The sequence below is a fragment of the Schistocerca nitens genome, chromosome 8, assembly GCF_023898315.1.
Source record: "Schistocerca nitens isolate TAMUIC-IGC-003100 chromosome 8, iqSchNite1.1, whole genome shotgun sequence".
Taxonomy (NCBI): Eukaryota; Metazoa; Arthropoda; class Insecta; order Orthoptera; family Acrididae; genus Schistocerca; species Schistocerca nitens.
In genome coordinates, this window is record NC_064621.1 from 597,375,097 (window position 1) to 597,447,185 (window position 72,089).

At 44.6% G+C, this 72,089-nt stretch overlaps 1 protein-coding gene across 1 annotated transcript; it reads left to right on the forward strand.

The window, feature by feature from the left end:
* The first annotated feature begins 19,304 nt into the window (after nt 1-19,304).
* LOC126199689 (nascent polypeptide-associated complex subunit alpha, muscle-specific form-like) lies at nt 19,305-38,038 on the forward strand. Its single transcript, XM_049936616.1, has 3 exons — nt 19,305-25,118; nt 31,121-31,282; nt 37,931-38,038. Exons 1-3 carry the CDS (start codon nt 19,305-19,307, stop codon nt 38,036-38,038), a joined length of 6,084 nt encoding a protein of 2,027 aa, XP_049792573.1.
* The last annotated feature ends 34,051 nt before the right edge of the window (nt 38,039-72,089 follow it).

A 72,089-nucleotide genomic window follows, 5' to 3' on the forward strand; every position in this document is an offset into this window, starting at 1 on the left:
GTAAGAATTCCCAATCTTTTAAAAAGTTACCTATAAGATGTACAACTATGAAACCCACACGTTATTCTAACCACTTTCTTTTGAGCAGTCAATACTTTTTGTCTAAGTGTTGAGTTACCCCAAAATATTGTTCTGTATGATACCAGAGAGTGAAAGTATGCAAAGTATGTTAGCTTACTAATTTCTAAATCCTCAAAATTGGAAATTATTCTGATTGCAAAAGTTATTGAACCTAGTCGCTTTAGAAGATCCAAAATATGAATTTTCCAATTAAGTTTCCCATCTATATGTACACCTAAAAACTTAGTGTGCTCTACTGACTTCTGTTGATGTGTTATAGTTATTGAAGGAACTGTACTTTTTGCAGCAGAAAATTGGATGCACGGTGTCTTTTCAAAGTTTAAAGCAAGCCCATTTGCAGAAAACGAATTAATGACTTTTCCAAAGACCTTATTTGTATCTTTTCAATTGGAGTTTCTTTTATTGGATTAATAATGATTCTTGTATCATCAGCAAACAGTGTCAGTTCAGCTTCTTGTTTCAGATAAGAAGGGAAGTCGTTCACATATATCAAGAACAGAAGGGACCCATGATTGAACCCTGTGGAACACATAATGTAATTTCACTCCAGCTAGATGATGTAACAAAGTTACTTAAAATCACCTGACCCATATAAAGAAACTCTTTGTTTCCTGTTCTGTAGGTATGACTCAAACCACTCATATGCTAATGATCACAGATGGTGAGAGTTGGTGTTAGCAACTCAAGACTACCGCAAAGTGACAAAGAGCCGAAATTCACGTGAAGGGTCATTGTTTTCCTGGCATAACCAGATTCAAGACAATTAGACACAAGTTGAACCACATCCCAAAGAAGGACTTTTATGATGGATTCATATGGTTGTATGAACGTTCTGTGCTTTGTAGTCAAGTGGGAGGAGAGGCGACTATTCAGAACACCTGAAGCATTAAAACTACCATCCTATCTTTTCTCTATTTTTTGTTAATCCAGACTCGAAACTTTTACTGATGTATTATTCACTTATTGTCCTAGTCTCAACAGCCAAAGTAGAAAATTGTTTTAAAACCTAACCTTAAAATTATTTTTTTCGTCTCTAATTGAGTATATTGAGTTGGTGGAAGAGTATGACAACAATGGACCATCATATGACGCAGTGGCTATAGGGCGCAAACGATTCCAGAGGCCTCAAAAAAAAATCAGTAACGAAGAATGTAATAGCAGTCCGTCTCTCTCCGAAGAACCGCGAATCGCAAGAGAAGAGGTGGTCTCATGCTTGAACGGGCGTGGGTCACAATCGTGGCGAGAGTACAAAAAGTTAAAATCGGTTAAGAATCAGTTTTAACCATCCTGGACGACATTTTGAACGCAATAAATGTCGTTGCTTCCTGGGTTTTGCGATTTCATTCAATCACTCAGAACGCCAGCCGAACATGGCAGTAGCGGAAATGTTGCATTTGTGTCAGGCCAATGCAGAAGGCACCTTCAGTCGCCTGAGCACCATGGACGAGTGCTGGGTGTACCACTGTGATCCCGAGACAAAAGAGCAAAGCGAGCAGTGGGAACGTGTGGATTCCTCACTCGCTAAAACGTGGAGACCCAACCATCATCGGTCAAGGTGATGAAAGTTACTGAGTGATTTGTGGGACTGCTATGGTGTGGTACTAAGTATGAGCTTGTAAGGGGCAAACTATCGCAGGAGTGTGCTACCGGAATCTTCTAGTGAGGCTACAGAAGGATGTCAATACGAAGTGCCGCGGGAAGCTGTCTAATTGGGTGCTTTGCTCCAAGACAATGCCCCATGCACAGGGCGTAGTCACATACATGCTGCTTCTTTGGCCGTCGTGAAATTTCACCTCTCTCCCTTCCACGTTCTCCTCTCGTGGTACCCAGTGGTATCATTTCTTTCCTCGAATGAAGAAACTTTTGCGTGACAGCCATTTCCAGAACGACGATGAGGTGGTTTTCGAGGTGGCACGTTTGACGAACAGCCAAAATTATCAAACCTCTGAAACCAATGTCTACAGTAGGACATCCATTGTCGGTAAAAATGTATTGCAATGATGGGTGAATATGTAGAGCAGGCCTAAAAATAATCATGGAGGCAGCTTAAATTTTCGAGACTGTAACTGCAGAAGGTAACTGAGAAGAAACTATGAGTATCAGAAGAAATACTTCACTTAATTGATGAATGATAAAAGTACAAAAATGCTCAGGAAAATTCAGGAATACGGAAACACAAGTCACTTAGGAATGAAATAAATAGGAAGTGCAGGGAAGTCAAGACGAAATGGCTGCGTGAAGAATGTGAAGAAATCTAAAAAGAAATGATGGCCAAAAGAACTGACTCAGCGCCTACAAAAGTCAAAACAACCTTCAGCGAAATTAAAAGCAATGGTGGTAACAGTAAGAATGGAATTGGAATTCCACTGCTAAATGCAGAGGAGAGAGCAGATAGGTCAAAGGAGTACACTGAAAGCGTCTATGAGGGAAAAGGCTTGTTTGATGGGGTGATACAAGAAGAAACTAGAGTTGATGTAGATGAGATTAGATGAGGTAGGTGATCCTGTTTCAGAATCAGAATTTAAAAGAGCTTTGGAAAACTTGGATCAAATAAGGCAGAAGGGATAGATAATATTGCCTCAGAATTTTCAACATTATTGGTGGAAGTGCCAACAAAACGACCAAGATGGTGTTTAGAATGTGTGAGACTCATTATATCATCTGGCTTTCTGAAAAACATCATCGACATAATTTCGAAGACAGCGAGAGCTGACAAGTGCGAGAATCATCACACAATCAGTTTAATAGGTCATGCATCCATGTTATTGACAAGAAAAATACACAGAAGACTAGAAAAGAAAATTGAGGATCTGTTAGATGACTCTCAGTTTGGCTTTCAGGAAAGGGAAAGGCAAAGGAGAGGCAATACTGATGTTGCAGTTGATAATGGAAGCAAGACTGAAGAAAAATCAAGACACGTTCATAGGATTTGACAATCTTGAAAAAATATTCGACAGTGTAAAATGGTGCATTATGTTCGAAATTCTCAGAGTAATAGGATTAAGCTATAGGGAAAGAAACAATTAATTTGTAGAAACAATTCTATAAAAAGTAATTATTTGTTACTACTTTACAGTAATACCTTCATCTGGGTAATACTGTAGTTATTTATTTCTCGGACAGACACTGTTTGATTTTAATATTGGTTTGCGTAAGATATCGACAATGTCCGTAGTCAGCGATATGACATCGGAATAGCGATCGTCAGTTTCTACCATGTATCTGTGCATAAGGATGCCTGAATTTTGGAACGGGACTATATCACGTCTGCAAGTTCTGCAAAAATGATGTTCTTCTGTAAAATGTTTTATTCGTAGTATCCTTGGAACAGTGAGTCCAACCTTCACAACTCTAATGTATTCCAAGATAAACGTCATATAAGCGACAACGTGTGTTGTACATCACAAAGGAGTTTCTTATCATCAAAAACTGTACAACCATATCATACATAAAGGCAGACTCGTTTGTGAGGTCGCTTACATTACAGGTCTAGTACGTGAATGAATGTTAGAGTATCGAAACTGTAGCTCATAGTACTTGTGTATTTCGTTTTGTTTTATCAATAAATTTGGTTACTGTAGTTTGAAATTCACTACTGAAATAATAATTTAAAAAGAAGTTCTTGATCACTTAAGGAAACTGAAGAATCTTAATGAAATTAAAGATCTTTAGTAAAATTTGAGACCGAATTGAGAAAACTTGGATGCTTTGCAGTGCTGAACGAATTAAGATTCTTCCGCTCTGCGATAGTGAACCTTAAATTAGAAGACCGAGTTGTGTGTTGTTGGCAAAGAGGCAGTACTTTACATTAGAGTTCTAATTTGTTTTGAAATAAAGTGAAGTTTCACACACACACACACACACGCACACACACACACACACACATATATATATATATATATATTGTCTTGTAGTTTGAGTTCTAATTTGTTTTGCAATAAAGTGAAGTTTCATATATATTATATATTGTCTTGTAGTTTGTGATGTTCCCTTAGCCTGGCTTTGCCGTATACCAACGTGCATCTCAGTTCTCAAATCCAAACAAAAATACTCCACTCCTTAAGCATGAATAACGTGTAATCATAGGACACCTCCGATGTACCCAAGGTCTTCACCTGGAACCACAGCTACCCACATTACAGGCATGGTCTGCAAGTTACCATTGCTCCTGCTACGAAAGGACACTCGCATGGCAGGTCTAGACGACAACAACAGCGCAATCACACCGTGGCAAATATAACAAGCTGGACTGTGCCCCGAACAAGCTAGTTGGTTTTGAAGTGGAGCTCCAGACGGCGACAGAGAAACACGTTCTACTAACTTCGTCATATGAGACGCCAGCCTCGAACTCAACGGCACACGCATCTCAGACAACAGCGCCACAACCGCAAGTATTATTTTGCCTCTCCGAATCGCGTGCCGTACAAAGTTTGATTAGACATCACTCTACCGAGTGTGTATTTAGGAGGCTACCTGGTCATTTTCCGCATGCGGTTCTGAAGGGCAGCGACCACCAGGGTCTACACCACACATTTCCAGCAGCAGCCCAATCTGGAGGATAATGCACCGCAGGTGTTACGACTAGGTCTTTTCCAGGAAACTTCGCCTCTTCCGACTTGGTCTCCCGTGGACTTCATGTGCCAAGAATGGTATTCTTGTGTGGAATTTAGGCTATCAACTCAGTAACCATCGTCGCTATTCTACCAAACGAACTTTGACTTTGTCACACTTCCTCCACAGGGGCCAGTGCTAATTAAACATTCCCTGTTCTCAACTAGTTTAGTGGCTCCCACCATCGTGATTCATTCAGTCGAACGAAAATATTTGAAGTGCTTTAATGCACAGGGACGAAATAATTTTTATTATTTATCAGTCATTAATGTGTGGTTACGATTAATCGGCACTAAGTAAGTCAGTGCTGAATAAGTGACCCCAAACTGTGTGAAGTTTATCTGAATGCCTTTGTTTGGGCTCTAAATCAATACTGAAATTTGTTTGTGTTTTTGCATTTTTGTGCGGAATGAAAATAATTGCTAACTGACTATGTCCTGGGGCAATCGGTTACTGAATGTGTGCTGCCACATAGGGCAAATCAGTTTTGAAGATGAGTTTTCTTTCTTAGCGCAATTTTCCATGTGTGTTCTACGCTCCAGGTAAGCAGTGGCTGAACTAACTTTTAATTTCCATTACAGTCTTGTCTGAGGCTGGTCCGATGGACAAAAACTTACCTCAAAGAGGCGATTTCACTCTAGGTATTTTCTCATAAACGTGTTCTACATTGCTTACTTGTCCTGCGCCTTCAGTGGTGCGGTACGTATCAACTGTTGACAGTTTCAGTGCTGGTGATGAAGGTACAAGTTTCCAAGTTTCGTTCCCCCAGTTGGCAATGAGTATAAATGGTTTCCACGTGTCGCCAGTTTTGTCAGTGGGGACGACGTTCGTCGATCTATGTTTTACTCTCCCAGTGTCGTCAGCGTCTCCAAACACATTTGCCTTTAACCACCCAAATTCCAATACACTAATCAAGTTTCCTAGTTGTTGCATGGCAACGTAGAAACAGGAAGAGCTGTTGCATGACTTAAGTGACTTCGGCAAAAGCACCAAATTCTCGCCGGCCGCTGTGGCGGAGCGGCGGCACTTCAGTCTGGAACCGTGCTGCTGCTACGGTCGCAGGTTCGAATCCTGCCTCGGACATGGATGTGTGTGACGTCCTTATGTTACTTAGGTTTAATTAGTTCTAAGTCTAGGGAACTGATGACCTCAGATGTTAAGTCCCATAGTGCTGAGAGCCATTTGAACCATTTGAACCAGATTCTCCTGCACTGTGTGGCCCACATTGATGCTGCCTCACCCCAGACTTTCCAATAACTTTGGCACCAAAAGGAGCTGCGGCTGCAACCCTTGGCCCACGCAACGACAACCCTGCCTCAGACGTTTCAAGGCTCTGATGAGAAATTGGAGCCATGGCCTGCCGTCATCAACCAACGTTGGAGCGACACTTCGAGGCCTGCACAGTTGAAGGCGGTACACAACAATGTACTTCACTCTTGGTCCACTGTGGAGCTCAGGCATATCAAGGTCTCCAACGTCTTAATCACGGACTAGATACCCTTGCTTTGACTTAAGTTCAATTAAAATCCCAGCTCAGTGTTAATTACGTTTCATGCGGAAATTTTTGTTCACTTCCGTACACTACACTTGCCAAGGCGTCTTCTTCGACACAGTTGACTCCCTGCCGCTCCCCACTGCTCATGCACACAGTCACGATCCTATGTCTTCTTCCACGAAGCAACAGGACTTCCTGCCAATTCTCAGTGCTGTGAATTCCAAGTCTTCAATGACGTATCAGGACTGCCTGCCAATCCTCAGTCCCCCTAAGGACCACAGAAATTCCAAGCCGTCCTCCGCTACGCATTATGGTTCCTTGCAGGTGCTGCCTTCTTCTCAAATTCTTAGTGCTCAACCGCACGCTCCATTATCTGTGCCATCATCCCTGCCGCTGCTGACCTCCTAGCCCGTCCTTATCCACTTTAAATGCGCTGGAAGCCTGCAGCCCTTGAGCTACCACAGGAACAAAGTTCGCTTTCCGAGCATAAGATGTTCGCTGCCACTCGTTTTAAGGTGCTTTTGCGAGACTGGATACCCTCTTGGTGCAACATATTTTCAAACTTACCGAAAAGGTTTCCTCGTGGTACTTTCTTTAAATTATAGAACTTTCTGTGGCGCCACATCCAGCACTCGGTTCTTTTCCAGGGAGGTCCTTTCCTGTTTTGTTTCTTGTACCTAATGCACGCACATACGCGCATCATGTCTTCATCTGACGCATGGTGGCATTTCTCCAATATCCGCTGACGGCCCTGGTAAGCCGTCAGTTTCTAAGTAGTATAGCCACTACTCAATCAGATAACGACGCTCCAGTTTTGGTACTAGTTCCTGCACTCCGAAACTCTGCCGTCGGGCAGCAGCTCAGGACCATGTATTTTCTCTTGCTCAGTCACTTTCCGCCCTCCAGAGTCTTCAAGAACATTGTATCTCGGAAGTAGCTTTGGGGGTGGTTCGCCCTCCAATGAACATCCCTCTGCAGGCACGTCTGGCTTCTGCTGCTGAACTCTCCCTAAGAAAAATGCGCGAGCTGCCGACCGTAGTTGCGGTTCATCGAGATTCTCTACGAAATCATCAAAATCTTGGACACAGTATGCTAGCCAGCGAGCACCGCTATGTGGAGGCGCCAGTAGTCAGTACCGTCGCCAGGCTGTGACGAGAGTAGACCTCTTCTTGTTTTATTGGCCATCGCAGAGCCTCGTGTAATTAAATTCTTCTTAAAAAGTCACAGCTCATACAGTTGCCTCCTTTTCAATGAATGATAATCTTATGCAACTCCACTCCCTTTAGAAAGAAGACTCCACAAGTTGCAACCCGTCGGCTTATGGTCCACTGCCCGAACCACACTTGTTTGCTCCATACGACACGATTCCTAAGCTGGATGGCTACATTCTCGTCTCCCTCAGGTTGGCCACAGATATTGTTCGGGACTGCCTTCGTGACCCATGGCTGCAACCTCATGGAAATACACCGAAGAGCCAAAGAAACTGGTACAGCTGCCTAATATCGTGTAGGTCCCCCACGAGCACGCAGAAGTGCCGCAACACGACATGGCTTGGACTCGACTTATGTCTAAAATACTGCTGGAGTGAATTGACACTGAAACCGATAATAGTGGCTAACGGGCAAAAATTCTAACAATCGAGGAAGTAAGGTGCCACTAGGATCGGGCGAGGAAGCGGGGCCAAGTGCTGGTAGAAGTAACACAACACCTTACTTCTAATGCATTTATTAAAACTAGCTAAAATACATTATACAATTTGCCAAGATAATGAATATAGGGAGAATCAAACCTTAAGAAACTAGTTCAACAATTTAACATTGTACCACGCAACATAGTACTGCGTATGCCTTAAGGGCTGCAATCGCAAAGAAAGCCTGAAGGGCCAATATATAAAGAATACATATAACGTGTTGAGCCTGAAGTGCCACCAAAATAGTTAACTAGACTTAAAGAACACAGTTTAGGCAAGGCAGTGTGAAACAATAAGGAGGCCTGAAGGGCCGTGCAACTTGCAAGCAAGGGGCCTGAAGGGCCAAAACAACAAGATAAGATGTTAAAAATATCAACTGGAAAATAACAAGTGCTTATTAACAACTCGACCTTGAGGGCCAGGTAATAAATGAAATTAGTCAAAGAAATTCTGCAATAAGTAAGTAATGGCCAGGAATTTATCAGTAAGCCGGCCTTAAGGGCCCCAGTACACTAACAAGGGAGGTTAAATATTAAAACTGGATTTCAAAACCTTAAGGGCTGTAGAGCTTCCAGAAGGGGGGCGAGAAGGGCCAATTCATCAAGGTACTAAATAAACAGTTCAGCCTGAAGGGCTGGCCGATGGTTAAGGTTAGGCAAGCTCTCAAAATAGAAGGCAAATCAACAAATGTATCAGTAATAGAGCCTTAAGGGCCACAGTAGACTAGAATCCACATTAAGCATCAAGATCTATCATACAGCAAAGCAGTTCCCTAAAACTTAGCAACCTTAAATAAATCAATTGATCCTATTCAGATTAAAACCTAGGGACAACAATACATGCATATACATCTAAAAGGTAAACTTGCATAAAATCTAAATTTAAAATGCAAACAATCGCACAAGAACATGATGAGCAAATTTACAAAAGTTTAACAACAGTTGCTGAGTATGAAATACAAGCAGCTGCAAAGCTACCAATCAGTCATCGTGCCCCAATATCATGATTTACAATCTTCAGGTAGTACGAAACGGGAAAAATACAAGGCGTGCCCCAAAGAGGAATTAAATGGTGCCCTTCAATTACAAATCATTAAACCGCAGCGTAAAGCTGCCACATTTCACAAACTGGTGTAGAAGCCACCAGCTCAATCGACACTGTTCATATAGGCAAACATACAAATAAAATTATCTAACCCTGTAAAATTTTCAGTCTAAAGGGGGCTGACAACATACGGTATTAAAACAATCCTTAAGATAAACATATGCACCAACAACTTTTAAGGTGTGCACAGCCACGTACTTCACAAATTTCTTTTCTTTCTCTCACATACATAGAACATGAAGGCTTGGAACTGACTACCAAATTGGTCACAAGAATCAATAGATAGCCACCAATATATCAGTACCTAATTAGACAGTCTCCTAGTGTGACATGACGTAGCAACAGTTCACATCCACAGCCTTAGATTCAGCATGTTCTTCTATCCTCGTTGTACAGCATCGACCATGCCCGGAGTGCCTACTGCAAATTTTAACCATGCAATTCACGCTCACGTCGACGCGTAACCGAGGAAACAGCCCAGCAACACAAGAACAACCTATACACCCGAAGTCAAACTCCGCAGACGCAGTGCAGAACTAACATTCAACCTTTTCTTTCATAGGTTCAGAACCGGCGAGCTAAACCGGTGGACGGAAAACACACAATGTCGGCGGCAGCAACATAAAGGAAGTCGCAAACACCACCCTAATACAAGGCAATAGCAAGTCAAAAGCACAACGGCATTAGCGAAATATACTCAACTTCAGACCCGGAGGAAAACCTGCCGCCCGCAGTGCTCAAAACATTCCCGGAGCAACCGTCCTCGGCGACTCCCACTATTCTCCGGAACAGCAACATCACAGCTCCTTATTTCAATTCTCTTCCGACAAGAACAAGTATAATCGGAGCTAACGGCTTCTCCAAGTTAGACACGCTATGCCGTAGAACCTCACGGTGGAATGAGCCGGCCGACACCACACAAACCACCGCAAGTAAGACAAACAAGCACTTCCGTAGTCGATGGCGTACTGCCACGCTTCACGACTCAGTCACTCCACTCCACCGACCTAGAGGGCGGGGCATGAGACGAGGAGAACAGGCGGCGTCGCCATGCGGAAAAGCGCCGGCGGGAAGCCAAGGCGTAACTAGGGCGCGTGTTTAAACGAGACGGACAGAAGCATGTCTCAGACACCATGAGTACAGCAGGACTGTCGATAAATCAGTAAGAAAATGAAGGGATGGTGATCTCTTCTGAACAGCACGTTGCAAGACATCACAGATATACTCAATATTAGTCAATATTTCTTTTCTGCGTTTGTGACCGAATAGTCAATATGCAAAACTACCGACGTTTCGGTCAGTGTCACAAGTAACCTTCTTCAGGGCGTAAAAAGAAAAAAAAACTGAAGAAGGTCACTTGCAACAGTGACCGAAACGTCGGTAGTTTTGCATATTGACTATGCAGTCACAAACCCTGAAAAAATTGTATTCACTGCGTCAGTAGCTGCGGAAGCCTAAGTTTATTTGCTCAATAATGTTCATGTCTGGAGAGTTCAAACTCAGAAGAGTGTTTCTGGAGCCACAATGTAGCAATTCTGGACGAGTGGGGGTCACATTGTCCTGCTGGAATTGCCCAAGTTCATCGGAATGCACATTGGACATGAATGGATGCAGATGATCAGACTTGATGCTTACGTGCATCTCTCTTGTCAGAGTCGCATCTAGACATATCAGGGGTCGCATATCACTCCAACTGCACACGCCCCACACCATTACAGAGCCTCCACCTGTTGTGGGTTGGCAGGAGAGCCAACACCGGGTTATTAGAGGAAGCCGAAAGGCACGCGTTTTAGCTCACGCAGGCTGGCGTGAGGTCTGGAACAGGACAAGGAAATTAGACTTTAGAAAAACGTACGTAGCTGGTGGAATACTTAACTTTAATCCATTAATGATGAGCGTCGCTCTTGACTGTACATGATTCATTATATCAATAGTAGCTGGTAATGGCGCCTTGCTAGGTTGTAGCAAATGACGTAGCTGAAGGTTATGCTAACCATCGTCTCGGCAAATGAGAGCGTATTTTGTCAGTGAACCATCGCTAGCAAAGTCGGTTGTACAACTGGGGCGAGTGCTAGGAAGTCTCTCTAGACCTGCCGTGTGGCGGCGCTCGGTCTGCAATCACTGATAGTGGCGACACGCGGATCCGACCTAGACTAACGGACCGCGGCCGATTTAAAGGCTACCACCTAGCAAGTGTAGTGTCTGGCGGTGACACCACACCACCAGCCTGAACAGTACCCTGCTCATATGATGTTCCATGGATTCATGAGGTTGTTTCCATAGCCGTACTTGTCCCTCCGCTCGATACAATTGAGAGTCGTCCTACAAGGCAATATGTTTCCAGTCATCAACAGTCTAATGTCTGTGTTGGCAGGCCGAGACAAGGCGTAAAGCTTTGTGTCATGGAATCATCAAGCGTACAGGAGTGGGCCTTCGGCTCTGAAAGCCCATATCGACGATGTTTCATGGAAAGGTTCACACGATAAAACTTGTTGATGGTCCAGCATTGAAATCTGCAGTAATTTGCGGAAGGGTTGCACTTCTATCACGATGAATGATTATCTTCAGTCATTGTTGGTCTCAACAAAGTAGCTTTGGAGCCGTTGGCGGTGGCAATATACAGCCGCTGGTATCTTAGTGTGGTTCACTCGCACCTGTCGCTAGCCTAGCTGTGGGAAGCGCAACCCGTGTTAGTTCGAGCAACAGAATATTCAAGTCCCTGAGAATCTAAATAAACTGTATTAAATATTACTCCATTTTGTTAAAAGTCAATATACAGCCCTTTGTTATTAAAAGGAAGGTTGTGTTGAAATCTCAGCTGTCTAGCTGAGATACTTTAAGATTCAGAGATAATTACCTAAAACACCAAAACTGACACTTATAAGATTAAAGTCAACTAGGTTTCATAGCATTTTGTCTTTTAGTATCAATTGGAATTATTACTGAAGTTCACGAAATGGCAGAAAAATTTATTTAGATTTTTTAGAGTCACAAACGTTCACTATTTATCATTTTCATAACATGGAATCCAGAAAAGATTAATATTTATTTAATAACTTTTTGTTTTGTTGTGTGAATAAATGAGAGTGAGTGAGAGTGTATATGTGGGACATACGTAAAAATTCAATATCATCTGAAGTTAACAAAGCTATGAACCCCTACTTCAAAGTAGGTTACTGCAATAAAATGCTATTGCGTATTGACTCGCAACGTTGCAAGTGTTCTCCAAAAATTGTTCACCTTCCTTACGATATCGGTCCAAAAAATAAACAGCTCAAGCCATTCTCTCAATTGTGTGTTTCTCAGTAAGCAGACTGGTACCGCATGTGTGCACAATTTGCGAAACTGCAACTTTCCAAAGACAATTTTATACAAAATTGTAGTATCCACATTAAAAAATTACAGTGATAAAGCCGAAATTGTATACCGCCTGTGTTCACGAGACTTTTCGTGTATGGCTTCGACCAAATCTGATGGTCGGACTGACCGCGGTTCAACATGGGCATTTTCCCGTCTGTATCTGAAAGCTCTTACCCACTTGCGCGCTTTACTGTACTCATTACACTGGGCCCATACAGCTCACACACACACACACACACACACACACACACACACATATACATATATATATATATATATATATATATATATATATATATATATATATTTCCGCTGCTGCATACAGCATTCCTTGCTGTCCAAAACAGTCATTGGGGTGACCAGTTGTTTTAAAAATTTTGAACTGAAACTAAACAGTGCACTGCGACGTACCAATGAAAATTGCGTCGTTTTACGAGCAAGGCTTGCCAGGAGTCCAGGACTCAGTATGGGTGCGCGTTTCAATGTTCGTGTTACGTTCGACTAGCTACAGTGATTCGGACGTTACTTTACCAATAACTCTCACACTTATATGAGAGGTGTGAACAAATTTCACTCTATGGCACTTCATCTTGTGACAGCCATTCACCCAAGAGTCTGTAAACACGAGGTGATACTTTTGTACAGTGTTTTGACGAAATGAATCTATTTTGTGTGAAATTTACCCAATCCTTTTGATAGTTGGTTTACAGAATGGAAATGCTTTCAAATTTTGGCTTATGTAATGAGGTTGAAGTGTCCTACATGGTGGAGCACACTCGATAACTGATTGCCTCAGGTCGTAGACCATTCCACACAAAAATGCAAAAATACAAACAATCTTGATCAATACTGACTTAGTGCCGGCTCTGGTTAACCACAAATTAATGATTGATAAACAATAAAGATGGTATGGACATGTGCAGAGAAGAGGGGAGTACTACGTGGGGAGAAGAGTTGAAGACCTAGAAATCTATGGATCTAGGAGAAGAGGAAGACCGAAACTGAGATGGTAAGACAAGGTAGCAGGGGATCTACGGGAGAAAGGTTGGCTCAGAGAAGAAGCACGGGATAGGCATTTATGGAAGAGAAGGATCCAGCAAAGCAACGCAGACCCCCACATGCCGCGGGAAAAGGCTGAGATGATGATGATGAAACAATAAAGTTTATTTTGTCTTTCTTCATTAAAGCTCTTGAATGATTATAAGTACCACTGAAGGAAATCACGATGATTGGTGTCCATGAACTAGTTTACAATTGGGACAGTCGCAGGTTCGAATCCTGCCTCGGGCATGGATGTGTGTGATGTCCTTAGGTTAGTTAGGTTTAACTAGTTCTAAGTTCTAGGGGACTAATGACCTCAGCAGTTGAGTCCCATAGTGCTCAGAGCCATTTGAACCACAATTGGGACAATAAGTCTTACTTTTAGTTAGCACTGGCTCATATTCAGGAAGTGTGTCAAATTCAGAGTCCGTTCGATGGTATAGTGATGATTACTGCTGAGCACAGTTGACAATCTATGTTCCACAAAAGAATAGTCTTGGAGCACCAAGTCCATGAAAGACCAAGTCTGAGGAGATGAAATTCCCTGAGCGACAGCTGGCTGGTCGCAGAATTTTCGGTGCGGTATCCTCTGGATTGGGCTGCTGCTGGAAACATGTGTTTTATATCCTGGTGCTCGCTCTGCGTTGGAACAGCTTGCAGTGGCTCAGTGAACTGCCGGAGAACAGCTGGGCGCCATCCTGAATGCACGACCAGCTGAGAGACATCTGTTCGATTCTTGGATGGTATGTGATGCGCAGAGGCGAAGTAGTGCTTCTAATTGTGGCCCTGTTGTTGGTAGTTGCAGATGTGCATGCCACTGATCTCTAGACTGAATCCTCTAGTGGAGGAGCTACACTCGCATGATTCCATGGTGCTCGATCGAATTCCACTTGAGAACAGACCAGTCTGTTTTGGACACCAGATCGTTATGGCTAGCGTGCTATGTCACACTGTTACACTCTGCGTCTGTCAAGGGAGTGTCTACTGTGAAGCATGGGCAACTTTCAGACCGTGACTGTAATATGGGTAACTGTAATCACAAGCTAAGTATTTTCATACATAATCTCTGACTGGATGAGGCGCCTCGGAGATCCTGATCCTGGAACAATGGATCTGAGGGCTTCTAGAACCTTCCAGACACCGGTATGGATGGCCCTGGTGTGGCTGCAAAACCCAGAGCATGCTAGCACGGGAACTCTCCAAATGGCTCTGAGCAGTATGGGACATCGGAAGTCATCAGTCCCCTAGAACTTAGAACTACTTAAACCTAACTAACCTAAGGACATCACACACATCCATGACCGAGGCAGTATTCGAACCTGCGACTGTAGCGGTCGCGTGGTTCCAGCTGAAGCGCCTAGAACCGATCGGTCACACTGGCCGGCAGGAACTCTTCAAAGTGGATCTGGAAAGGGAAAGAACATAGTGTATTCGTCTTGGAGAGGCCTATCGCCATTCATGATGGATCTATGCTTCTGAGTGGCCTATCTCTTTGCATGTACACACTGAAGCGCCAAACAAACTAATATAGGTATGCGTATTCAAATACGGAAATATGTAAACAGGCGGAATACGCCTGTGTAAGACAACAAGTGTCTGGCACAGCTGTTAGATCGGTTACTGCTGTTACAATGGCAGGTTATCAACATGTAAGTTATAGTCGGCGCGCGAGCGATGGGACAAAGCATCTCCGAGGTAGCGATGAAGTGGGGATTTTCCGGTACTACCATTTCACCATATTAGGAATCTGGTAAAATATCAAATCTCCAACATCGCTGCGGCCAGAAAAGATTCCGCAACAATCTTACTGCAGTAAAATGCTATTGCGTATTGACTCGCGACATTACACACCCCGTAAGAACCTAAAATTTCTCTTGAGTATGTTTTACGGTTCTTACTAAACACTTGCTAGTTAGAAAAGATTTCGAAAGCTACACCGACACTGTCAGATCTAAATAGTTCTTGCTAAAATCTATTTTGGACTGAAGTCTTTCGCAAATAATCAAAATATCTAAGATTACATTATGACATTATATACAGTTACATCAAATAGTCAATGGCTAGGGCTTGACAGCATACAGTAAATTGTTATACAAAAAATTTTCAATTCTTTTCTCTCAAAATTCCATGCTACAACATTTTCTTTCAATTTAAATTACAAAACACTCACGATGAGACTTTTACAAAAGTTCTGAAACAACAAACTCTTTTCTAATCAAACTCTTACATGTTGCACATAATATTTAACCAAAAACAATAATTTTGTTTCGTCACTTGAATGGATTCCAAAAACTTTACTGAAATATAATTTTGGCACTAAAGCGATGTCCTTTCGTAACCATTATACTGCAATGCGGGGGTCGTCTGTAACTACAACACTTTTCTAAAACAAATTTGGGATTTCTACTACTTTCACAGACGAAGCAAATGGGTACGGATCACAAACATTTACACGTGGATCACATAATGGCTTGTCACTGGAATACAGCGTCCGGCTCTGTTTCAACCTCGGGTTCTCTCTCAGTACCGTATCTACTTCTGTCACATTTTTCCTACCTGCAATATACAGTACATTTAAATGTACATTGTTAATATCTACATCCTAACTTAACACACACATTTATCCTAATAGTTAATATTTCTTAGAGTTTGACTCTCAAATTCAAAAGTTAAAAGCAAAACATTTTGCAAAGAACCTCTTCAAGAATTTTTTTTGTCAATTTTTTTCCAAACTTTACTCAAAATTCTTTCTCAGGTAACTTTACATTCATTATCAATCCAACATTTTTTTACATTTATTATTAATTAACACAGTGAAAAATGAATTAACTGTTCCTCAATACTTTAACAGTACCCAAAATTTGCACTACTATCGAATTCTTTTTCCAAAATCTATTTTAATTGTTAAGCAAGTTACTGTTACAGATATTGCTGATTCACAATTTTACTCTCTCTTTCTTAAACTTTTCTTGAGAAAAAAATTACTGTTTAACTTTACACAAATAAGCTATTATCACCAAGAAAAAATACATCATTAAATACACTGAAAAATTATTTCTGCCACCTGCTGCTCTGCAAAACATCACTACACACCATATAAGAAAATACAAAACCATTAAATACACTGAAAATTATTCAGGCCACTTTCTGTAGTTCTGCAACTCCTCCTATATACATCATATACAAAGAATAACAATTTTATTAAATTAATAAATATTACTCTTGCCAGTTTCAATAGTTCTGAAAGAACATCTCTCCCACATATTATACACAGAGAATACCAAACTAATGAAAAGTCCTTATAAAATTACTGAAAATTATTATACTGAAAAATTTCTCACACGAAAATTACCATATTCTAATGCAGACTGAAAATAACTTACACCAGCTTTTGTGGATTTTCAGTACATATCAGACACACCTCATGCAAAGAGAAAACAATTTTTGTAGAAAAATTCTTAAACATTAGTCATGCCAACTCCTGTGGCTCTCGAACACACCTTGTACACCATATTCAAAAGAAATACACATTACTGAAATTACTTAACTCCACTTAAGTCCACCTTTGTGGCTTTCAAAACACATCAAATGCAAAACTTCTTTTTACTTATTTTTCAGGCAATTCTTTCCTGCTTCGAACATATTTCTTACTATAACATCTTTATCAGTTACAAAAACTTCTGAAAACTCTTCCTATTACTGTACTGCCTTTCAGTTCACTTTAATTCCTCTCTCTTTCTGGTTAGTGTTTTAGTGATCCTTTTCTTTACCTCTTTACCACACTTTGTACTACAATAGGGAAGAAGGAAAGACGAAAGCAAAGATTTGGAATGTTGAAGAGGAAGGTTGACAACACGAAAAGAAAAGGAAACGGTAATGCCAGCAACTCTGGATGACTGGTGTTCGTCAACCACCTGACAGCACAAAGAATGCATGCCCCCTGAGGCTTCTTAGTTACTGCTGTTTAATTGTGCCTTCAATATGTATTTCTTTAAATCGATAATGTTCCTTAAGCCCAGTAATTTGTGTGACTTGTGTGGTACCGATAGCTACGATGCCACAGCGCAGGTACAAGTTCTTAGGTTGGCACTACAAGAGCGGACGATCCACACCGACGACAGCGCCCTCTAGCCGGCGCTGTGCAGCTCTACGAGCGCCGCTCCAGATTCAGCCCATTTAGATCACGAGCCGACGACCAACCAACATTGTTTCATTTTCGTAGTGGGCGAGCCACTACAGATTTTGCCTGTGTAACTTCTGTTAGCTTTGATACATCCTGCTTAGCACCTACGTGCTCATCATAGCCAAATTTATGTAACCATATTTTATTACTTGTCTTACCTAGAGTAAACATCTTTTACTTTACTTGTAGTACCGACGTATTTCTACTTCACCTGCTCCTCCTAGCTTCCTACATTTGGGTTATCCTCCAAATTACAGGAGGAGACCTACGCGCCGCCTTCCAGGCTGGATACAAAACGTTGGCGACAAGTCTGTTTTTTTGCTCAGTTCTGCTTTCTTTTCGTGCTAGCCCATTGTGAGTGCGTGGACGAGTGCTTTCACCCTTCACTCTAAGACTTTCATTTGTATCAACCATTTCTTCGTAACAGCAACAGGCTTCAATGTCTGATCTTGTACGTTTTCAGGCTCAGCAAATGACGCTGCTGCTTGCTGCCATAAATGGTCTGGTCACACTACAAACTGCGGCTCCGACGTCACCGTCTGTTCCACCGCCGACGACGCCTCTGGCGCCGTTTCATGCCTTCAATCCGGACGTTGAACGCTGTCCAGAATACATCACCCAGCTCGAGGCTCACTTCATAGCATACAGTATACCAGGTACAGAGCGGCTTGCCTTTTTCATTACCAATGAGGGTGTTGTGTTATACCGTGTGCTCGTAAAATTGTTTCCCACCACCCATTCAGAAGCTAAAACTTATGATGAAGTGATTGACGCTTTGAATTTCCACTTCCGTGACAGTGTAAATGTGGTAGCTGCACACTACAAATTCTTTCATCTCCAGCGTGGCCTACTCAGTCCAATAAATCTTGGTTAGCAGATCATGAGGGACTAACTTCTGATTGTGACTTTAATTGCTCATGTGGACGCTGTAATGGTACTTTACGTAACCATTGCGGCACCTCACCTCAGCCTCTCAGTACCAGCAATATTCTACTGTTTTTCTGTAGAATAGTTAACATATTTCTGAGAAAACATTCAGATTTGATTTCATTAATGTAGAGGTACTTTGATACGTCGATATGTTTATATTGCAATTATATTATTCTTATGTGTATTCTTTATTTTGTCACTATGATCTTTGTCGTACTTGTAACTCTGATTTTTGGGCGCGTAAGCGGTTATTAGAGAGACACAAGTCTTGGACGTCATTTTGAAAAGACGCAAATTCTAGTCAGTTTATAAAATGTGAACTTTAACAGAGGGGAATATCTTTTCAAGTATGTTTTGTATTGTGATGTTTTGGAATGACTTGCGCGATATTGCAACAAAAGCAATAAAAAAGTGTAACTTAAATTCGGAGTGCTGATTACTTGTTTGCGTCACCATTGTCCTAACTTTCAAAGGTTTAATCTTCAAGTATGGTTTGTGAAACAAATCTATAAAACTTTTGAATATCGCAGAATAACACCTAGGCCTTTTTGCATCCGAGCTTGGAATCACCACCACCTAGATTTTCGACGATTGAGCCACGAGTTCACAAAGAGACCAGCGTGGAAAACACGAAAAGATGAGTGCTTAGTTTATTCATTATTTCATAAAATGACTTTATTAACTTTGCTCTAATGACACCTGCCACATAATATCTTTGTTGTTGCCCGAAAATGCAATATTTAGCAGCGTGAGCAACACTACAATCACAATTAACTTTTGACCTTTGTTGTGGTAGGGTTGCGGATATAATGATTAGAGATGCTATTGCGCAGAATGTGGCGGATCACCACATCTGCGAGCAGATCCTCAAATTTAAAAACCCGTCTTTGCAGGAAGTGCTAGACAGACAAGCTACCTTAGATATGGCTACTTCCGTGTTCAACACGACCCTGGGTGTGTGCACTGTTAACACGGCACAACATGTGCCCTCCCACCCTGCCCTGGCACAACATGTGCCCTCCCACCCGGCCCTGGCACAACATGTGCCCTCCAACCCTGCCCTGGCACAACATGTGCCCTCCCACCCGGCCCTGGCACAACATGTGCCCTCCCACCCTGCCCTGGCACAACATGTGCCCTCCCACCCGGCCCTGGCACAACATGTGCCCTCCCACCCTGCCCTGGCACAACATGTGCCCTCCCACCCGGCCCTGGCACAACATGTGCCCTCCCACCCTGCCCTGGCACAACATGTGCCCTCCCACCCGGCCCTGGCACAACATGTGCCCTCCCACCCGGCCCTGGCACAACATGTGCCCTCCCACCCTGCCCTGGCACAACATGTGCCCTCCCACCCTGCCCTGGCACAACATGTGCCCTCCCACCCTGCCCTGGCACAACATGTGCCCTCCCACCCGGCCCTGGCACAACATGTGCCCTCCCACCCGGCCCTGGCACAACATGTGCCCTCCCACCCTGCCCTGGCACAACATGTGCCCTCCCACCCGGCCCTGGCACAACATGTGCCCTCCCACCCGGCCCTGGCACAACATGTGCCCTCCCACCCGGCCCTGGCACAACATGTGCCCTCCCACCCTGCCCTGGCACAACATGTGCCCTCCCACCCGGCCCTGGCACAACATGTGCCCTCCCACCCGGCCCTGGCACAACATGTGCCCTCCCACCCTGCCCTGGCACAACATGTGCCCTCCCACCCGGCCCTGGCACAACATGTGCCCTCCCACCCGGCCCTGGCACAACATGTGCCCTCCCACCCGGCCGTGGCACAACATGTGCCCTCCCACCCGGCCCTGGCACAACATGTGCCCTCCCACCCTGCCCTGGCACAACATGTGCCCTCCCACCCGGCCCTGGCACAACATGTGCCCTCCCACCCGGCCCTGGCACAACATGTGCCCTCCCACCCGGCCCTGGCACAACATGTGCCCTCCCACCCGGCCCTGGCACAACATGTGCCCTCCCACCCTGCCCTGGCACAACATGTGCCCTCCCACCCGGCCCTGGCACAACATGTGCCCTCCCACCCGGCCCTGGCACAACATGTGCCCTCCCACCCGGCCCTGGCACAACATGTGCCCTCCCACCCTGCCCTGGCACAACATGTGCCCTCCCACCCTGCCCTGGCACAACATGTGCCCTCCCACCCGGCCCTGGCACAACATGTGCCCTCCCACCCTGCCCTGGCACAACATGTGCCCTCCCACCCGGCCCTGGCACAACATGTGCCCTCCCACCCTGCCCTGGCACAACATGTGCCCTCCCACCCGGCCCTGGCACAACATGTGCCCTCCCACCCTGCCCTGGCACAACATGTGCCCTCCCACCCGGTCCTGGCACAACATGTGCCCTCCCACCCGGCCCTGGCACAACATGTGCCCTCCCACCCGGCCCTGGCACAACATGTGCCCTCCCACCCTGCCCTGGCACAACATGTGCCCTCCCACCCGGCCCTGGCACAACATGTGCCCTCCCACCCGGCCCTGGCACAACATGTGCCCTCCCACCCTGCCCTGGCACAACATGTGCCCTCCCACCCGGCCCTGGCACAACATGTGCCCTCCCACCCGGCCCTGGCACAACATGTGCCCTCCCACCCGGCCCTGGCACAACATGTGCCCTCCCACCCGGCCCTGGCACAACATGTGCCCTCCCACCCTGCCCTGGCACAACATGTGCCCTCCCACCCGGCCCTGGCACAACATGTGCCCTCCCACCCGGCCCTGGCACAACATGTGCCCTCCCACCCTGCCCTGGCACAACATGTGCCCTCCCACCCGGCCCTGGCACAACATGTGCCCTCCCACCCGGCCGTGGCACAACATGTGCCCTCCCACCCGGCCCTGGCACAACATGTGCCCTCCCACCCGGCCCTGGCACAACATGTGCCCTCCCACCCGGCCCTGGCACAACATGTGCCCTCCCACCCTGCCCTGGCACAACATGTGCCCTCCCACCCGGCCCTGGCACAACATGTGCCCTCCCACCCGGCCCTGGCACAACATGTGCCCTCCCACCCGGCCCTGGCACAACATGTGCCCTCCCACCCGGCCCTGGCACAACATGTGCCCTCCCACCCTGCCCTGGCACAACATGTGCCCTCCCACCCGGCCCTGGCACAACATGTGCCCTCCCACCCGGCCCTGGCACAACATGTGCCCTCCCACCCTGCCCTGGCACAACATGTGCCCTCCCACCCGGCCCTGGCACAACATGTGCCCTCCCACCCGGCCCTGGCACAACATGTGCCCTCCCTTCCGGCCCTGGCACAACATGTGCCCTCCCACCCGGCCCTGGCACAACATGTGCCCTCCCACCCTGCCCTGGCACAACATGTGCTCTCCCACCCTGCCCTGGCACAACATGTGCCCTCCCACCCGGCCCTGGCACAACATGTGCCCTCCCACCCTGCCCTGGCACAACATGTGCCCTCCCACCCGGCCCTGGCTCAACATGTGCCCTCCCACCCTGCCCTGGCACAACATGTGCCCTCCCACCCGGCCCTGGCACAACATGTGCCCTCCCACCCTGCCCTGGCACAACATGTGCCCTCCCACCCGGCCCTGGCACAACATGTGCCCTCCCACCCGGCCCTGGCACAACATGTGCCCTCCCACCCGGCCGTGGCACAACATGTGCCCTCCCACCCTGCCCTGGCACAACATGTGCCCTCCCACCCGGCCCTGGCACAACATGTGCCCTCCCACCCTGCCCTGGCACAACATGTGCTCTCCCACCCGGCCCTGGCACAACATGTGCCCTCCCACCCGGCCCTGGCACAACATGTGCCCTCCCACCCGGCCGTGGCACAACATGTGCCCTCCCACCCGGCCCTGGCACAACATGTGCCCTCCCACCCTGCCCTGGCACAACATGTGCCCTCCCACCCGGCCCTGGCACAACATGTGCCCTCCCACCCTGCCCTGGCACAACATGTGCCCTCCCACCCGGCCCTGGCACAACATGTGCCCTCCCACCCGGCCCTGGCACAACATGTGCCCTCCCACCCTGCCCTGGCACAACATTTGCCCTCCCACCCGGCCCTGGCACAACATGTGCCCTCCCACCCGGCCCTGGCACAACATGTGCCCTCCCACCCTGCCCTGGCACAACATGTGCCCTCCCACCCGGCCCTGGCACAACATGTGCCCTCCCACCCGGCCCTGGCACAACATGTGCCCTCCCACCCGGCCCTGGCACAACATGTGCCCTCCCACCCGGCCCTGGCACAACATGTGCCCTCCCACCCTGCCCTGGCACAACATGTGCTCTCCCACCCGGCCCTGGCACAACATGTGCCCTCCCACCCGGCCCTGGCACAACATGTGCCCTCCCACCCGGCCCTGGCACAACATGTGCCCTCCCACCCTGCCCTGGCACAACATGTGCCCTCCCACCCTGCCCTGGCACAACATGTGCCCTCCCACCCGGCCCTGGCACAACATGTGCCCTCCCACCCTGCCCTGGCACAACATGTGCCCTCCCACCCGGCCCTGGCACAACATGTGCCCTCCCACCCTGCCCTGGCACAACATGTGCCCTCCCACCCGGCCCTGGCACAACATGTGCCCTCCCACCCGGCCCTGGCACAACATGTGCCCTCCCACCCGGCCCTGGCACAACATGTGCCCTCCCACCCGGCCCTGGCACAACATGTGCCCTCCCACCCTGCCCTGGCACAACATGTGCCCTCCCACCCGGCCCTGGCACAACATGTGCCCTCCCACCCGGCCCTGGCACAACATGTGCCCTCCCACCGTGCCCTGGCACAACATGTGCCCTCCCACCCGGCCCTGGCACAACATGTGCCCTCCCACCCGGCCCTGGCACAACATGTGCCCTCCCACCCTGCCCTGGCACAACATGTGCCCTCCCACCCGGCCCTGGCACAACATGTGCCCTCCCACCCGGCCCTGGCACAACATGTGCCCTCCCACCCGGCCCTGGCACAACATGTGCCCTCCCACCCTGCCCTGGCACAACATGTGCTCTCCCACCCGGCCCTGGCACAACATGTGCCCTCCCACCCGGCCCTGGCACAACATGTGCCCTCCCACCCGGCCCTCGCACAACATGTGCCCTCCCACCCGGCCCTGGCACAACATGTGCCCTCCCACCCGGCCCTGGCACAACATGTGCCCTCCCACCCGGCCCTGGCACAACATGTGCCCTCCCACCCGGCCCTGGCACAACATGTGCCCTCCCACCCTGCCCTGGCACAACATGTGCTCTCCCACCCGGCCCTTGCACAACATGTGCCCTCCCACCCGGCCCTGGCACAACATGTGCCCTCCCACCCGGCCCTGGCACAACATGTGCCCTCCCACCCGGCCGTGGCACAACATGTGCCCTCCCACCCGGCCCTGGCACAACATGTGCCCTCCCACCCTGCCCTGGCACAACATGTGCCCTCCCACCCGGCCCTGGCACAACATGTGCCCTCCCACCCTGCCCTGGCACAACATGTGCCCTCCCACCCGGCCCTGGCACAACATGTGCCCTCCCACCCGGCCCTGGCACAACATGTGCCCTCCCACCCTGCCCTGGCACAACATGTGCCCTCCCACCCTGCCCTGGCACAACATGTGCCCTCCCACCCTGCCCTGGCACAACATGTGCCCTCCCACCCTGCCCTGGCACAACATGTGCCCTCCCACCCTGCCCTGGCACAACATGTGCCCTCCCACCCGGCCCTGGCACAACATGTGCCCTCCCACCCTGCCCTGGCACAACATGTGCCCTCCCACCCGGCCCTGGCACAACATGTGCCCTCCCACCCGGCCCTGGCACAACATGTGCCCTCCCACCCGGCCCTGGCACAACATGTGCCCTCCCACCCTGCCCTGGCACAACATGTGCCCTCCCACCCTGCCCTGGCACAACATGTGCCCTCCCACCCGGCCCTGGCACAACATGTGCCCTCCCACCCTGCCCTGGCACAACATGTGCCCTCCCACCCGGCCCTGGCACAACATGTGCCCTCCCACCCGGCCCTGGCACAACATGTGCCCTCCCACCCTGCCCTGGCACAACATGTGCCCTCCCACCCGGCCCTGGCACAACATGTGCCCTCCCACCCGGCCCTGGCACAACATGTGCCCTCCCACCCGGCCCTGGCACAACATGTGCCCTCCCACCCGGCCCTGGCACAACATGTGCCCTCCCACCCGGCCCTGGCACAACATGTGCCCTCCCACCCTGCCCTGGCACAACATGTGCCCTCCCACCCGGCCCTGGCACAACATGTGCCCTCCCACCCTGCCCTGGCACAACATGTGCCCTCCCACCCGGCCCTGGCACAACATGTGCCCTCCCACCCGGCCCTGGCACAACATGTGCCCTCCCACCCTGCCCTGGCACAACATGTGCCCTCCCACCCGGCCCTGGCACAACATGTGCCCTCCCACCCGGCCCTGGCACAACATGTGCCCTCCCACCCGGCCCTGGCACAACATGTGCCCTCCCACCCGGCCCTGGCACAACATGTGCCCTCCCACCCGGCCCTGGCACAACATGTGCCCTCCCACCCTGCCCTGGCACAACATGTGCCCTCCCACCCGGCCCTGGCACAACATGTGCCCTCCCACACGGCCCTGGCACAACATGTGCCCTCCCACCCGGCCGTGGCACAGCATGCCACGCCGCGCCGCTCGCACACAAGTAAACAAGTTTCAAGCCAGGCACCCACTAAGAAACTGAAATCATGTCTGAATTGTTTTCGTGCCCAGCTACGGGACAGTTGCCCATCCCGTCAAGCACAGTGTTATTTTTGTAATAAGAAAAGACATGTGCAAGGTGTGTGTAGTAAGAGAAATTATAATTCACAACCTGTCTCCTGTTATCATGACTTGCGTGGGCGTCACCACAACGGAAACCACCATGGTCATTATTCACATCAGCCTACGGACCTTAATGCCGTTTATTCAAAGGCTTCTGCTTTACCTGCTTCTACAGCTCGTCGTGTGAACCAAGTTTTGCTAGACACTTCCTCTCGCATTCAGTATGATGCGATGAAACTTTTTGTGGACATTTTGTTCACATGCAGCTGGACACTGGTGCGTCGGTTTCTTTACTGAACAGATCAACGTATGACTTGCTTGGTTCGCCCCAGCTTCATCGTTCACATTCCACACTGACTGCATTTACTAGACAGGAAATCTCAGTGCTTGGTGTGTATAGTTTGCGAGCCACGTATAGTGCAACGACGAACACTGTCTTTTCATGTGCTCTCCTCTAGTGATGCTCCAAACATTTTTGGCATGGACGCATTTGAACTTTTTGGCCTCACAAGTCAGGTCAACGTACTTTGCAGCCACGCTAGTGACCATGCAGACAGTGTTGCCGCACTCTGCGATGATTTTGCTGAACTCTTTTCTGGTTGGTTGGTTGGTTTGAGGATTAAAGGGACCAAACTGCAGAGGTCATCGGTCCCTTGTTTCATAAACACACAGAGCACAGGGAAACCATTCATTAGTAATTCGAAGCACAAGATAAAAATTCCAGGGGAAGAAAATCCCCAAGGGCAATAATAAAGAAACATGGAAAACGGAGCACAGCAACAAAAACAACACAGAGAAGAAAGGCAGAAGGAAGTAAAACTGTACAGCAGAGGACTGAGGCTGGTTGATCACGAAAATAATAGGATGAGCCAGCCACCCTGCAACACGTTAAAGCCTCCAGCCTGAAAGTTTAGGGTGGAGTCGAATGACAACACAAAACTAAGTAAAATATACAGCACAAAAGAGGGTGACGCAATAAAATTAGAGGGACCTATAAAACCCACTCGCTCGAATAAAACTTAAAACACGGTCTGCCATAGAGACATTGTCACCTAAAAGAGATGATAAATCACCATGGAGATTAAAAGTTCGCCTGAGGGCGGTTAAAAGAGGACAGTCCAACAATATATGGGCCACCGTCATATTCGCACCACAGCGACAATGAGGGGGGTCCTCTCGACGCAGCAGATGACCATGCGTCAGCCAAGAGTGGCCAATGCGGAGCCTACACAGAACAACAGAATCCCTGCGAGAGGCCCGCATGGAGGAACCCCACACATTCGTGGTCTCCTTTACCTGCCGCAGCTTGTTGGGTGCAGACAGAGTGCGCCATTCGTCTCCCCACAACCCGAAGACCCGACGGTGCAAAACCGTTCGGAGATCAGTTGCCGGGAGGCCGATCTCCAACGGCAGTTTGCGGGTAGCTCTTTGGCTAACTTGTCGGCGAGTTCGTTTCCCGCGATCCCAACGTGTCCCGGGGTCCATATGAACACCACCGAACGACCACGCTGTTCAAGAGCGTGAATGGACCCCTGGATGGCACCAACAATGGGATGGCGTGGGTAGCACTGGTCAAGAGCCTGCAGACTAATGAGCGAGTCACTGCAAATGATAAAGGACTCTCCAGTGCTGGTACGAATATGCTCAAGGGCACGAAAAATGGCTGTCAGTTCTGCGGTGTAAACACTGTAGCCTTCCGGCGAGGAGCGCTGGTCGACATAGTCCGCATGAGCATAAGCGTACCCCAACACGGCCATCAACCATCGAGCCATCGGTATAGGAACTCTTTTCTGATGGCCTTGGTTGTGCCACGGACGTTGCAGCGCATGTTGTAGTTAAAGACAATGCCGTGCCCATTTCCCAGTGTGCTCGCCCGGTACCGCACGCACTGCGCGACGCCGTAGCTGCTGAACGTAAGCATTTGCAAGACAGTGGTGTCATTGAACCTGTTTCTGCTTCGCAATGAGCTTTGCCTATAGTGTGTGTGAGAAAACCAAACTGTCATCTCCATATTTGTGCTGACTTTAAGTCTACAGTAAACTCCCAGAAGCTGGTCGCTACGTTTCCCTTACCGCGTCCTGAAGACATTTTTGATAAGCTTGGTGCGGGAAAATTCTTCTCCACGATTGACTTGCGGGACGCATACTTTCAAATTTCGCTCGACGAACAGTCGCAGCGCCATTCTGTGATAAACACCCACCTTGGCTTGTTCAAGTTTCGCCGCCTTCCGTTCGGTTTTGCTTCAGATCCTGCTATTTTTCAGTCTTACTTGCAGCAGTTGTGTGCCACTGTGCCTGGTTGTTCAAATTATCTGGACGATATAGTTGTGTTGGGTCGAACGCCCGACGAACATTTGCAGAATTTGCGTGCCTTATTTACTGTATTTGCAGGCAAGTGCAAATTTTTTTCAAATTGAGATTCAGTATTTAGGACATATGATTAATGGACAGGGTATCCACCCCTCACTGCCACATCTCAGTGCGATCAGAGACTTGCCAGCACGCAGGAACTTGAAAGAACTTGTCTGTGTTCGGCAAAATTACATATTATGTTCGGTTTATACTAAATGCAGCGCAGATTGCAGCGCCTTTGCGTCTTGGGTGTAAGAACGTTCCTTTTGTTTGGTCTCCGGACTGTGATGCTGTTTTCCATAAGCCCGAATCTGCTTTGTTGAGTGATCGCTGTTTGATTCCTTTCGATCCATCCAAAAAAGTTATTTTGGCTGTCGATGCATCTTCTCATAGCATCAGAACGGTTCTCTCGCACCGCATTAATTCTGTCGATCGCTAAGTCCCTTTTGCGTCTCAATTGCTCACTTCTGCCCAGCAAAACTATTCTCAAATCGAGAAAGAAGCTTTAGCTATTGTGTATGAAGTGACAAAGTTTCATGACTTTTTGTGCGGTCGAAAGCTCTATTTGGTCACAAACCATAAGCCTTTCACATCGTTGTTTCACCCGTCAAAGCCAGTTCCGGCCCGTACGCACAAAAGTTGCAGTGTTGGCCTTTGTTTTTGTCTAACTACAATTACGAAATCTTGTTTCGGCCTACGGCCCAGCACGGCAGTGCCGATGCTTTGTCTCTTCTACCTATTGGCCCTAACGAAGAGTTTCATTCTTCCGAATCGTCTTGCATGTTCACTGATTCGCAAGATGAGGAATTAGCTGATGGTCTTCCAGTGGATTATCGTCGCATTGCTTCCACGACAGCCGCCGATGCTTCTTTGCAGATTGTTTTGCGGTATATTCGTACTCAATGGCCTCCATCTGCTAGCCAGATTAGTGATCCCCTTGTTCAACGTTACTTTGTGCAACGGCACAACTTGTCTGTACACCAGTGTTATTTTGTTATGAACTGATAATGATCAGTCTCGTGTGGTTGTACCTCGTTCATTACAGTCGGAAATCCTCCGATTACTTCACGCTGGTCATTGCGGTATTGTGCGGATGAAGCAATTAGTGTGTCGTCACTGCACTTGGGTCAGCATTGATAAACAAATTGAGAATTTGCTTGCTAATTTTCGCTCTTTTCCTCAGAGCATCAATCTTCTCCCCGCCAATGCTTCTTTGCATGGCCGACTCGTACTGCACCTTCACAGCGCATTCATATTGATTTTGCGGGTCCTTTCTGGGACACCCGCTGGTTGATAGATATTGATGCGTACAGGAACTTCCCTTTTGTTGTGCCTATGTCTTCTACTACATCTGCCAGTACTACTCGGGCTTTGACATCTATTTTCTGCATTGAGGGCCTTCCTGAAGTTATTGACAATGGCCCCCAATTTGTGTACTCGGAGTTTGAAGCGTTCTGTGCTGCTAATGGCATTCGCCAACTGACTTCAGCCCCGTTCCACCCCCAGTCGAACTGCGAGGCTGAATCATAGAATGAAGGATTTCACAGTAGGTGTTGTCATCACTTAATACTTCTAGGCTGAGATGCCAAGGTCCATACATAAGACTCTCCCCTGACAATTGTCCTCGGAGGATGCCTTCCACAGTCGATTGCGAAACGTCACGGGAGAGTCGTATGTACGAGGTGCATTCAAGTTCTAAGGCCTCCGATTTTTTTTCTCCGGACTGGAAAGAGATAGAAACATGCGCATTGTTTTAAAATGAGGCCGCGTTCATTGTCAATACGTCTCAGAGATGGCAGCACCGTACGGCAGATGGAATTTTACCGCCAGAGGCGAGAATGAGAACTGTTTTAAATACTCAAAATGGCGACGTTTTCCTTACTTGAACAGCGTGCAATCATTCCTTTTCTGAATCTGCGTGGTGTGAAACCAATTGAAATTCATCGACAGTTGAAGGAGACATGTGGTGAGGAGTTATGGATGTGTCGAAAGTGCGTTCGTGGGTGCGACAGTTTAATAAAGGCAGAACATCGTGTGACAACAAACCGAAACAACCTCGGGCTCGCACAAGCCGGTCTGACGACATGATCGAGAAAGTGGAGAGAATTGTTTTGGGGGATCGCCGAATGATTGTTGAACAGATCGCCTCCAGAGTTGGCATTTCTGTGGGTTCTGTGCACACAATCCTGCATGACGACCTGAAAATGCGAAAAGTGTCATCCAGGTGGGTGCCACGAATGCTGACGGACGACCACATAGCAGCCCGTGTGGCATGTTGCCAAGCAATGTTGATGCGCAACGACAGCATGAATGGGACTTTCTTTTCGTCGGTTGTGACAATGGATGAGACGTGGATGCCATTTTTCAATCCAGAAACAAAGCGCCAGTCAGCTCAATGGAAGCACACAGATTGACGGCCACCAAAAATATTTCGGGTAACCGCCAGTGCTGAAAAAATGATGGTGTCCATGTTCTGGGACAGCGAGGGCGTAATCCTTACCCATTGCGTTCCAAAGGGCACTACGGTAACAGGTGCATCCTACGAAAATGTTTTGAAGAACAAATTCCTTCCTGCACTGCAACAAAAACGTCCGGGAAGGGCTGCGCGTGTGCTGTTTCACCAAGACTACGCACCCGCACATCGAGCTAACGTTACGCAACAGTTTCTTCGTGATAACAACTTTGAAGTGATTCCTCATGCTCCCTACTCACCTGACCTGGCTCCTAGTGACTTTTGGCTTTTTCCAACAATGAAAGACACTCTCGGTGGCCGCACATTCACCAGCCGTGCTGCTATTGCCTCAGCGATTTTCCAGTGGTCAAAACAGACTCCTAAAGAAGCCTTCGCCGCTGCCATGGAATCATGGCGTCAGCGTTGTGAAAAATGTGTACGTCTGCAGGGCAATTACGTCGAGAAGTAACGCCAGTTTCATCGATTTCGATTGAGTAGTTAATTAGAATAAAAATCGGAGGCCTTAGAACTTGAATGCACCTCGTATGGACCATGGCATCTCAGCCCAGAAGTGTTAAGTGATGCAAGGCTGAATGCTTTGTGCGTACATTTAGATTGCAGATGAGCAAGCTGAGCCCATTCAATCTCGCGAGCACGCGCTATGGACTTTCCTTGCTTCATATGGCTCCCAGCCACGCAGCACCCGTTCCCCAGTGGAATTGCTTCATGGCCACGCCCATCGGTCGCTCCTGCAGCTATTGCACCGGCTCTTGCGCGCTCCCTCTACTTCGCCTCGTTCTGGCTTGGCGCCGCATGATGTGGTGTTCTACCGCGTTTTCTTTGGCAGACAGCGCTGGGAGCAGGGGCGCATTCTTCGCCAGCTTGGCCGCGCCTTATTTTTAATTTCTGGTTCCTCCGGCACTGTCAAGTGACACCGGAACCAGATCCATTTGTGTTGTCCTCGGTTTCCTGCCGCTGGTTCTTTTCCGGCAGAATTGGATACTTTGCGGCTTCCGATGCCTCAGCCCACGACTCCACCGACGGCGCCTCCTCCGCCAGCTTCTCCACCCGCGCCTCCGCCGCAGGCGGTCCTGCCGCCGCCGCCGCCGTGTTCCTCCTCGGTGCCGGAGCCGATGGAGGCTGAGACTACCGTCACGCCGCCGCCGCCGCCGTCGTCGCCCATGGAGGTTGTTGCTCCGCCTCCTCATCCGAGCATTCCCAGTGGCGGTGCGCGTACTGGGCTGGTTTCCAACGAGGCGTTTTCCACGCCCCCTCGTGAGCAATTCGGGGACGTGGGTGGACAGCACGCCCTGGCAGTTCAGCTGCCCGCCTCCTCAGTCGCGCCACCCTGGGGTCCTCCACCCGCCGTCGGAAGCCCTACTCCACAACGGTGCGCCGTTTCAGGGGGGAGGGGTGTGGTACCGATAGCTACGATGCCATGGCGTAGGTACAAGTTCTTAGGTTGTCAGTACAAGAGCGGACGATCCACACCGACGACAGCGCCCTCTAGCTGGCACTGTGCAGCTCTACGAGCGCCGCTCCAGATTCAGCCCATTTTGATCACGAGCCGACGACCAACCAACATTGTTACATTTTCGTAGTGGACGATTTTGCCTGTGTAACTTCTGTTAGCTTTGATACATCCTCCTTCTCACTTATGTGCTCATCATAGCCAAAGTTATGTAACCATATTTTAATACTTGTCTTACCTAGAGTAAACATCTTTTACTTTACTTGCAGTACCGAGAGTTTTACCTCACCTGCTCCTCCTAGCTTCCTACATTCGGCCTACCCTCCAAATTACAGGAGCAGACCCACGCTCCGCCTTCCAGGTGGGATACAAAAACTTGACATACTCCAATTTGTAGCCATTAGAATGAGGTTTGGCTATGATTCTAAAAGGTCCCACATATTCATCAGTAAATTTTTTAGTTTCAGACGTAAGTTTCTTAGACACTTCTTTGGTTTTCACTAGCACTCGGTCACCAATCTGAAAATTCGTTGGACTTGCCCTCGCATCATGTCTCCTTTTTCTTTCCATGGCCTTCTTCCTAATATTAGCTTCAGCTACATTCTTTTTTCCTTCCATTACCAACTCAGTAAGTTTAGGGAATTATATCAGGTCACATAGTAAATTATTAGGTCCAATCCCACACATTAATTCTACTGGGGCAAAGCCAGTGGCTTCATGTGTTAAATGGTTAACTACTTATTCAAAATATTCTAAGTAATTAGCCCAAGCAGAGTGCTTCTCTTGACACTGGCAAAGAGCCAAAAAGGTCCACAGCTACTAAATCCAACCTATTCTGCGGTTCCACTGAATACATCTGTCCCTGAATAATTCTATTATTTGCTCTTACATTTTGACTTTGCCGGCCGAAGTGGCCGCGCGGTTCTGGCGCTGCAGTCTGGAACCGCGAGACCGCTACGGTCGCAGGTTCGAATCCTGCCTCGGGCATGGATGTGTGTGATGTCCTTAGGTTAGTTAGGTTTAACTAGTTCTAAGTTCTAGGGGACTAATGACCTGAGAAGTTGAGTCCCATAGTGCTCAGAGCCATTTGAACCATTTTGACTTTTCTTTACTCTTCGCCGCGTATTATCAAAAATTACTACCTCACTTAACCTGGCAATACATTTCTGGGCTCCATAATGTCCATATATCCCATGTGTATAATCAATAAGTAAGTCCACGAGTTGTTCTGGGAAACAAAATTGTTCAAATGGCTCTGAGCACTATGCGACTTTACTTCTGAGGTCATCAGTCGCTTAGAACTTAGAACTAATTAAACCTAACTAACCTAAGGACAGCACACACATCCATGCCCGAGGCAGGATTCGAACCGGCGACCGTAGCGGTCGCTCATTTCCAGACTGCAGCGCCTAGAACCTCACGGCCACTCCGGCCGGCTCTGGGAAACAAATATGCCAATTTTCATCAGTGTTCTTTCTTTGCCTTAAAAGTATGTCCTTGTGTATCTGGTAATACTCTGTTAACTTAAGAAAATCTGTATGACCTAACCTGCTTTCTACCAACTTAAGATTATCATCTTCGTTTTGTTCTCGCCTGAGATTTTTACAAATGCGTGTTACTGGTCCCTCCTCCAGTAAATGAATGACTGCCAGTAGAACTGCATCACAATCCCTTGTTCCCAAGAAATCTCCTTCCTGCTCGTTCTCCTTTACATATCGAGACAATGCATCCGCCACAATGTTTTTGGAGCCTTTTATGTGTTCAGTGCAAAGATCAAATTGCTGGATACACATGGCCCACCTCCGAAGTCTGCTATGTTTAAGTTGGCACGTCTGTAGATAAGTTAATGCACTATGGTCACTGTAAACTAAAACTTTATGGCCCAACAAGTATTGTTCAGATTTCTGTAAACCAAGAATGATTGTTAGTGCCTTTAGTTCTGAAATACTGTAATTCTTTTCGGCTTGTTGCAATGATCGACTTGCAAATGCGACCGTTTTGTGGACCTATTCTTCGCCAAATGTTTCGATCTGGAATAATACCACCCCCAGATCGTAACCACGTGCATCTGATCCCAGAAAAAGGTTTAGAAAAATCAGGATAGTTCAAAATTTTACTATTCACCAGAGCTTCTTTAAGTTCTTCAAATGCGGTTTGATACTCCTGAGTCCACTTATAAGGTACGTTCTTCTTTAAAAATTCCCTCAGACAAGGTGCATTAAATAACTGACCAGATACAAATTTTCTGTAAAATCCGAAAAGGCCAAACATATCTTTTAAGTCTTTACGTGTGGTTGGTGCTGCACAATCTCTAATAGCTTTTATCTTTTCCGGGTCGGTCATGATCCTTTCACCACTCACAAAATGTCCCAAAAATTTAATTTCTTTCTTCACAAATTCTGTTTTATCCTATTTCAGTTTCATTCCCAGTTTTAATTGCCTCTAATACCTTGTCTAACAATAGGCAGTGCTCTTCCCAAGTAGGAGTCGAGATTAATACATCATCCACGTAAGCAGTAATTCGCGTTAATAATTGATCACCTAAGACCTGATGTTTAAACCAAAAGGCACTACCTTATATTGGTAACAAATAGGAAAGCTATGTACTTTCGAGATTCTTTAGCCAACGGTAGGTTCCAGTAACCACACGTTACATCCGTAGATGTGAAAAAGTTTTCACCTTTAAATTTTTGTAATAATTCTTCTATGTTCTCAGGCCTATCACTTTCTGACAAGGTAATTTTATTTAACGCTCTGGCATCCAAAACAAGCCTAATGGAACCATCCTTCTTGGGTACTACAACCAATGGGTTGTTGTATACATTAAGTGCCCTCTCTATGATTCCCTATTCGAGCATGTCCCGAACTGCTTCCTTATGTACTTCAGGAATAGCGAATGGTTTTCGGAAAAAAATGTGCATCCTCTTTTACAGTTAAATTACACTCATAATTCCGAACTAATCCGGGCTGGTTTGAAAATACTTCACAATGACTATTCAAAATTTGTCTCAGATCTTGTTTTTGTACGTCCGTCAAATGAGTTTAGTTCTTCTAGTTTTTCATTCTCTAGCTCAGAAGGATCCACTTCCTTCCTTTCTCAGTATTCATTATAACCCTCAATTACCTCCGTGGTCCTACAGTATCAGATCGGAGTATCACTTTCTTCATTACTTATACTATGTCTTTTACCTATGAACGGAATAGTTACCAGTTTTCCATTTATCCTAATCATTGCATCATTAGTTCCACAATTAACCCACCCTTGGTATTTAGTTAAGAAATCGGCCCCTACTAACATCTCTCCACTTAGTCCATGAGTAATCAAAAAAATTAACTCTCTCTGTACTCCCCCTACAGTTGTTGGTAACAATATTTCTTGCTTAACAACTTTCTTGTTTTTTCACGTGGTCAAAACAATTTTTAATCCGCTCAATGGCATTATAACTATTTGTTTACTTTTTGGGAGAGCATTAACAAAATTCTGTGACACTGCACAAACTGCTGAACCTGTATCCATTAAGCAAGGAACCTTTTCTTCTAATACAGTTACTTTTACGATAGGTTGTACAACATATTCTCTTCTAACTACAGACTCAGGTTCTACTAACAAATCTTGCACTACTTCGCGCCTGTCAAAACCTACCCCTTTTGTGGAAAGTACATCTAGCTTAACTGGAACCCCTTTTACGTCATTAATAGTGGCGGCTTTTACTATTCCGTCCACTATAGACAAATCAAAACATCTCCCCAACTTTTCACCCTCTATACTAACTTCTGCTTCCGCAACCCTGTCCAAGGTGTTGTCAGAATTATTTAAATTATCTCCTTCTTCTTCTTCCTCCGTCTCTTCTTCCTCACTCTCTATAATTACTTGATTCAGCCGATTCACCATCCCTTCTTGTATTTCCATAGTACTACTTCCACAGTCTACAGGTAGGCTCTCGTTTGTTTCGCAGTGCTGATTTACCCCAACCACCTGATCTGAGTCTTCAATTTCTGTATTTAGTTCCTTCTTAACAAGGTTTTTGTGATTTTTATTAGAACTTTCCCTTCCACGAAATGCTACTTCCTTTTCTAAATAAGTAAATTGCTTCTCAGTGTCTCTCTCCTCTACGCTCCTGATTTCATTAACATTACTTTTTAAAACGTTGTTTAGTAGGTGCCTTCTTTACAAAGGGCGTCCCTAGCGGGTTTAATCTGTACGGTTGTAGTCTGCAAACGCTACCGTCATCGGAGACCGCAAAGCTTTTTCCCTGCCATGTGACGTCACTGCCTCTGACGTTTCTATCACCTGACGGGCGGCGCCCATCCATTACGTCATCGGCCTGGCGCTGACGGCAATCAAAATACTGCACCGTGTCATTGAACCTATTTCCAGCAGAACTCCCTCCTCCTCTGTATCTACCCCGGTAACCATTACCTCTTTATACGACTATTCTATTTACATTGACTAGGCTCTGTTGTCATTTGACCTAACAGGAGGCCTATATTCTCTTTTTGTTATTTTCTTCCCCCTTTTGCCCGCATCTCGTGGTCGTGCGGTAGCGTTCTCGCTTCCCACGCCCGGGTTCCCGGGTTCGATTCCCGGCGGGGTCAGGGATTTTCTCTGCCTCGTGATGGCTGGGTGTTGCGTGCTGTCCTTAGGTTAGTTAGGTTTCAGTAGTTCTAAGTTCTAGGGGACTTATGACCACAGCAGTTGAGTCCCATAGTGCTCAGAGCCCCCCCCCCCCCCCCCTTCCCCTTTTAAGATATTTTCTATTCGCTCAAGATTATGAATAAACCGATCAATGTCATCTCTAGGTGCCGAAATGATCTTAATTAGACAGCTTAACGGCAGTTTGTTTTCAATACCCTTGATTATCAGTTCTGTCTCTACTTTTGAATTTAAATAAGACTAGGTAATTACCCACTTTTGAACAAATCTTTTAATGTTATCTCTCTTGGAATTAGATTTTTCCCCCAACCAAAACTTATTCTACACCTCCACTTACTTCCTCTTTCCCTAACATTCTTCAAAAAATGCCTGTTCGAACTCTACTATTTTATCGTATTTATCTGAAGCCAAATTCCCCCAGATTATGGCTTCTCCCATTAGATTAGAGCTGATGAATCCAATCTTTTGCTTGTCATTCCACACTTTAGGTAAAACAACTTCAAAATCACTCCAAAACTCTTTAGGGTGAACATTCTTATTTGGATCAAATTTCAAGAATTGGCGATGCGTAACAAATGCTTTTTCTGATGATTCTACAACACCGTTAGATACTACACAAACTTTATTGTTATTACTATTCTGTTCAAATTTTATTAGTCTACTTTCATGGTTACACAGCTGCGCATTTACCTCAGTACTAAACTGACTAACGTTAGTTTCAATATTAGTGATTTTATTAGACACTTGCACTCCAAATCTTGCACACACGTCTTTACGTTCTTTAATTTGAGTTTACAATACAACATGACTATCCTCACAGTGTCTCTCTACTTTGTGAACCTGTTCATTAACTTTGTTTAATTCTAAATTTATTTTATCTTTAATTTGTTCGCTATCCTCAGCAACTTACTCAATTCGCGAATTTAATTCACTTTCCACCATTACAATAGCAGCATTACATTCTTGCTGACCTGATTAATGTCACTTTTAACATTATTACGGAACAAAGTCACATCATTTTTCCAAGTATCCCTCAAATTCGAAGTTTTATCTTCCATTTTGGATACCATCTCAGCTGACAAATTTGAAAGTCCCTGATTAACCTCAGACATCAACCCATCAACTTCCTTATGCAATCTATCTATATCCAAACCTAGTTTATTCATTTTGGTATCAATGTCAGTACTCATTTTATTTATGTTATCGTCAATATCAGAACTCAATGACATTTTAATTTCGGAACCCAATCCGTTCATCTTTGTCATATTATTTTCAACATTTCCGATAGACTGTCCCTTGGTTCCCCAACAACTGACATTGGTTCCTGTTTTGTTTTAGGAATAGCTACAGGCATATATTTAACATCGTCTTCCACCGCGCTCAGTTCCTTATCTACACCATAGTTAGACGACATTGACTAAGGTAATCCACTGTCCTCTGTTCATGATACATCCAAACTGAAATCACGTATCATTGAATCATCTTCGTAATTTACTTTACCTAAATCTACCTTCAGTTTCTCATCTACAATTTCCTGATTCTTTTCAGCCATTCTGCAAAGTTTCTTCGCACACACACACAAAACTTTAAGTAGAACACTACGTATCTTTGGCCTCGTCCGGTTGGCTGCACGGCGAGATGAAAAAGCGGATCCGTCCTCCAAGCTCCGCTTATGTATGACCAGATTACGGGCCACCGTTTCTGCCACAGGTACAACTGCTCCAGATGCCAGTCGGCTGCAGCTGCAACGCCGTATGTCGAAGTTCCGTGGTCACCAACGTAGTCTGCCACCTCGTTCCACTGGCTGCCAGTTCTTGACGAAACGTCATTTGCACACGTGTCTATTGTCCTAGTATAATTCATTTCATACAGGCGTGTGAAAACTTCACGAGTTCAATTGACACCGCTGCTTTTCTGAAATTCCTTCACATCCGAACTTCGCTATTGTTTTTCCCGGCCGACAAAGCACCAATTGCGGCGGGGCTGGTTAATTAGTCGCTTTGCGTTGCGTATTTGTTTGACCACTTTCTTTCGTCGTGCTGTGAACTACAAAAAGTTCCACCTACCTCACTACGGCATCTGGTCACCAGCCCGATTCTCTGCATACGTAGATACTGTACAGACGATGTCAAAAGCAGCGTTGAAGAAACACGTCGTCAATACTTACGTTTGCAAATTCCGTCTAAACTCTGCTATCCTGTAATATCTTATAAGGATTTTCGGGTGGAGGGCGATTGCTTCATTCTTTTAGAAAAATTGTCAAAATTCCGTAACAAGTTCTTTATTTCTTTAGGTACAAAATTAAAGGATGAGACATCAATTCGTATTTATTTAAACGACCCGAATTATTAAGTGATCTACAGCCAATGCTCTCCTACAATGTATGAGTTTCACATTCGGTCTTTTTTTTTTTAGTGGATTTTTAATAAAGAAACTGCTCGCAAACTATTCCATAGATGAATATGAAACATGCCACGCGGAATTCTACACAGGCCAAAAGTTCACACGCGTTTGTCTTTCCAACTAAACACTTCACAAAGCTCAAATTTTCATAAGCCTGCCTGTAAATGCAACCGCTTTCACGACAATACCAGACTGCGGAACAAGTGAAAATCGCTCAGTGCCAACTCCGGACTGTACGGTGGATGGACAATATGTTCCCATCCAAAAGACTTGATCAGCTTTTGGTCTGAATAGCAGAAATGGGTCTGGCATTGTCATGTAGCAACAAAACTCCAGGCGTCAGAAGGCACCGTTGCTTATTCTGTACTGCACGTCGAAGTTTAGTCAGGGTAGCGCAGTATATTGTCCCCTCATGCATAAACTCGACTAACACCCGGAAATGTCTATCCCAAAAGACGGTTGCCATAACCTTACGGGTTGGGATTATCTGCTTGGCCTTGAATTCGACTGGTGACGTTGTGTGACGCCATTCCATTGACTGAGGTTTACACTTTTGGGTCGTATGAGAAACGCACGTCTCGTCCATTGTGACAATGTTCTCTTGAAATAGGGCGCCAGCTTCATCTATAACTCTGCGCTCTTTCACACAATGGATGTACCCATCAAACTGCCTACAGTATGTGAAGCAACATGAGCACAGACTTATGACACCAAGGTCGCAATTGAGTTCTCACCCAGAACAAGCAAATCTAAGCCAAGAGAACACAGGTTTTTCTTAATGTTATCGCTACCAATCTGGGATACATTTCCTCCGCCAACTTTCCTAAAGCACTGCACCTGCCTTAATCTAGAGAGTTACGCCATGATCTCCGTTAATCATCTATTCTTCGCCTGTTCGTGCTCGTGAACGAGTACGCTGCTTCCATCAGCCGTAAGTGTTAGAGCAACCTTCCGCGAGTGCCAAGGTCTCCTGACTGCCCGACAATGAATGTTCGAGACAACCAATCAGGGGCTGGTATGGCCACATGTGGTCTATAACAACTGTCTTACGTGAGCGGACGCGTGTCCTGACCGGCTCACACAACGAATGTTTCTGCCTGTAATTCAGTTGTCTTTCGTGAGGGGCCTCGACTCCCGACACCTGCCAGGCAATCTGGGACTATTACGGGTTGGATGCTAGAGAGAAAGTGTCTTTCGCGAGTTGTCGCGCCTCCTGACTGTCTCGCACAACGACTGTTTGTGCCAGCCAATGAAAGGCTGTTCTGCTGCATGTATTAGAGAAAAAGTGTCTGTCGTGAGTCGTCATAGTCTCCGGACTGGTTCGCACAATGAATGTTTGTGCCAGCAAGTCCAACATTGGTACGGCCACATGCGCTCGGTAACATGTGTGTTTCGCGAGCGGTCGCCTCTCTTAACAGCATCCGAAGAATTTGAAAAAGCAATTAAACTTGAAGATCACTTGGTAAGACATCGACTCTGTTTGTCTATTTCCTTGAATTTTTTTAACAGAAAAGATCTACACAAATTAAATGTAGGGCTGTGATTGGCTGCCTCGTACTTTGTTGGATTCTGGTGCTTTTTAGTCATGCAAGGCCAGTTGGACCAATGGCCCTACCCCATTGTGATCAATCATCATGCCCGATGCCAGCCAGCTACCGGTCTCCATTTGAGCAACGTTCCACAGGGTCATGTTCAGTGAGCTATTCCGGTTCTTCAAATTTTTTGTTTACACGCACCTGCCTGCCCACTGCTTTTCACTCCCATACCGTGACTCGCATCATTTTTCAGCGTAACCACAGCACGTAACATTAAACTCGTTGTTTCCTTAGATATGTCCGCCCAATAGCTGAACGGTCAGCGCGTTTGCTTGCCACGCACAGGGGTCCGGGTTCGATTCCCGGCTGGGGTGGGAGATTTTCTCCCCTCAGGGAGTGGGTGTCGTGCTGACCTCATCACCATGTCATCCCCACTGTCGACGCTTAGGTCGCCCAATGTGGCGTCGCACTCAATAAGACTTGCACCCGGCGGCCGAACTTCCCGCCAGGGAACTCCCGGCCACTGACGCCGCCATACGCTCGTTTCCATTTCCTTTGATATGTACCCTATTGAACTATACAATGTAGCAAGCTATTACTCTTTGTTCAGACTTTTTACTTCTTCTCGTTTTATACGAGTTCATCTTTGTACCAAAAGTTTATCTGATTTGATAGAGCGTCTGTCAAAATAGTTCTAGGTGATTTCCATCCATACCCTGGCATCATACAGGGTGTTTCAAAACTGACCGGTATATTTGAAACGGCAATAAAACCTAAACGAGCAGCGATAGAAATACACCGTTTGTTGCAATATGCTTGGGACAACAGTACATTTTCAGGCGGACAAACTTTCGAAATTACAGTAGTTACAATTTTCAACAACAGATGGCGCTGCAAGTGATGTGAAAGATATAGAAGACAACGCAGTCTGTGGGTGCGCCATTCTGTACGTCGTCTTTCTGCTGTAAGCGTGTGCTGTTCACAACGTGCACGTGTGCTGTAGACAACATGGTTTATTCCTTAGAACAGAGGATTTTTCTGGTGTTGGAATTCCACCGCCTAGAACACAGTGTTGTTGCAACAAGACGAAGTCTTCAACGGAGGTTTAATGTAACCAAAGGACCGAAAAGCGATACAATAAAGGATCTGTTTGAAAAATTTCAACGGACTAGGAACGTGACGGATGAACGTGCTGGAAAGGTAGGGCGACCGCGTACGGCAACCACAGAGGGCAACGTGCAGCAGGTGATCCGACAGCGGCCTCGGGTTTCCGTTCGCCGTGTTGCAGCTGCGGTCCAAATGACGCCAACGTCCACGTATCGTCTCATGCGCCAGAGTTTACACCTCTATCCATACAAAATTCAAACGCGGCAACCCCTCAGCGCCGCTACCATTGCTGCACGAGAGACATTCGCTAACGATATAGTGCACAGGATTGATGACGGCGATATGCATGTGGGCAGCATTTGGTTTACTAACGAAGCTTATTTTTACCTGGACGGCTTCGTCAATAAACAGAACTGGCGCATATGGGGAACCGAAAAGCCCCATGTTGCAGTCCCATCGTCCCTGCATCCTCAAAAAGTACTGGTCTGGGCCGCCATTTCTTCCAAAGGAATCATTGGCCCATTTTTCAGATCCGAAACGATTACTGCATCACGCTATCTGGACATTCTTCGTGAATTTGTGGCGGTACAAACTGCCTTAGACGACACTGCGAACACCTCGTGGTTTATGCAAGATGGTGCCCGGCCACATCGCACGGCCGACGTCTTTAGTTTCCTGAATGAATATTTCGATGATCGTGTGATTGCTTTGGGCTATCCGAAACATACGGAGGCGGCGTGGATTGGCCTCCCTATTCGCCAGACATGAACCCCTGTGACTTCTTTCTGTGGGGACACTTGAAAGACCAGGTGTACCGCCAGAATCCAGAAACAATTGAACAGCTGAAGCAGTACATCTCATCTGCATGTGAAGCCATTCGGCCAGACACGTTGTCAAAGGTTTCGGGTAATTTCATTCAGAGACTACGCCATATTATTGCTACGCATGGTGGATATGTGGAAAATATCGTACTATATAGTGTTTCCCAGACCGCAGCGCCATCTGTTGTTGAAAATTGTAACTACTGTAATTTCGAAAGTTTGTCTGCCTGAAAATGTACTGTTGTCCCAAGCATACTGCAACAAACGGTGTATTTCTATCGCTGCTCGTTTAGTTTTTATTGCCGTTTCAAATATACCGGTCATTTTTGAAACACCCTGTATATTTCATTGTCCCATGGTGCTCAGAGCCATTTGAACGATTTTTTTGTAATCGCGGTTTCACCTACCTCTTGGACACTCATACGTAAGGCTGAAGGAGTGTTGAAGGCTGTTCACGGTCTTGCTTCACGTCGCTACTACATTTGAAATGTTTTTGTACCAGCAACAAATCTGCTCCCGCGGATGTTTGAATAAAATAAACATGTTTATTTCGTAATACAGATTCTCTCAGTACTTGTGTTAGTTTTCTCTCGTCAATGTTCTCGAATGCTTGCTTGTAGTTTACGAATAGTAAATCGAGTTTTATGCCAATTCATACGCTTTTTTCAGTAACCTATCTCATTAGAAATAGTTATCTAAAGCGTTTTTTATGTCCTTTGAATCTGCACTGGTATTTTAATGTGCGTACTCTGCCAAACCAAACCAATGACTATTTAACTATTCATTATTTCGTAACCGCGTAATGAACGTAGCGAGGTGGCGCATTGGTTAGCACACTTGATTAGCATTCGGGAGGAGGACGGGTCAATCCCGCGTAAGGCTGTCCTGATTTAGGTTATCGGTGATTTCCTTAAACCGCTTCAGGCAAATCCCGGGATGTTTCGTTCGAAAAGGCGCGGCCGATTTCGTTTACCATTCTTCCCTGATCCGCTGGACCGATGACCCCGCTATTTGGTCCCTCTTCCCAAATCAATCAACCAAGCTCATGTTGAGTAGTGTCTTTCTGATTGCATCGGTAGCTTCTTTTTGAAGCGTACGTTTTTCAGGGCTCCTTAACATTCATAATCTCAATGAAATATTAAACTCTTGCCTAGTGCCATTATTAAACTACTGGCCATTAAAATTGCTACACTAACAAGGGAACCTCCCCATCGCACCCCCCTCAGATTTTGTTATAAGTTGGCACAGTGGATAGGCCTTGATAAACTGAACACAGATCAATTGAGAAAACAGGAAGAAGTTGCGTGGAACTGTGAAAAAATAGCAAAATATACAAACTGAGTAGTCCATGGGCCACATAGGCAACATCATGGACAATGTCAGCTCAGGAGCGCCGTGGTCTCGTGGTAGCGTGAGCAGCTGCAGAACGAAAGGTCCTTGGTTCAAGTTTTCCCTCCAGCGAGAATTTTACTTTCTTTCTTTTGACATCGTTATTATCTGTCCGTTCGTTCATTGACGTCTCTGTTCACTGTAATAAGTTTAGTGTCTGTGTCTTGCGACCGCATCGCAAAACCGTGCGATTAATAGACGAAAGGACGTGTCTCTCCAATGGGAACCGAAAACATTTGATCGCAAGGTCATAGGTCAACCGATTCCTCCACAGGAAAACACATCTGATATATTCTATACGACACTGGTAACGGCATGTGCGTCACATGACAGGAATATGTTGTCGACCCACCTAACTTGTACACTTGGCGAATGGGTAAAAAGATTCTTCTACCTTGCCCGATTTAGGTTTTCTTGTGGATGTGATAATCACTCCCAAAAAAGTCATGAAAACACAATAGTTTGTCACATAAACTGAAAATAAAAAAATTAAACTTTTCATTCGATGGACGATTTGAACGAAGGACCTCTCGTTCCGCAGCTGCTCACGTTACAACGAGACCACGGCGCTCCTGTGTTCTTAGAGTCCTTGATGTCGCCTATCTTCCCATGAACTACTCAGTTTGTATATTTTGCTTATTTTTTCACAGTTCCACACAACTTCTTCCTGTTTTCTCAATTGATCTGTGTTCAGTTTTTCAAGGCCTATCCACTGTGCCAACCTATAACTAAATCTGAGGGGGGTGCGATGGGGAGGTTCCCTTGTAAGAAGAAACGCAGATGATAAACGGGTATTCATTGGACAAATATATCATACTAGAACTGACTTGTGATACCATTTTCACGCAATTTGGGTGCATAGATCCTGAGAAATCAGTACCCAGAACAACCACCTCGAGCCGTAACAATGGCCTTGATACGCCTGGGCATTGAGTCAAACAGATCTTGGATGGCGTGTACAGGTACAGCTGCCTATGCAGCTTCAACACGATACCACACTTCATCGAGAGTAGTGACTGGCGTATTGTGACGAGCCAGTTGCTCGGCCACCATTGACCAGACGTTTTCAGTTGGTGAGAGATCTGCAGAATGTGCTGGCCAGGGCAGCAGTCGAACATTTTCTGTATCCAGAAAGGCCCGTACAGGACCTGCAACATGCGGTCGTGCATTATCCTGCTGAAATGTAGGGTGTCGCAGGGATCGAATGAAGGGTAGAGCCACGGGTCGTAACACATCTGAAATGTAGCGTCCACTGTTCAAAGTGCCGTCAATGCGAACAAGAGGTGACCGAGACGTGTAACCAATGGCACCCCATACCATGACGCCGGGTGATACGCCAGTATGGCGATGACGAATACACGCTTCCAATGTGCGTTCACCGCGATGCCGCCACACACAGATGCGACCATCACGATGCTGTAGACAGAACCTGGATTCATCCGAAAAAATGACGTTTTGTCATTCGTGCACCCACGTTCGTCGTTGAGTGCACCATTCAGGCTATGATGCAGCGTCAAGTGTAACCGTAACCATAGTCTCCGAGCTGATAGTCCACGCTGCTGGAAACGTCGCCGAACTGTTCGTGCAGATGGTTGTTGTCTTGCAAACGTCCCCATCTGTTGACTCAGGGATCGAGACGTGGATCCACGGTCTGTGACAGACATGCGGATAAGATGCCTGTCATCTCGATTGCTAGTGATGCGATGCCGTTGGAATCCAGCACGGCGTTCTGTATTACCCTCCTGAACCCACCGATTTCATTTCTGCTAACAGTCATTGGATCTCGACCAACGCGAGCAGCAATGTCGCGATACGATAAACCGCAATCGCGAAAGGCTACAATCCGACCTTTATCAAAGTCGGAAACGTGATGGTACGCATTTCTCCTCCTTACACGAGGCATCACAACAACGTTTCACCAGGCAACGCCGCTCAACTGCTGTTTGTGTACGAGAAATCGGTTGGAAACTTTCCTCATGTCAGCACGTTGTAGGTGTCGCCACCGGCGCCAACCTCGTGAGAATGCTCTGAAAAGCTAAACTTTTGCATATCACAGCATCTTCTTCCTGTCGGTTAAATTTCGCGTCTGTAGCACGTCATCTTCGTGGTGTAGCAATTTTAATGGCCAGTAGTGTATATTACGTCACTTAGATGATGGTAAGGTGCTGCCTTGTAAAGGTTGGCTCAATGTGGATGTTTTGCTAAAAAGTGGCACTTATTGACAACGAAAAGGTCATGATAATGTCCAGAATGTATAACTGCAGTGGAAGGAAAATAGGAACATCTCTTCAGTGGTGTTAAATGTTTTTGAAGTGAACTGATACTTAGTTTTTGTGCTTGAAAACAAGGGAGAACCTGGCAACTCTGACATACAACAGACCACGAAAATCTATTTGAAAAGCAATATTTTACAGTTTGAAAAAGCGTGTTATTTATTCCAGCTTCTGCTGCTACGATTTCTGTAAGGCATCTTTCATGTGGGTAGCCCGTAGTTCAGTACGGAGTGAAGTGACGCGGTAGAAAAGGGGGTGTCAAGTGGAATATATTTATAAAACAACCATTTGCAAAGCTATGCAAGAAATGTACCGTGAATGGGAGGTTTGTAGTAGAACACCATAAAAACGGTCTACACTTAAATCTACTTCTACCTCTATATTCCGCCAGCCACCTTACGGTATGTGGCGGAGGGTACTTTGTGTACCAGTATCACTTTTCTCTCTCCTTTTCCAGAAGCGAATCATTTGCGGGAAGAACGATTGATAAGGTTCCGTATCGACTCGAATTTAATTTTATCTTCATAGTCTTTTTTCGAGGTATATGTTGGAGGAAGCAATATGTTGGTTGAATGAGATTTTCACTCTGCAGCGGAGTGTGCGCTGTTATGAAACTACCTGGCAGATTAAAACTGTGTGCCGGACCGGGACTCGAACTCGGGACCTTTGCCTTTCGCGGGCAATTGCTCTACCAACTGAGCTACCCAAGCACGACTCACGCTCCCTCCTCACAGCTTTACTCCTGCAGTACCTCGTCCCCTACCTTCCCAACTTTACAGAAGCAGGAGAGATAGAACAATAGTCAGCATTTATATCCCAGTTTATAAACTTATGTTTTAAGTTATCATCTAAAAAGAGAATAAACGAGAATAAAAATGTGCACGTAAATTCGGAAGTTATCTGATATTTGTATATTTAGAGTTATGTGTGCTTAAGTTTATGGACAAAGAAGATTCAGTCTTAATTGTATCTCTGAAACACCAATTCGCAGATCCCCTTAGAGCTACAGTCGAGACCGATGTTTCACCTCGATTAATGCCACTGCGGAAAATGTTGACTCCCACTAGTAAGTTGATACGAAGGGCAATAACACGTCCACTGCCCCTCCTTATTAAATTGGGATAATCATTCCGAGTCTCCACCCAGAAATTTTCAAGAGACTTCGTTTGGCCGGCCGAGCGGTTCTAGACGCTACAGTCTTGCACAGCGCCACTACTACTGTCGCAGGTTCGAATCCTGCCTCGGGCATGGATCTGGATGATGTCCTTAGGTTAGGTAGGTTTAAATAGTTCTAAGTTCTAGGGGACTGATGACCTCGGAAGTTAAGTTCCATAGTGCTCAGAGCCATTTGAACCATTTTTGAACTTCGATTGAAATTCATTTAGAAACGCTCTTGAGCTCTATTAGCTCTTCATGTTCTACTGTTGACAAGTCTGATTAGTGGTCTGTTATGATAGTATCGGACGGGTTGTGGATCCATTCATAATCAGACAAGGATCCCGAAATTTATCCTCGAATTGTTGGCGAAGGTTTCCGAGATGTACTACGCCCATTCTACTAATTTTGCCTACATCCAACTCATTTTCCTTCAGGAGTTCTTTTAGACGGATTAATATCTCGCAGTTATCCATCCGTTTTTCTCTAAGTCTTCTCTTAAAAGCAAGCACTTTCTACCAGTCTAAAAAGTGTCAGCCAAGTAGCACAGTATTGGAAGATATATTTCCTCGAGATAAAGAGCCCGACTGTAGGACTGCTGTTTAATAGGAAAAGACGAAGTTCATCCTTCGGATCCACACCGCGACGAAGAACATTATCTCAAGACAACCAACTTACCTCCGTGAAGAATAGAAGTGAATCATGAGGGGAGCCAGTCTCCTCGTAAAGAAGGGAAAATGGCGTGTTGTTTTAAGCTTGGGCTTACGCAAAATTTACAACACTGACTGCATCGTTTAGCGCTTTATAGAATTCCAATTCTGCTAATACAAGCCAATACCCCCCTATGTACCATGCAATGTATGAATTTTGCAGAAGGAGAAAATGGCTCTGAGCACTATGGGACTTAACATCTGAGGTCATCAGTCCCCTAGAACTTAGAACTACTTAAACCTAACTAACCTAACGACAACACACACATACATGCCCGAGACAAGATTCGAACCTACGACCGTAGCGGTCGCACGGTTCCAGACAAGCGCCTAGAACCGCTCGGCCACTGCGGCCGGTGCAGAAGGAGAAACAACAGACACTATACTCACAAGAAAGAAAATAGTCCTCCCTTTGAGTTTTACAAAATAGGAAGTCCTTGTGCATTTCATTTTCATGAAAGTAGCCTATAAAAACAAGAACCAGGGAAAATTTCCGATATCAGTACTGTCATCAAGTTGCAGGGCGAATTTTTGGCTACCTTGAAGACTGATAGAAATTTTTCATGTCAGAGGCTATTGCATCAATACCATGAGCCGCGAAATAATCTGAGATGGCTATGGACTTTAGACTCTCGCTAATGCATTCTCCGCACATTTTGACGTCTGCGGAGAGAAGAAATTTCTCTCCAATAACGAGAGGTGATTTGTATTTTGCAATGAATGTTCGTAAGGCTTTCTTAGGAACTGATACCTTTTTTTTTTATAGAAGCTGACGTTTGCTTTTAATTGTTGGTTATGGCGCTGAGAAATTTCGACTCACACGATCTGAATGTTTTGTCTGCACGTGTCTCTTTAGTTTTATCCTCTTCAAGTTATTGTTGGCAGAAATAAAAAAAAACAGTGTGGTCTTCCCCGTTATTCTACAGAATGCTGTTAAAGTCTAATGTCATAAATCAGCTTCATATTTACGCACTTTGGTTTTGCTTTTAGAACTAACGTTACTGACAAGAATGCGCTTTGATTAAATTTGAATATTTTCGTTATTAGAACTGCATACTTCCGAAGGAGAAGAGAGACTCAGTAAATCACTACCATGAAATCTCCTGTTCACTACAATGGCAGAACTTGAACTATTTTATTTTGAATCTGGTTAACTACTTCCTTTAAACACACACTAGAATTCAACTTCTAGACAACTTGCTTCTTCTGAACTAACATCGGAAGCCTGGCTGGGATCGAGTGGGCAGCCACAATGGCTGTGATTAACCATCTTTTATTGTAGTCATCGTTGCAAGGAAGTGTCGGTCGCATTGGCAAGCGGGTTACTGGCATTAGTCCTTGTTAAACAGCTGGTAAGCAGCTAACCCTGAAGGTGATAGGTGACAGTTTCCCAGCTTTCCTGCTGACATTTGCACTTCTCTGTTCTTGTAGACAACAAATTAGCTATGTGGAAGCTTTCTAACTTGGCTAATGGAAATGAGAATCTGACGCTAGCTTCACCGGAAGTGTTTCTCTTATCCCCTCCCCCCCTCTATTACTCTCTATGCTCACCGCCCCTCCCCCCTCCCCACTCCACCGCTTTGGGGTCTGATGCATTAGACGACAGTGCGAAACTGTATCGCACACCTTCCGGAAGTCAAGGAACACGGCTGATTCCTGGGCGTTTGTACCACCGTTTTCTGGATATGGTGGACGAACAAGCGAGCGGGGTTCCACACGATCTTTGTTTTAGGAAGCCATGTTGATTTCTACATAGATTTTCGGTCTCCAGTAATCTCTATATACGAGGGTTGGAAGTTTAATAGTGGCAACTATTTATTTACAAAATAGATACGTGTTTCAAAGTCTAACTGACCTTCAAAGAAGTCGCGAGCATTGTGTTTAACCCGTTTCCAGCGCTGTGGAAAACGTAGGATACTCTTAGCAGTGCCAGTTGTGTTGATAGTTCGAGCGGCGCGGTCTATTGCCCGACGAATTTGTATCAGTTCTGAAGCGAATGCCGTGAAGTGTTTCCTTCAGTTTGGAAATTGAGTTGAACTGTGTGAAATCTTATGGGACTTAACTGCTAAGGTCATCAGTCCCTAAGCTTACACACTACTTAACCTAAATTATCCTAAGGACAAACACACACACCCATGCCCGAGGGAGGAGTCGAACCTCCGCCGGCACCAGCTGCACAGTCCATGACTGCAGTGCCTTAGACCTTAAGTTGAGCCCGCATCTCGTGGTCGTGCGGTAGCGTTCTCGCTTCCCACGCCCGGGTTCCCGGGTTAGATTCCCGGCGGGGTCAGGGATTTTCTCTGCCTCGTGATGGCTGGGTGTTGTGTGATGTCCTTAGGTTAGTTAGGTTTAAGTAGTTCTAAGTTCTAGGGGACTTATGACCACAGCAGTTGAGTCCCATAGTGCTCAGAGCCATTTGAACCATTTGAACCTTAAGTTGAACTCACGAGGGCTTACGTCAGGGTAGTGCAGTAGGTGGTATAGCTCTTAGCAGCCCCATCAGTCGAGCAAACCAGTAACAGCTTGCACTGTACGTGCTTGGGCATTGTCCTGCAAAATGATGATCAGGTCCTGCACAAAGTGTCATCACTTCTGTCTTTATGCTGTTCATTTCTGAAACACAACGTACGACCAGCTTAGAAGTGATGACACTTCCTGCAGGAACTGACCATCGGTTTGCAGGAGAATGCTCAAGCACGTACAGTGCAAGCTGTTACTGATTTGCTTGACTGATGGGGCTGCTAAGTGCTATACCACCTACTGTACTCCACTGACTTACGCCCTCTTGAGTTCAACTCGATTTCTAAACTGAAGGAAACACTTCACGGCATTCGCTTCAAAACTGCTACAAATCCGTCGGTCAATAGACCTCGCCGCTCGAACTGTCAACGCAACTGGCACTGCTAAGAGTATCCTACGATTTCCACATCGCTGGCAACGGGTTATACACAATGCTCGTGACTACTTCGAAGGTCAGTAAAATTGAAACACGTATCTGTTTTGTACGAGCTGTGAATAAATAGTTGCCACTATTCAACTTCCAACCCTCCAATGTTTTCTCGAAAGATAGTTGTATCCAGTCTGGCTTGCGAGCTGGATGGAGCGTAGATATTAATGAGCTGAACTGTGTCTGTTTCGACAGAAATTCCTCGTCCAGTTGCTAACTTTTTAACACTTATAGGTATCATTCCATCCTTGACCAATGTAGGGGTTCCGCTTTTAGGTCCTCATTTGAGGACAGCATTGTATCCCACTATATGTTGCACCCCGTCTGTACACACTTCTTGCAAGATGACTACATATATAACGAAGGCATATACAGGGCTATTACAAATGGTTGAAGCGATTTCATAAATTCACTGTAGCTCCATTCATTGACATATGGTCACGACACACTACAGATACGTAGAAAAACTCATAAAGTTTTGTTCGGCTGAAGCCGCACTTCAGGTTTCTGCCGCCAGAGCGCTCGAGAGCGCAGTGAGGCAAAATGGCGACAGGAGCCGAGAAAGCGTATGTCGTGCTTGAAATGCACTTACATCAGTCAGTCATAACAGTGCAACGACACTTCAGGACGAAGTTCAACAAAGATCCACCAACTGCTAACTCCATTCGGCGATGGTATGCGCAGTTTAAAGCTTCTGGATGCCTCTGTAAGGGGAAATCAACGGGTCGGCCTGCAGTAAGCGAAGAAACGGTTGAACGCGTGCGGGCAAGTTTCACGCATAGTGATGTGAAAGATTCAGTGTTTAAACCTCCTCTACCAAGAAACGCGCCAGAACTGCGAGCTCGCATCAACAGTGCTTTCGAACTCATTGATGGGGACATGCTGCGCCGAGTGTGGGAGGAACTTGATTATCGGCTTGATGTCTGCCGAATCACTAAAGGGGCACATATCGAACATTTGTGAATGCCTAAAAAAACTTTTTGAGTTTTTGTATGTGTGTGCAAAGCATTGTGAAAATATCTCAAGTAATAAAGTTATTGTAGAGCTGTGAAATCACTTCAATCATTTGTAATAACCCTGTATAAATCTAGCAGGTATTTTATTTCAGTCAAACTAGTGATTCTGCTAATGTTGACAATAACTGTACTACATGACTCTAAATCAGTGGCAGTACTCATTTTGGTCAGTATTCAGTTCACAGCTATGTGTTAACAGAAGCTGTCATCCACGTCAGCACCCATGCCAGGGAGCGTCCCTGTATCGCGTCAGCCGGCGGATTCCTCTTTCTTCAGGCCAAACTGAGATGTCGTGTAGTGTTGCAGAGACCTACATGCTGTTCGGAGTGAGATTGTCAGTATGGCTACCACTGTGTTCCACACCGACAATCGGAGATTCTTTGCTTTGGGGTTTGTCACGAACCCTTTCTTCAGAGACGGCGGATTCAGTGTCTGCTTCTTGTGATGCGGGGTCTCGCGTTCGACCGCGTCCTTTTTCTCTGATTCTTTGTGCCTCGTCTTCTGGAGTTGCAACCTTTGCTTGATTTTGAAAACCTTCTTCCGTATCTTCCCCCCATGCCTGTGTATTGTTGGCTTTCCTTGTTCCTTTTTTTCCCTTCGGTGCGCCCTTAGGCTGGTTTTCCATGTTTGCTGCCTGACTGACTGACTGACTCATCACCGCCCAACCCAAACCGCTAAGGACAGAAACTTCACATCTGGTGAAAGTGTGGATCTTTCACTATAGGCGCCGTTTAAGTGGTGATTTTTCGAAATTCCGAACGTAAGGGAGTGAAATAGGGGATAAAGGGACTTTTTTTGAAAAATGTCGCTATTAGGGCAATTTTGGATCTAGAACTACAAAAATTGGTACTTGGTTCCTCAGTCAAAAATAAAGTAATACTTGTTTTAGCATTTTTGGAAATTTAACCCTACAGGGGTGATATAGTGGGTGTAAGGTGTTTTTGAAAATATGTCATTATTAAAGAACTACTGAAGTATTCTTAAGGTGTATCTATGAACATTGGTATTTGATTTCTCGGTTACAAATAAAAAAAATAAGTTTCTACTGTTTTTGGAAACTGTACCCCCTAAGGAGATGAAAAGCAGATGAGATTTTTTTATGAAAATGTTTTATTATGAAAGCACGTTTAAAGCTAAATCTTCGAAAATTGGTGTTTGGCTTCTTGGTTAGAGATGAAAAAAAAATAAAGGTTTCACGGTTTTTGGAAATTCAACCCCTAAGGGGATGAAGTAGAGTCAGGCTCATTCACTGAGTTATCATCCCACAGCCCAAACCGCTAAGGATAGGAACTCGAAGTTTGTAGACGGTGTGGATCTTATACTGTAGGCATCGCTTAAGAAGCGATTGTCCTAAGTTCCACTCCTAAGATGGTGAAATTGAGGATGAAAGGCTTTTTGAAAGTATGCCGGTATTAAGGGAATTTTGAAGCTGGAACTACGAAAATTGGTATTTGGTTTCTCAGGCAGTAGATAAAAGATAAGTGTTCCAACAACGTGCAAATTGAGCCACTAATGAGGTAAAATAGAGGGTTTATTTTTTTAAATAAATAATTACTAAAGAAGTACTAAGGGATTTTTAAGGCTACCTCCACGACTACTGGTATTTGACTTCTCACTTAGAAATTAAAAATACGAGCTTTGGAGTTTCTGGAAATTCAATCCATAAGGTAATGCAATAGAGGATGTAGATTTTTAAGAAAATATTTCGTTACATTAAAAAAATATTTCGTTACATTAAAAAAATTTTAAAGCTAAATTTATGAAAATTGATGCTTCACTAGTCGGTTAGATATTAAGAAATATTTGTTGGGGGATGAAAGTTGCTACTAAAATATCTCCACAAGAACGCAAAAGGGCATGATTAAGAAAAACTTTGAACTCCAGCTTTTTGGTCAGAAGTACATTCGTAAAACATCATGCTTATATGGTCTTAATTGGTGTGAAAAGCTTAGAAGGTTTCGCAACTTGTGGAGAATATAAAAATTCGATTAAGAAAAAACAAAACAAAAAATCTCTGCAGGCCAAATAGTCTACGCGATCGAAACAGCTGACGCTAAGCTAATATCATAGTACGCGAGAGTAAAACATGTTCAAAAATTGTGCAACTCACTAATGTCAGAGGAAGCGTTGTGCGTCTATTCGAAGAGCATTCTCGGAAACGTGAGTGAGCAATGCTTTTTTCCAATTGTTAGAAACACTTGTCTCCTCCAGAGACTTATGGCCACTGCAGCTAGAACAGGGAAAGTTCTATGTAGAATGGTGTTAGTATCCCGTCAATCCAATGGGCTTTCCCCTGTTGATTGATGCCAGTTGTTTTCTATCCCAAGTCCACTTATTTCAGTAGCTGTCATGTTGCGGCGATTTATAGGAGGAACTACAACGCTATCTTCGTCTGTGAAACAGTTTTGGAAAAAGCCATGTAGTATTTCGGCCTTTTCTGTATCATGAGCTTTGCCATTATTCTGGCTTTCAGAACTCAAGTTAATCACTTTTGCATTGTAGTGGACATAGTATCTAAAATAATATCACATTTGGTTTTTACAAAGTAAACTAAGTGAGAAGGTAATATTATTGTTTATTTTTTGTGGTAGAAATTACAATTGAGTAATTATGTTGTCCATGTGTACAACCTAGTAAAAAAAACGCTTAAGTTTTGTGAGTTCCGTTTGTCGCTCGATGAGTTTGAGTGTTGGTTCAGACGATCTTGGTTTATGTACTCACGAACTATATTGCATTCTTTTTAATGTCACAGGCAAAAACATTGTGTCTCTTATTTATGCAGCTGTGGTAGTATACACTCCCGGATTGGCTGCCTGCAGCACAGTGGTCATACTACAGACAGATGGACATCCAGTTTAACTAATGTTAACTCGTTGCCAGAAATCGTTATGCTTTCGAGATTAAAGCATAGATTAGAAATACGTAAGGACTGAGCGTTCAGATATGCAGAACATAATCTTCTGTCGCTAACACATATTGCTTCAAAAGTTACGCGACTTGGTGTTAGTTACCTACGATAAGTAACTTTTTTTACTCGTTTGATATATTTAATTTCTATACGTAGCAGCAACACTTCATCATTGTTCTTATTAATGAATAATGTGTAAAACCAAGCCAAATATGTTCAATAAAGTTTTGGTCTTAGAGCAAAATGTAAACAGTCAGTATTATATTGAATTCAGTTGTTAATGCCGGTTTAATGTTGGTAACATGCGCAAATACGCTCTTATCCTGTTGGTTCTTCATGCCAATAATAACTGCATAAGTGTCCTGTTCGTCAATTAAATGCTGAAAGTAAAAATAAATGTTTCGCAAGATATATTGAAATACTATTTCCATGAAATGAAATACTGTTTTCATTTAATTACACAACTTATATTGCAGGTGAAATTTTTTGGATATAGTTGTTTGGAAAGTTAACATTTCATCAAACCATGTAAATTGTCTACAAAAGCTGTAAGAATCCCTTAGATTTTGCAATGGCGTAGCAATTATTCAATTTTTGTACGAACCTTTATAAACGAAAGTCGGAACGTCGCAACTGGGGAAATACTACACGACAAGCACATATGAAGCAATATTGTTCAAAAAAAGCTTCTAATGAAGAGAAAGGAAGACCTTGTCTAGTCATTTCTAGAGATCACGAAGAGGTACAGAAAGCAGGAGACGCTGGTTGCCTCAGCAGTAAGCAGCAAAAGGGTAGTAGCTCTGTGAGCTATGCCGTGTAGCCCGCACTCCGTGCACTAAGAAACACGAATTGCTTTTTGCGGTGTATAAATGTGTGTACCAGTACAAACGTCTATCAGATAAAGCTTCCAGACAAGTCGTTTCAGGATTAGTGCTTGCAAAATTTCAATCTTTCTTCTTCTTCCAATATGGAGCTACTATTTTTCCTTGTGGTCATGTATATAAAAAAGAAAATAAACTTATCGAATGACTTTTATACATACATATTAAGCAGTAAAATAAAGGTTACAGACTATTGATAAAACGTAGAAAAACAAGTAAGTATCTCCTTTATTGCAAAAACTAGAGCTGATTTTTATGCAATCGTCCAATATGGCATACACTACCCACACTAATCACAGATCACAAAGAAAGTACAACTACCAACATTATGTTATACTGAAGAAACCAGTTTTAAAAGAAGGCGTTAGAGGTCTTTTTACCCTTCTGAGGCAGTTCTCAGCAAATATTCCTTGTAACGGGGATTACAATTTACTGTTTTCATGCCATTGCTTGACCATGTAAATTACGAACTATCAGGTTGGCCATTGTTGTTAACACTTAAAGAGAGAAGGCTATCGGCTACGAAAAGTTTTCGTGGTTTTTATTGCTCTTATCTTAGTGCCGTGGTCGTTAACATTGCTAGGACTTTCTCGGACTTTTGTTTTAGCAGTTCCCGCCTTTCGGTACCATTCCTTGTTTTCCGCTCAGTGGTTGAAACAAAATATTGTAGAGGCTTAATCTGAGCAGCGTCGCCGCACCCTCAGAGGAAACTAAAACCGCGCCTCGAGCGTGGGAAGTGCTCAGCCGAGCTTTCCAGAACTCGCTGCACGCTGTGCTACACTGTAGCACTTCAGTGCGCGGTTCAGTCAAACAGATTTCCAAAAGACCTACAGCAATGCGTAAGATCCTCAAGTCGAACAGTTAATGAAGCCACACATTCTTGTGAAGCTATCCAAATAATAATTCACAAGTGAGAATTGCAAATTAACTGACAAAATTAAGAAGGAAGGCCTGTCTAATCCCGATTATTTGATCCTTCCGTGTAATATTAGTAATTATTGCCTCAAAAATATTAATATACGCTCAATAGTAAACGCCTGATGGCCTAAAGTTATCGAACAATTGCAAAGTAAAAGAAATGAACCATCGCATAGCAGCGACAGAATCTATTATTCTTTATCTTTGCCATTCTTGCGCGGTGCCTGTAAATCTCTATGTACATGTGTCGATGAATGATATAAAAAGGAAAACTGTTTTTTTCAAGACAAATGAGGTATTGGGCGCCTCACCTTTTACTGTTTGTGTTCCATAAACGGTGGACGCAGACTTGCTGCGTTCCGCATCGGTATTTTATATTTTATGTGAAAATACTGAGTGAATATGGTAACTGTTATTTTTCGAATCAGGAAACATGTAGTTTCTTGTAATTGATTACGAACAGACAGCATCATGAGGACATTTTGACTGTTATGTATAAAGTATTTAACCACAATGGTCACCTATTTTAATTTAATATCAAAAGGTACGTAGCATAAAAAAAGTGTGTTAAAGATAAGTGTGCTTATTTTAGTAAATTAGCCTTGATGATTTCCATCTCCTCACTTACTTGAATGATAATTATTTTGTGTTAGTTTATCACCAGACATTACGATCACGCTGATGGGCCGAACGCAGCATGAGGCAGAAGGAACATTATCGTTGTCCTATTATTTCTGAATCAACTCTTTTTTTTTTAATTGTGTAGTGTTGTATTTCGTTTAGTCTATAAATCTTCTGGTCCCTTAGTGTTTTTCCGGGTATGACTACATCGCGACTATAAAAATGCATAGAAATGATAATGTTTCTTCCGAACGATCTCAAATACATCAATGTGCTGGTCTTATTCAGGTATTTAATGCTCAACGTATGTTACGAGTATTATAATAGTGTAATCAATCCCTGATTCTCTTGCCAAGTGGCCCATCAAAATATTCACTTTTTCGACATTAAAAAAAATAACAATTGTTTTTCTTTTCGCCCCCCAAGAGCAACGCTACAACCGGTACATTTCATTGACTTACATTGTAACTATTTTGGTGAGGCGAGCACTGTTTCAATAACTCTTGCAGCATAATGAGTCAATAACTTCTGTAAGACGTTCGATGACGGTTTCTGCGATCGAATTTTACTCTCAGTTGGATAGGCTCAATCAGCGAATGAACAAAAATCCAAAATTAAACTCTGCTATGTTATTGGCTATCCACCGACAAGACCATTGTAAGGAATGCACGTGAAATATTTAAGATATATTTTTATGATGCTGTTTACTTTTGTGTAAATGTTGATTAGTGTTTTGTGAGTCTAAAGGTCAACTACGGTAAAGTAATTTTGTCATAATGTAACATGCAGAGATCACTGAATAATTCTAATTAGAAGAGTAAGGAGTCGCAAAATGAATCTTCGACGTGATTAGTAACAGAGACTCTGTGGACGAAGCAACTAGTTCGAATATCTCTGACGCTGAATAATTAGGATGTTTTTCTTCCACATACCTCTTAATACACATCTGGGAAGGTGTTCGGCACATAGAACGAGTTATATTTTGCATCAAGATATTAGTGAATATTACATATTGCTTATGGGGATGGGATTTTTATCAGTGAAAAAGATTGTGAAACTAATTCAAAGTAGAAATTACACTGGCGTACTGGAGGATAATTAGCACCATTTTAAAATATTATCAGGTAAGAACAACATGAAATGATACACAGTACTACAAAAGATTTACTGGCAGTTGAATGGCACCAGTAGAAGTTTTGAAATTATTTAACTAATTGAACTGTTAGCAAACATGTGGACGTTACATCCCACCACTTTTCACCCACCCCCACTCACGGTTCTACACACACACACACACACACACACACACACACACACACACGCACACGTCCATGTTCGCTAGCATTTCTGCTTCGACATGTTTAATTTAGCCCTGTCATTTCCTGTCGATTCGTGTAACGTTACAGCTTCGAATAAATCTGATCGTGTATGTTGTCTAAAGCGTCTGATAACGGTTGGTTATTGTTTTCACAGATGAGAACGATCGAAAAAGATGTATTTAAAAATCAGTGATACTATTGTTATATATATAAATGCAGACTGAAAAAAGTAAAAGAAAACTACCACCAGTTCCGGCGGACATTCGCTGTTGAAAATCACTTTCTTTTCAATGCATAGAATACCATCCAGTTCTTCCGCTGTCATGATTAAAGCTACGATCTGCTTTGTGTAAAACAGTTACTTCTCGCCTAGAACTCACTATGTAACTGCACTTCTCAAACTGAAAAGCACTGTCAGCTCGGAAAAGCAGTTTTGCTATTGCTGTACATGTAACATTTTAAACACATTTGTCTGTGCAGCGGTTATAACACATTTTCTTCATTCTGGCATATTTGTGCATTTATACTTTACTGTTAACTATTTAGATCCAAAAGAAGCATTTACATCCAAATACAAATGCATGCAGTAAAAAAAAAAAATTGGAAACTTTGAGGTTAGATAACTTTAGAAGTACGTTGGACAGATTTTAAGTTATAATAGCGCATTTAGTTTACAGCTTAAGCAAACTAACTCTGAAGAGTTTTACTTCACATTAATTACAGTTAACATCCCACACTCACGTATTTTTATTTTTGAATTAACACTGAAAAACTATTCCTTTTGAATTATATATTTCCCTATCAGGTCTTACAAACGTGATGAGTGATTATGTAATATATTGAACAATCATTTGATTATGACCCCACGATAAGTCGAAACCGGTAATGTTACCGTTTACGTGAACCAAGGCTGAATTATGTAACAGAAAGTTTACATGTTGGTTACGCTGCTTACCTAAGGCAGTGAGCGTATTCTCTGTGTTCCTCTTAAGCTGAATACTACCTTTATTTCTATTTCTGAATGAATTATAGCCTCTTTCTAGTCTTTTACAAAATAAACAAAACAGTAATCTTTTAATAGAACCTTTTATATTTCAACAATTTAACTGTTTTCAATATAACACTCCAAAAATTGTTGAATTATGCATAGAAACCTTTCAGAGCTTATATGGATCATGTTAATGAGTGTCTACATAACACTCAACGTATAACGACTATATTGATAGATTAGCTTATTTACTTACTACAGTTTTAAGTAGTAATCCAAGCTGATACATTGTGTTTAGTTGGTGAAGAGCAGTAGGATGTTGTGAGCTAGCCAGGTATCGTAACCCTTTACCTGCACCACACAAATCGCTTCTGAACCATGAAGCAGCGCAAATCAAGTTGTCAATATCTTGCACAGTACGTACATAAAATTATCTTTCGGTGCATCCAGAGCAACTTGTTTGTCCGCTCCGTTCTTTCGCTGCGCCCTGCTGCCTACCAGAATCAACGGTGTTTTCCCTAACGTACTCCGTCAACATAAACCAGTGAAGATATATTTCTTGTGCACTTTACTTACGTACTTTGGAAAATTAATAAAACGGTTTTATAGTAAGCACAAATAGAAGGTCTTTATAAATTAATGATGCGATTAAAAAAATAATAAAGCCTGTTATTACTTTATATGGACCACTCTTAGAGCATAAGCAGCAGCAACTGTCCTTGGATTTGATGCGTTAATCACAATCCTTCAATATGTGCACCCTTGGTCGCATGACACACACCTACACGGTCATCAAACTCTTCCTATAGTCTATGTAGCATGTCTTCCATGATGGTCTGCAGTGTATGCTTTGTCTGATCACGCACATCAAGAGACACAGGCAACACCGCACAGCAAACGTTCACTTTCGAAGAATCACGCTGATGCTCTATCTCTCTTCCCCAGATGCTGATACTGTGTCTGTCCACCTTGCCACATACAAGGAAAATGGCTTCAGTGCAGACGATGAGTCTTTCCACAAAACCAACATTCTCCATTTTTAAGTGCAGATATTAACAAAAACAAAGTTCCTCACTTTGTCTGCTGGTGTAAGGATCTGTACTAGTATATTTTGCGGTTTAAAACATAGCCGCTTGCACAACACCATCCGCACCGTAGTCTTTGACATAAACAATTCCCTGCTTGCTCTATTAAGTAACGTGTTAGGAGTTCAGTGCAACGCCTCGCTCACTCTTTCGACGTTTGCGTCCCACACGAGGTCGACCATCACTCTTGCCAAGTGTGACTGTCAATTACACCTACCTATGTTCTTCTTATGTGATGAGTCTATCCTAAACTCTGCATGAAAATCACGCTGCTCTGTAACCACACATGTCGACACCTCAAAACGGAGCAAACAGAAAGCCTTTTTCTGTGGCGACTCCTTTTGCAAACAGAAGTTGCACCTGCATGGTAAGCATGGCAACTTGACAAGCGAACAGTGAGTAGCCTCAGAAACTTGGACAGTTGCCTCTACTTATGCTGTAACATTTGTCTATGTAAAGTAGTAAATCGGTTCATTATTAATTTTTAAAGCAACACTATTAATTTACAAACAACCTATATTTATGCATATTTTCAGTCACACTAAAAATATTTAGTTCTATATCGAAGCAAATGACTAGTGTATGTTTCGTGCAGTTACTTTACCGTGTTTTGTTACACACTGTTTTCTACTCCGTGCTCCATTTATGTGTTTTGCTGTCATTTTTAATTGTTGCCACCACGCGCCTGACTTCTTTACCGGTTTTACCATCAAAACTCCATCTCTTGATTTAAAACTGATATACAAATGGATTGCACATCTTCCGTTCCTGATACATTGCAGTTTCTTAAACACTATGTAGTTTGTCAAAAGCATTCAAGCGATTTATATTTTTCCGTTTATTTATTTTGCTCCCTAACAAGTCCACTTCAATCTCAAAACCTTTGGTATTAACATTCCTGTGTCTTAATGTACTTTTCTTCCTATTGTAACCATAAACAAAGATAAAGTTTTTTTGCAGTTTGAGTGATAGAGAGAGAGTACAGACAGAAGAGAGAGAACTAAAGAAAATGAAAGTAACTTTGACTCAAATCGTGTTTTATAATATTATGTACTTCAACTACACTCTTACCTAACGACTTCGGCAAGTGGGCTGATACTGTCGTTTAGCATCCTTAGGATAAACTCACACGAATTTTTGCTTTAATTTCTGAATTTATTTACGCAGGAGGAAAACAGCATATTTCCACGAACAATCTATTTATAGACAATAGGTCCTATAAAGAAGATTATAGTTCACTATATTTCTAAGTAGAAGAATTAGTGCTTTCAGATCAGAACCTATCGTATCATCTGACTTTCACAAATGGATAAATGGCTCCTGTGGAGTATTTAGCCATTTAATGGGATTTTATTTATAACAACACGGGTTTCGGGAGTTTGCCCACCTTCAGTCGGTGTAGTATACATTCAAATCTTCAACTAACGCATCGTTAAACACATCGGTTGCAATTTTGATGCTGCAGCTGTCCTGAACAAGATAACAACATTATTTAAATAATACACTTGTTACGTGTTTACAATATACGCTGAAGCGCCAAAGAAACTGGTATAGGCATCCGTATTCAAATATAGGGATATGTAAACAGGTAGAATACGACGCTGCGGTCGGCAACGCGTAGACTCGTACAAGACAAAAAATGTCTGGCATTCTGTTAGATCGGTTACTATTGCTACAATGGCAGGTTATCAACATTTGAGTTTGAACGTGGTGTTATAGTCGGCGCACGAGCATTGGGACACAGCATCTCCGAGGTAACGATGAGGTGGGGATTTTCCCGTACGACCATCCTGTCTGGTCACCTGTATCCATTCATGTCCATTGTGCATTCCGACGGATTTGGGCATTTCCAGCAGGACAATGCGACACTCCACTCGTCCAGAATTGCTACAGAGTGGCTCCAGGAACACTCTTGTGACTTTAACCACTTCCGCTGGCCACCAAGCTCCGTAGACGTGAACATTATAGAGCACATCTGGGATGCCTTGCAGCGTGCTGTTCAGAAAAGATCTCCACGCCTTCTCACTCTTACGGATTTATGGACAGCCCTGCAGGATTCATGGTACCAGTTCCCTCCAGCACTACTTCAGACATTAGTCGAGTCCATGTAACGTCGTGTTTCGGCACTTCTGCGTGCTCGTGGGGCCCTACACTATATTAGGCAGGTGTGCCAGTTTCTTTGGCGCTTCAGTGTATTACTCATTAGATGCACTAGTTTCTATTCTGCCAATTCTCCGCCTTTATGAGGGTGGCACAAACATTTCTTTTTCGTGTGCTGTACAAAAACAGCCCAATATCCGCCATGTTGCTGACTAACATGTTTGTTTACATATAAAAATGTATCAGTCGGCAACATAGCGGATACTGCCTGCCAAAATCGAAGGTACAGCATGCACAATACATTCAGAGAATGGTCGTCCTAGCAGATCGGATACAGAAAATGTTAATATATCAATAAACTGCAGTTCCATACAAGGAAAGGTCCCAGCTTTAGCATCACTTATGGAATGTGACAATGTCCAGATAGTATTAGGAACAGGGAGTTGGTTGAGACCGGAAGTGAAAGAAACGAAATCTAAGTATGCTCCGAGCAAGGTCTTAGGGGAAGGGAAAGACCCGTCATATTTTAACATCTGTTTAGAAAACTGCTACGTAAACAAAGAGAGCTTCATCACAGATTCGAAATACAGTCAGCTCCACAATAAAGCGTACGCCGTTATCTGTATAAAATAAAAGGCACTATTATAACTAACTGGTAATATGGAAATACATGTTACTGCTAATTTTACAGTTAGCTAATAGTTGATCCAATCGTCACCATTATCGATTATAGCTTGGTACCTTTTTGGCATGCTTTTCACTGGATTTTATGCATATCCTCTCTGTAACGATCTCCATATCGTCCTGATTCTGTATGGCAGCTGCTTTAAGGTATGTATTGGCTTTCTTTTAAGTTTCATCTTAATACACTGCCAAACATTTGCTCTCGGATTTGCATCCGGAGACATTGCAGGCCAGTCCATCGTGAACACCCCCTTGTTCTATATCCACGCTGTACAGAGACAGTTGCTACGTTTCGCATCATTATCCTCTTTAAGGACCCAGTTTGCCTCGCTCGAACCATACAGCTTCTTAACGGACCTCGGAAGGCATTTTTGATGGAAACTGCACATTTTTTAGCATTTAAATTGGCTGTAAATAAGTGCAAATAGCCAAAACTGCAACCGACGAAATAAAAATTCAACTCTCCCAGTATTTTCTATACATTGTGCCACAGTGCATGAGTACAGATTCCAGATTAGTACCAGAGATGTCGCTGCGAGCGTTATATTTGACATTATAGCGTACACTTTCTTGTGGAACTGACTGTAGCTGACAAACAAAAGCTGAAAGAACCGAAAATGAGCATAAGGAGAGCGATGAGAGAAGCGTTCATTTGATTTGGAAAGTAAAATTTTGTGAACCGATCTGACTAAAAACCTTCAGAGGCTTTCTTTCTTACGTAAAAATCAATAAACAGTCCTAAATCTTCTAGTAAGTCACTCAGTGGCCATACAGACACTGAAACGGAAGAAAACAGAGAGAGAAGACCGAAATACTGAATTCAGTCTCCCGAAATCGTTTGACCGTGGAAAATCGTAATACAGTTCATCCTTTCAACTATCGTGCGAACGACGAAGTGTCAGATATTAAGATAACCGATCGCGGAACAGAAAAAGAACTACAGTTGCTTAATATTGAAAAGACATCAGGACGAGATGAGTTGCTGTAAGATCCCAGGAAGATTATTCGAAAGAACTTGTTCCCCTTCTAGCAGCTGTTTATCGTAGTTCGTTGGAGCAGCGAAGGGTACCTAGCGACTGACAAAAGGCGCAGTTGATTCAAGTTTTCAAGAAGGGTCGTTGGACAAATGCACATAATTACAGACCTTTATTGTTGACGTCAAATTGTTGGTTAATCTACACCTACATCTACATCATACTCCGCAAGCCACCTAATGATGTGTGGCGGAGGGTACTTTCGGTACCACTATCTGATCCCTCCAACCCTGTTCCACTCGCAAATTGTGCGTGGTAAGAATGATTGTCGATAAGCCTCTGTATTGACTCTAATTTCTCGAATTTTCTCCTCGTGGACAATAAGCGAGATGTATGTGAGGGGGAGGGGGGGGAAGTAATATGTTGTCTGACTCCTCCTGAAAAGTGCAAGTGCTGTCTCGGAATTTCAGTAGTAAATCTCTCCGTGATGCACAACGCCTCTCTTGTAACGTCTGCCAGTGGAGTTTGTTTAGCATCTCCGTAACGCTCTCTCACCAGCTAAATGATCCCGTGACAAAACTCGCCGCTCTTCGTTGGATCTTTTCTATCTCCTCTATCAGTCCTACCTGATAGGGATGACATACATTTCCAATAATTTCCAATAATTATGGAAAATGTTTTACATTCATGAATTATGAAATTTTTGGAGAATCCAGATCTCCTACATAAAAATAAACATGGTTTCCGCAAACAAAGATCCTACAAAATTCATCTCGCTTGGTTCATCTATGGTATCTACAAGTATAGCGATGTAGACAATAGCACTCAGGTTGATAACGCCTTCCTTGCGGCCAGAAAAATATTTCACAACGCCCCGCATTGCCGTTTAGTGAAATAAATACGAGCTTACCGAGTATAGGACCAGATTTGTGATTGAATTCAAGACTTCTTCGCAGACAGATTTCAACACGTCACTATTAAAGGAAAAAATCGACAATTAGAGGTAATTTTCGGAGTACCCAAAGGAATTGTGATAGGAATGTTACTATATAAATGATGTGGTACAATTCATCAGAAGCTCTTTGAGACTGTTGACAGATGATACGATTGTCTACGAGAAAGTAGACCACAGTATACATTTGTAGAATGAACCACAGAGAATTAATGCATGGTGCAGACTCTGGCAGTCGACCATGAACGAAAGTAAATATAACATATTGCGTATAACTAGGAAAAGAAATCCACTGCTGTGCATCTACACTATAGATGAAAAATTTCTGGAAACAGTATCTACCATAATGTAATTAGGACTAACTATCCAGAGGCTCCTTAAGTGAAATGACCACATAAAACAAATAATAGGAAAATTAGATGCTAGAATGAGATTCACAGGACAAATTTTAAGGAAATATAACTCATCGGCGAAGGAAGTGGCTTACAACGCGCTTGTTCGACCAATTCTTGAGTGCTGGTCGTCGTTCTGGGATACTTACCAGGTAGGGCTGACAGGACACAAAATACCAAAGTGCGGCATGTTTCGTCATGGGATTCTTTAGTCGTCGTGAGAGCGCTACAGAGATGCTCAACAAACTCCAGTGGCAGACAAGAGAGGTGCCGTGCATCACGGAGAGGTTTACTATCGAAATTTCGAGGAGTGCTTTCTGGGAAGAGTCGGGCAACATCGTACTTCCTCCCAGATACATCTCGAGAAATGACCACCAGTACAGAGTCTTATCTACAATCATTCTGCTCACGCATCATTCGCGATTGGAACACGGAAGGGCGGATCAATTATTAGTACCAGAAGTACCCTCTGTCACACACCGTTTGGTGGCTTCCGGAGTATTGATGTAGGACACAATTGTTGATTTACACAGGGCAGCTGTGCATCCAAATTGCAGTCGATGTTTTTAACGGTGTGTTAATTGAATATTTAAGTAAGTATTACGCCAATTAAAGATGGACTAAAGCGTGGAACATGTATGAAGATACATAGAAAAGTGGGCGCTTGCTTTATTTCTTAAAGAAAAACCATCCACAGCCAAGGAACTCAACGTCCAATGAAACTTTTCTATACATTTTCTATGCATTACAGTCCTCAGTTACTTTCGCATGTATTGCCATACAGCATCACCTAGCATTCCGTTATGGACTCGGTCTTTTCTGATGTTCTGAAATCCAGCAAAGAACTTCCTTGGTGCATCTATCTACCTTTTGCCTGTAAACATATGGCGTTATTTTCCATTTCAAATGGTTCAAATGGCTCTGAGCACTATGCGACTTAACTTCTGAGGTCATCAGTCGCCTAGAACTTAGAACTAATTAAACCTAACTAACCTAAGGACATCACACACACCCATGCCCGAGGCAGGATTCGAACCTGCGACCGTAGCGGTCGCTCGGTTCCAGACTGTAGCGCCCAGAACCGCACGGCCACTCCGGCCGGCTTTCCATTTCATTTTCGTAACAGACTTAGTCTTCCACTCCAGTATCTTCTTTTATTCTCACGTAACTTGGATCTTTCCATTGCTCACCATGCTAATATCAGTTTTTGAATGCATTTAACAATACATACTCATACCTTCCGCCTTAAGGAAAATTAGGCGGTTTCGTAAAATATTTTTCATTGACAACGACATTGTGGGTCATATTTATTCTTCAAAATGGTTCAAATGGCTCTAAGCACTATGAGATTTAACATTTGAGGTCATCAGTCCCATAGACTTAGAACTAAATAAACCTAACTAACCTAAGGACATCACACACATCCATGCCCGAGGCAGGATTCGAAGCTGCTACCGTAGCAGCCGCGTGGTTCCGGACTGAAGCGCCTAGAACCGCTCGGCCACAGCAGCCGGCATTTTTTCGTCAGTTCCTTGTTTTTTCTGTCTAGTGTTTGTCTTCAGATTCTCTAGATACTATAACTCATTGATGGCGTCGTTTATAGTTTGTATTGCTTCTTTTTTGATATCTTTATTCAATAAAATTTTGCAAAAACAGACATAATATCTGATGGGATAGCAGCAATCAGTGATTGTATAATGTTACTTATAATCCGTCTTGATTGCAAAATTTTTTATTCATATGACCGGTTTAGCCGGCCGCGGTGGTCTCGCGGTTCTAGGCGCGCAGTCAGGAACCGTGCGACTGCTACGGTCGCAGGTTCGAATCCTGCCTCGGGCATGGATGTGTGTGATGTCCTTAGGTTAGTTAGGTTTAAGTAGTTCTAAGTTCTAGGGGACTAATGACCACAGCAGTTGAGTCCCATAGTGCTCAGAGCCATTTGAACCATTTGAACCATGACCGGTTTAGGTTCGTTCAGAACCATCTTCAGATCTGTAACGATAATGATAGTAATTTACTATTTCACGGAAGCAAATCTTTTTCATCCTATCTAATCAATATCAGATGTACCAGAACGTACCTGATATTTCAGTTACAGGAGTAACCGGTCCCCAGCAACTTTCACATGCTGCGGCAGATAAAATGGGTTGGCAGAATGCACGTCATTTATATTAATTATAACACTATTACCGACAGGTGGCGTCTGGTACATTTGTTACATTTCATTTGCACATACTGTATTCAGAAGATTTTTTTTGATTAACTTTTATCTCCAAAAATACTTAATTAAAATATATAGATGTCAAGGTTAAAATCTGTGCTTATCAAAAGAATTACAGATAAGATTGAAAGATGCTTTCGTAAATCCGACGTTAAAATAGAGTTCCGAACAAATAACCCGTTAAAATTGAAGCTCCGGCACAAAATACACTCCTGGAAATTGAAATAAGAACACCGTGAATTCATTGTCCCAGGAAGGGGAAACTTTATTGACACATTCCTGGGGTCAGATACATCACATGATCACACTGACAGAACCACAGGCACATAGACACAGGCAACAGAGCATGCACAATGTCGGCACTAGTACAGTGTATATCCACCTTTCGCAGCAATGCAGGCTGCTATTCTCCCATGGAGACGATCGTAGAGATGCTGGATGTAGTCCTGTGGAACGGCTTGCCATGCCATTTCCACCTGGCGCCTCAGTTGGACCAGCGTTCGTGCTGGACGTGCAGACCGCGTGAGACGACGCTTCATCCAGTCCCAAACATGCTCAATGGGGGACAGATCCGGAGATCTTGCTGGCCAGGGTAGTTGACTTACACCTTCTAGAGCACGTTGGGTGGCACGGGATACATGCGGACGTGCATTGTCCTGTTGGAACAGCAAGTTCCGTTGCCGGTCTAGGAATGGTAGAACGATGGGTTCGATGACGGTTTGGAATGTACCGTGCACTATTCAGTGTCCCCTCGACGATCACCAGTGGTGTACGGCCAGTGTAGGAGATCGCTCCCCACACCATGATGCCGGGTGTTGGCCCTGTGTGCCTCGGTCGTATGGAGTCCTGATTGTGGCGCTCACCTGCACGGCGCCAAACACGCATACGACCATCATTGTCACCAAGGCAGAAGCGACTCTCATCGCTGAAGACGACACGTCTCCATTCGTCCCTCCATTCACGCCTGTCGCGACACCACTGGAGGCGGGCTGCACAATGTTGGGGCGTGAGCGGAAGACGGCCTAACGGTGTGCGGGACCGTAGCCCAGCTTCACGGAGACGGTTGCGAATGGTCCTCGCCGATACCCCAGGAGCAACAGTGTCCCTAATTTGCTGGGAAGTGGCGGTGCGGTCCCCTACGGCACTGCGTAGGATCCTACGGTCTTGGCGTGCATCCGTGCGTCGCTGCGGTCCGGTCCCAGGTCGACGGGCACGTGCACCTTCCGCCGACCACTGGCGACAACATCGATGTACTGTGGAGACCTCACGCCCCACGTGTTGAGCAATTGGCGGCGGTACGTCCACCCGGCCTCCCGCATGCCCACTATACGCCCTCGCTCAAAGTCCGTCAACTGCACATACGGTTCACGTCCACGCTGTCGCGGCATGCTACCAGTGTTAAAGACTGCGATGGAACTCCGTATGCCACGGCAAACTGGCTGACACTGACAGCGGCGGTGCACAAATGCTGCGCAGCTAGCGCCATTCGACGGCCAACACCGCGGGTCCTGGTGTGTCCGCTGTGCCGTGCGTGTGATCATTGCTTGTACAGCCCTCTCGCAGTGTCCGGAGCAAGTATGGTGGGTCTGACACACCGGTGTCAATGTGTTCTTTTTTCCATTTCCAGGAGTGTATGTAATAGTAGGAATAATTTTCAGGATTCAGGTGTATATAAGATCAAATGTAATGACTGCTGTAAACAATATATAGGTTAGACTGGTAGGAACTTTGAAACCAGATTCAGGGAGCACACCTTCTCTCAAAACAAAACAGCTTTTGGGGCGCATATGGGTGCCACAGAGCACTTAGTCACGAACATTGAACACAATTTAGACATCCTGCATAGAGCTCATAAGGGACGGTTTCTTAGCATTTTGGAAGAAATTGAAATATATACCCACAAAAATAAAGATCCGGATTTAATCATCAACGAGCAAGGCGAATACAATCATAACGCCTATTTGAGCATTTATGACGACTTACTAAGATGAAAACTGTTGCGTGTGGAGATCCAGGCCGAGGGATGAGAGATGGTGCGTGATGGAGAAGCTGGAAGAAGCGTACAGCGCCTGGCGTCGTTGACGGGGCCCTCCTGCGTGGCCCTCTTGTCCACGGCGGTGGACGTCAAGACGTCTGAGCGGATCGCGGCACAACACCGAAATGGCGGGAACCACGGAAGCAGACCGTAGAGGAGAACAAGTCCACACCAACGCCATAGATATAGGAATAGCCCTATGTTTTTTAGATCGTATAAAAATGATAATTTTACTGTTTTTTAATTTTGGTAAGTACAGATTTTAACCTTGACATCTACAGATTTTAATTAAGCATTTTTGAAGATAAAAGTTAATTAAAAAAATCTACTGAATACAGTATGTGCAAATGGAATGTAAGAAATGTACCAGATGCCACCTGTCGGTAATAGTGTTATAATTAATATAAATGACGCGCATACTGCCAACCAATTTTATGTGACGCAGCACGTGAAAGTTGCTGGATTTGGACGGGTTACTCCTGTAACTGAAATATCAGGTACGCTCTGGTATATTTGATGTTTATTAGGTAGGATGAAAAAGATTTGCTTCCATGAAATAGTAAATTAGTATCATTATCGTTACAGATCTGAAGATGGTTCTGAACGAACCGAAACCGGTCATATCAATAAAAAATTTTGCAATCAAGACGGATTATAAGTAACATTATACAATAATATTTTAGTTTTATTACATCTGAAATTCTGTTCTTCTTTCAGACTTGCACTACTAGCTCCTTCCTCTCGTTACTGGAGTTAACGTAAGCAAGGAGCAAACAGCCCAATGTCAAAAATGAGATTTTATAGGCTGTTCCATTAACACATATTCCTTAATTTCCCCAACTTGTATCATCGGCATCACTCTTTGTTAAATGGGAATCAGTCTAGCTTTTTGTAGCACCATTAATTCTATAAAACTTACGCTTTTCTAAAAATTAGTCGTTGTCTATACAATGATATATCACGTACAGATTATGAAAAATACCAACTGATGATATTTGGTGTTAAAGGTACGTGGTATTTGCTGAGCAAGTATGTAAATGGAATTCTCAGGAGGGCAAGTCTTCTGTAATCCAACCTGTAACTCTAAGCAATAGTTTTTATTTTTTAAAAATTTAAAAATGTCCAACGGCCTTGCCGCAGTGGTAACGCCGGTTCCCGTCAGATCACCATAGTTAAGCGCTATCGGGCTGGGTTAGCACTTGGATCGGTGACCATCCGGTCTGCCGAGCGCTGTTGGCAAGTGGGGTGCACTCAGTCCTTGTGAGGCAAACTGAGGAGCTACTTGATTGAGAAGCAGGGGCTCCGGTCTCGGAAACTGACGCACTGCCGGGAGAGCGGTGTGCTGACCAACAGCCCCTCATATCCGCATCCAGTGACGCCCGTGGCCTGTTGGTGATACGGCGGCCGGTCGGTAGCGTTGGGTCTTCCAAGGCCTGTTCGGAGTTTTTAAAAAAATGCGTTATATCTGTCACAAGAGGGGGGGGATTACTGGGCTACGCCAACTGTCTGCTTCCCCTGAATTAGATCAACTACAGCACTGTGCAAAGAATCCGTAATTACTGTTGCAAGGTGCTTTGGCATTAGTTCTCTCTTAGCATTAAACGTTTGAAATCCAGCTGTGTCAAGGTTATTCAAATACCTAATGGCATTGTAGACATCTTGCTCTCTTTCGGAAAGTTATTATTTCATCAATAACTGTGTTTTTGATTCCGGTCTTGAACCATACAAATTTTTAAATAAACCTCTGGAAGTTTGTACAATTTTTACACCAGTGTTACTGTACCACCTGCGATCTTAACTGATAAAATGTGGTGTCTGTTCAACGTAAATTTCTCAGTACTTTGCACCAAATTGTTATTGATTTCTTTTTATTTTGCCTTCAAACTTTCCTTTAAAACTTCTCATATTTGCTAATGGTTTTGTTTAATTTTGCATATACTGTTATTTTTCTATTACCATTTCCATAAAACTCTGGATTTCTCTTTAATATCTGCCTTATCCAATTTGAGATTTTCTATATTTTTGCTTACTTGTTTTTGCCAGATCTTTTGCTGTTTGCTTTCCTGCCTTTGTTAAAAAGCACCTACTCGTCTCTCTCTATAAAGTCTGCTGTTGCTTACATAGGCCTACCCAACCTTATGCTTAATCTTATCTGGTATGTCTCCCTGCTCTAAAACGTACTCTAATATTCGAGTTCTCGCCTGATGAGTTGGTTTCTTTCTACCTCTGTATACTCCGACTTTGAAACTGAGGAGTATAATTTCAGTGTTGTTTGATGAAACCTGGTTATAATCCGATTATCAATATATTATTTCGTGGTATATACAATTTTAAACGAAGACTTTACACACAACAATGTTTCACCAGAAGTCCTGTATATCAGAAAACTTGTTTTTATTGATTATCGGCTAATGAGTAAAATGCTACTAAGCAAT

Bases quoted from the DNA above. Each gene is read 5' to 3' on its own strand.
- LOC126199689 (XM_049936616.1), top strand. From the start codon at position 19,305: ATGATTAGAGATGCTATTGCGCAGAATGTGGCGGATCACCACATCTGC. The intron at 25,119-31,120 runs GTGCCCTCCCAC...CCGATGCCTCAG, and splicing joins ACACGGCCCTGGCACAACAT to CCCACGACTCCACCGACGGC. The intron at 31,283-37,930 runs GTTGTTGCTCCG...TTTCTGCCACAG, and splicing joins CGCCGTCGTCGCCCATGGAG to GTACAACTGCTCCAGATGCC.